Below are 72,089 nucleotides of genomic sequence, written 5' to 3' on the forward strand. Positions count from 1 at the left end.
GTGTGTGCAGTTGGAGTTATATGGGACCCTCATACGTCTAGATACGACTCTGACAGGTGACACGTACGTAAGGATCCTGTCTGATCACCTGCATCTATTCATGTCCATTATGCATTTTGACAGACATGGGCAATTCTAGCAGGACAATGCGACACCCCACATATCCAGAATTGCTACACAGTGGCTCCAGGAACACTCTTCTGAGTTTAAATTGTCAACAAATTCCCAGACATGAACAATACTGAGCATATCTGGGATGCCTTGCAACTTACTGTTCGGAAGAGATCTCCACCCCCTCGTTCTCTTACTGATTTACGGACAGCCCTGCAGGATTCATGGCATCAGTTCCCTTCAGCACTACTTCAGACATTAGTTGAGTCCACGCCACGTCGTGTTGCGGCACATCTGCGTGCTCGAGGGGCCGTTCTCGTTATTCGGCAGGTGTCCCAGTTTCTTTGGCTCTTCAGTGTATAAGCCTAGTTTACACTCCGACAATGGGTTGCGCCACTCATTGCGTAGAACGAGTTGAACGCAAATGGTTTCACACGTGATTGTACAGACTGCGACACCAGTATATACTTCAGTTTCGCCGTCTTGTGGTGTCTGAGTCGTGTCTGAATTAAAAGTTTTGGAAGCTTCACAAGCTGCGGCGGAGTTAATTCTTATTTGCGTGGAATCGCTGAGTAAGAAAAAAGATAAGAAGCGTGTTTCGATTGGTGACTGGATAAAGAAAAGATATGTCGGCTACTCAGCGACCTTGCTGAAAGAATTTGTAATGGAAGACCCAAGAAGTTCTTTCAGTCATCTTAGAATGTCACCAGAAGAGTTCACAGTTCTTCTAAATGGAGTTAATACTGCAGTACGGAAAAAGATACTGTAATGTAGGAAGCACTGTCGCCAGAACTGAAATTACGTATCACACTCCGTGCATTACACTCGAGATCACTCGGCCTGTTGGAAGATGAAGTTTTAGTTGGCGATAACGCTTTTCGTTAACACCAGTAACACAGGGGAAAGAAATTCTGTGGCATAAGTTTATAGAATGTATTTAGATACATACGATGGTGAAGCACCTAGCCTACATATTATTTTGTTTGAAAAGGCTCTGTTTCTCCTGATAAACCGTGCTACAAAAAAAAATGCACGTGTTTTACTAATTTATCCTCATTAACGCTTCTTTTTCGAAATAAGGTAACTATACAATATGGTCTGTGACTCAATATGGTCTAGTGCCTTAGTCTTTGTAACTATGACAGGAATCCCACAGATGGCACCTCATGTGCATTTGGCAAACTACATTAGCTATCTGTTCTTCTCACACAGAGGCTGTGACTATCAGCCATTTCACTGGTGAGAATTTGTTGTTTGACATTCAGTCGTTATTATTTGGTGCAGGTAAGCTTCTTGCGTTGCTCATTCGTTACAGGTTTTCAACAAACGTGATATTGTGTCATTTACTTCATGCAGCTGTCCTCTTTGGGCGCTTTTGGTAAAGAAAGTATCAGTTCTTCACGGAAATCTTGTGTTAATAATCCCAACCATTTGTGCACTACGTATGTGGTAAACATTATCAAAAAAAGCAGCCACGGACTATAAATGATTTTGTAAAACAAAGCAGCTGGGCATATTTTGGAAAACAGTTTGCACAATTTCGGGTCCCACACAATGTTTGTAAGACTTGCGTGGAGTCACTTCGATACTGGAGTCAAGGAGGACAAAAATGGCTTCCGTTTGCAATACGGATGGCATGGACAGAGTCAAGAAATCACCTTGATGATTGCTACTTTTGTGTTGTGAATGTAAACGGCATGAATCCGCGCAAAAAGCACTCTTGCATTTACCCAAACCGTTTTACTTCCTTATCAGACGATTACTGTCATGATGTCAAATGTTAGACAGTCAGAGTAAAAGCAATAGTGAAAGTGAATGAAATGAATTCGAAGAATGCCTACAACTGTGGAAAGCCTACAACTAGAGTTACCACGTGAGTATTAAAAAGAAAAAAAATATTTCATGGTAGTAGTAGTGTAACATGTATTTTTGTATCGTTGGTTTATATCTTCTTCCATATTTTTACTTGTTATAGCTCACATGGTGATAATGCAGCTCGAGCTGGAGGCAATGCTGGATGCTGAAAAAATGTGGCAGTCACATGCTGTGGAACAGCCTCCAGCAGTGAATACACGGCACCAACAGTCGCGTAAGTAGGAAGCCCACGCGGTTAGCCGTGTGGCACTGCTTTCTGAGTGGGGAGGCGTGTCGGTCACCGGCACGAATCCGCCTGGCGGATTAACGTCCAGGTCCGGTGTGCCGGCTAGTCTGTGGATGGTTTTTAAGGGGATTTTCCATTTGCCCTGGTGAATGCGGTCTGGTTCCCCTTATTCCACCTCAGTTACCCTATGTCGGTGATTTCTGCGCAAACACTGTCTCCACGTACATGTACAACATAATTACTCTATGACGCAAACATTCCGGTTACACTCGTCTGGGGTGAGACATTCCCAGTGTGTGTGTGTGTGTGTGTGTGTGTGTGTGTGTGTGTGTGTGTGTGTTTGTGTGTGTCGGGGGGGGGGGGGGGGGAGGAGTCGACTGGGGGCTGAACCACACAACAACCCTGGGTTCGGTGTGGGGCGGTGGTGGGGTGAGTGGACTGCTGTAGCCTGTTGTGGCTACATTGGAGACGAAGCCTCTCCATCGTTTCTAGGTCCCCAGTTCAAAACAATACAATACAAGTATAGGAAAAAAGAAATATCTATGTAGTAGTAGCTATGTGATTCAAATAAAAAAATTGTTTTGTTACAGCAACAATTCTAGAGGCCATGAACCCAGAGTGTGACAGGTAATTAATCGCTCTACTTACAAATAATCAGTGTTTCTTCCTTTCTTGCATCAGCAGCAGCAAACAATTTCTAGAACGTAGTACTTAATGTTGTTTTCGTTATTCTACAGCGGATGCGTCAGGGGAACAATTCACAAAATTTGGCGTGGCTTGGGTACCGTGGGGCCACGAAGCCTAAAGCATCGAGTCAGGGTACAGTGCGACATGCTTCGCTAGCAAGGACACCACTAGTCAATGCGCAGGAAGCCGCCGCCGCCACCGCCGGACCTGCCACGCCGTCCTGGCCACGGCCGCCACAGCCCCTACAGCACCATGTGTCTGGATCGGAGCAAGGAGCTACAATCCCTCAGGCTACTGAGTCAGGACTGCTGCAGCAGCAGCAGCAGCAGCAGCGAGAACCGTCTCTGCAGGCAGGCTGTTCCCACTGGCCTGACACAGTAGTGCTGCCTCATCCTCGCTACCAGCCTTGTCAGAATCATCGCCTGCAATGGAAGGTATTTGTGCCCTGGCATATACTCCTGTGCATCTCCCCAACTCCATCAGCGACAGGATGGACATCATTACCCTGTTGTAGTACTAGTATTAATAGTAATAGAGATGATCCTGTGGCTAGCAGCAATTCCCTTTCCTGTCATTTTAGTCAAGGGCATCACGTCAGTGACACCACACCCCAGTTAGAATACTCGTTGATTGCAGATATCTTTGAGGAGCTACTCTCGTTCACAAGGATCAAGAATCCAGGAGGAGGGTACTGTAACCCTGTCGGGTTTCTAAGAGCATGCTTTCCTGTTGTGGAAACAGAGCTCAAAGTAGTCAGCGACCCATGGTATCCCGCTATTGAATGCAGTGCAGTGTTCTGCTTTGAAGTATCGCACTGCCCCAACGTTGCCTTTGGCATTGAAGAGACAAGTCTTCATTATCTTTTGGGGGAAAATGGCATGATAACATGGAGCACATCAACGCCAATTGGTTTCGTAAATCCACCTTGAGTGCTATACTGGCCCAGTTTTCTGAGATAGAAGTGAGGGGTTCAGCTAAAAAGCACTCAGCTGAATACTATACCTGGACATACGTACAAATGTCTATGATCCTGTGAATGGAAGGTCCCAAAGGATATAGCTAATAAGCAAGCATGCATTAATGTCGAAAATTGAAAGGATTAGGTTTGTTTTACATGGTCAGTTCTGGCTTGCGAGGGAAATTACACTCCTGGAAATTGAAATAAGAACACCATGAATTCATTGTCCCAGGAAGGGGAAACTTTATTGACACATTCCTGGGGTCAGATACATCACATGATCACACTGACAGAACCACAGGCACATAGACACAGGCAACAGGGCATGCACAATGTCGGCACTAGTACAGTGTATATCCACCTTTCGCAGCAATGCAGGCTGCTATTCTCCCATGGAGACGATCGTAGAGATGCTGGATGTAGTCCTGTGGAACGGCTTGCCATGCCATTTCCACCTGGCGCCTCAGTTGGACCAGCGTTCGTGCTGGACGTGCAGACCGCGTGAGACGACGCTTCATCCAGTCCCAAACATGCTCAATGGGGGACAGATCCGGAGATCTTGCTGGCCAGGGTAGTTGACTTACACCTTCTAGAGCACGTTGGGTGGCACGGGATACATGCGGTCGTGCATTGTCCTGTTGGAACAGCAAGTTCCCTTGCCGGTCTAGGAATGGTAGAACGATGGGTTCGATGACGGTTTGGATGTACCGTGCACTATTCAGTGTCCCCTCGACGATCACCAGTGGTGTACGGCCAGTGTAGGAGATTGCTCCCCACACCATGATGCCGGGTGTTGGCCCTGTGTGCCTCGGTCGTATGCAGTCCTGATTGTGGCGCTCACCTGCACGGCGCCAAACACGCATACGACCATCATTGGCACCAAGGCAGAAGCGACTCTCATCGCTGAAGACGACACGTCTCCATTCGTCCCTCCATTCACGCCTGTCGCGACACCACTGGAGGCGGGCTGCACGATGTTGGGGCGTGAGCGGAAGACGGCCTAACGGTGTGCGGGACCGTAGCCCAGCTTCATGGAGACGGTTGCGAATGGTCCTCGCCGATACCCCAGGAGCAACAGTGTCCCTAATTTGCTGGGAAGTGGCGGTGCGATCCCCTACGGCACTGCGTAGGATCCTACGGTCTTGGCGTGCATCCGTGCGTCGCTGCGGTCCGGTCCCAGGTCGACGGGCACGTGCACCTTCCGCCGACCACTGGCGACAACATCGATGTACTGTGGAGACCTCACGCCCCACGTGTTGAGCAATTCGGCGGTACGTCCACCCGGCCTCCCGCATGCCCACTATACGCCCTCGCTCAAAGTCCGTCAACTGCACATACGGTTCACGTCCACGCTGTCGCGGCATGCTACCAGTGTTAAAGACTGCGATGGAGCTCCGTATGCCACGGCAAACTGGCTGACACTGAGGGCGGCGGTGCACAAATGCTGCGCAGCTATCGCCATTCGACGGCCAACACCGCGGTTCCTGGTGTGTCCGCTGTGCCGTGCGTGTGATCATTGCTTGTACAGCCCTCTCGCAGTGTCCAGAGCAAGTATGGTGGGTCTGACACACCGGTGTCAATGTGTTCTTTTTTCCATTTCCAGGAGTGTACAATCGTAGGAATCATCCTGAGCGTCCAGAAACATACCATGTAGATATAATATTTGCGGGTGCTATAACTTTGATGGTATCGAGTTCCCCACCGAGATCCAGGACATAGCTAAATTTGAGATGCAAAATACTGGAATATCGGTTCATGTTCTTGGCCTGGAGAAAAAAACAAGCCGGCTGGAATGGCCGAGCGGTTCTAGGCGCGACTGCTTCGGTCGCAGGTTCGAATCCTGCCTCGAGCATGGATGTGTGTGATGTCCTTAGATTAGTTAGGTTTAAGTAGTTCTAAGTTCTAGGGGACTGATGACCACAGCAGTTAAGTCCCATAGTGCTCAGAGCCATTTTGAAGAAAAGCAAGCCAGATGAGCTGGACATGCTTATAGTCGTCAGCCCCCTCAATTTCTCAAAATTTGCGATTGAGTTTGAGAAGCTTGTAAACATTTTACTCTTCTCTGAAGGCGATAATTATCACAATGTTTGGATCAAAGATATGTCCGCCTTTTCGCCTCCCAGATGAATAAACGTGGACATAAACAGCATATTTGATTAAGGTGCTCAATTATTTTTCCTCAGACAAGTTACTAGCAGCGCCTCTAGTACATAGCGCTTCCAAGAACCTAGTAAGTGCTATTATGCCAGCTGAGGAAGACAAATCTATAAAGTTTAAAAATGCTCACCATCAGGAGCAATGCCCTTTTGTAGTGTATGCTGACTTTCAGTGCCTCCTCGCTCATGTGACTCGCTCTGAAGGTGCCCCGTTACCTCACATACCACCTTTACAGGAAAACAAGTACCATACCAAATTGTATGATCCTATTATTCAAGTCCTGACCGCTACAAATCTTATGTTGGTGATAATGCTGCTGTTTGGGTGCTCTCTGAGCTCGAGAAACTTTCGTGGGAGGTTGATAAACTTTACAGCAACAACGTTCCCATGACCAAATCGAAGGAGAGTGAAGATTTGTACAGTTATGCGGTTGACTGTCATATTTGTGGGCTGCCATTAGATAAGAAAGCGGAAACTCTTCTTAGAGACCACTGTCATCTTACAGAAAAGTTCTGTGGCGCAACTCACAATACATGCAATTTGAAGTACTGGTTACCAAGGCACATATCCGTTTTCTTCCATAAGTTAAGAGGGTATGACGTTCACTTTCTAATTGAGCACTTGGTTGATTCTGGCATGGAGAAAGATCATGTCAGTGTCCTACCTGAGACCGTCGAGAAATACATTTTATTCCCCAAACGAATGACGCCCAGAATTACGCTCTGCTTCCTTGATACGCAACGTTTTATGCAGGCGCCACTCAAGGAACTCGTTGAAACTCTACCTTGGGGGGATAAGCATATCACTCGAGCTGCATTTCCCGATGAGGAAAATTTTCAACTTGTAACTAGGAAGGGGGTTTTCCCATACGAGTATGTGGATAGTATGGCGAAACTCAACAAAACCGGGCTACCTGACATATCTGCATTCTCCAGCAACCTTACAGGCGATGCCATAACGGATGCAGAGTATGAGCATGCCGTGAATGTCTGGCAGGAATTCAATGTCTCCACTTTAGGAGAGAACGCACAGCTTTGCATGGACACAGACCTGCACTTGCTTGCAGACGTTTTCGAGAAATTCAGGAGTCTATGCATGACCACATATTGTCTGGATCCTGCCTTCTATTACACAGCACTGGGGTGCAGTGCTTATGAGAACGAAGTGCAGTATCGAATTATTTACTGATGCTGACATGCTTCTTTTCTTTGAGCAGGGGATCTGTGGGGGACTCTGCCAATACGTCCATCACCATGTGAAGTCAAATAACTCACGGATGGGTGACAGATTCAATGCATCACTTGATTTGAATTACATAAAGTCCTGGTAGGTAAATAACTTATATGGGCAGGCCATGCAGCAATCACTGCTGATTGGCGAGCTTTGATGTGTGCTCAAAGATGAATGCAAGGGACTGAATGGAAAAATCTTGGGGGGGGGGGGGGGAGGGGGAGTGTATGGTGGCTGATTCTGATGTAGGGTATGTGGTGGAGGCAGAACTCATATATCCTATTAGTTTGCATGATGTGCACGCCAATTTGCTGCTATGTCCAGAGCAACTAGTTCTGCGAGGAGGCTCCACCCCAAAACTGATGACAGTGCTGAGGAATAAGCAGAGATACATTACTCCTTATTGTAATCTCCAGCTGTATCTCAACTTGGGGATGGCGTTGGTTCGAATCACCCAGGCTATCTCCTTCAAGCAATCCCCTTGGTTGGAGTGTATTGATATGAATGCGAGACAGAGAGCTTCTGTGACGTGTGACTTTGAGAAAGATTTATATAAATTTATGAATAATTCAATTTTCTGCAAAACAATGGAGAATTTTAGGGAATGACATGAATTATGATTAGAACCGAAAGGAGTGGGCAGTATGGCGTAAGAAAATACACTGCCAGACTAAATTTTAAGCAGGTCACCATATTCAATAAGAACTTTGTTGCTATGGAGATGAGGAAGACTGCTGTAGAGTTTACGAAACCTATTTATGTGGGGTTGTGTGGACTACACCTCTCCAAACTCCACATGTACCACTTTCATTATGAGCCTGCAAAAGCTCATTTTGGATATCCTAAATTACCTTATACGGATACAGATAGCGTCATCTATTGGGTGAAGAACTGTGATCCATATGAAGTAATGAGGTACTACAGTCATGAATTCAGCATGTCTTCATACATGGACGATAATCGTTATGGTATTGTTTCACAGAACAAGTTATCAGCCTTATGACAGGCAAGGCGAATGGATTGCCAATAGTGGAGTTTGTAGGTCTGCAATCGAAAATGTATGCATATCGCACATTGGAAGGTGCCACCCAAAGATGGGCTAAGGGTGTGTGTCATATGGCATCAAGAGCCCTCTGTGTCAAAGACTGTTTGTAGTGCCTGTACAATGGTGTTCACGATGCTGTACCACAGCCACTGCATATAGTATGGCAAACGAGTATTCCGTCGAGATGACATGAGGTGTACATTGTGCTGCAGTCGAAAATTGGCCAGTTGCCTCATGACGATAAAAGGATCATTTGTGATTTGTGATCGCGCTATTGAAATGTGTGTGTGTGTGTGGTGTAAATATTTATGTGCTATGCACAACTGTATACACACACACACACACACACACACACACAACATGTGTGGAAAAAAGATAAAAAGAAAAAATATACATATACATATGCGCACCATGTGTGTGAAAAAAGTAAAAACAGAAAGCTAAAAGGCTAAAAATTATATTTATTAAAAAAATTTGTATATTCCTTTATTCATATACAATGCATGTGCAGTCTGTATATATACGAGGTACGATTGGAAAGTTTTAAGAATGGGCTTGTAATTGTACAGTGGTGGTACTCACATGCAACTGTAATGCATCTCCTTCAAAATAATCCCCTTCTGACTGAGAATACCGACTCCAAGGGTGTTTCCACTTTTGGAAACATTCCTGGAAATATTTTTTTTTTTCTGAAGTGTGTTAACAACGCTCTCCGTATTTACCTGGATGTCTTCAATCAAGTCAAATCGCTTCCCTTTCAGTGAAAATTTCAGTTTAGGAAACAGATACAAGTCCGCAGGGGCCAAATATGGCGGTCCAACTAAAAAATTCATATTTCCTTACGTACTACACGAATAGGTAATAAAAAATGGGGGTTCCTATTTAAAAAAACGCAGTTGATATCCGATTGACCTATGGCAGCGCCATCTAGAGGGCCAACCATAGGGCCATCTGGTTTCCCCCTTCAAGCCAGACGAGTTTCGTTCTTTGTAGTTTTTCGTTTGATGCTTATTTCGTGAGATATTTGGCCCGGTCACTATCAATGGACTACCCTGTATACTCCTTGCCTGTACCTCAAGTGCGTCCAAAACAGGCAAACCTCATTCACACAGGTAACCACTGTTCAACAAGTTGTTCACTAGTGGTCAATATGAAACAGGTAACATGGGCGTCCAAACACTGGGAGAGTTGTTAACTGCAAACAGTACGAAACTCAATATACATATATACAGCAGGACTTTAAGAACTTGAATAATTCCCACCATTTGATTCTGTAGCGTATCCGGTTGCAGGCTGATACATTCCAAAACCACTTTCACATGTTTGCATCGTTTAGCAGCACGGACAATAACATCACCATCACCCTCTCACTAGGCGCAGTACACACTCACCAACTGCACGCACATCTCCATTCGCAGCCCCATTGCCCATGTGACAGAAAGAGGCAGTGCATGCACAAAGAGTGAACACTGACAACCAGACTGAACACAGGAGCGCCAACAAACTGACCAAAACCAGCCCACTCCCGACAGAGTCATGCACTTAAAATAGCCAAAAAGCAACCAAAGAGGAAAATTGTGGTCATGTGACACAGAGTCGATCACAGAGATCTTAAATGAATACAGAGAAGCGACTTGTGCCAGTGGCGCTACGTATCACACACATTTACATGTTTCTTTACTCTAGGAGTTAAATTGTATGTAGAACTGAAAAGCATGGGCACACTTAATACCTTCTTATCCACAGCATCATGCGCTAGCACAGGAATGTTCTGTGGGGATGGATCATGTGTCAGTGACCAGTACTATCCTCTATCTTACTGTTGTTTAGGACCACAAGCAGCATTCGAGGTGTTGGGAGCAGACCGTGTATCCTTGTCACACAAATCAGATAATAACATCTCGGTGCCCTGCTCCAGCAAGTAAGCTATGTGTGGAACCTTCCTATGTGGAACCTTCCTATCCATATTATCTGCACTCTGTTCCTGCACTAGCAAGGGATGTTCTGACTGAATGGGTCGCATGTCAGCGATAAGTACTGATCTCCATCTTACTGTTGTTTAGGACCAACAGCAGCATTTGAAACATTAGGAACAGACGAGGCACCCCATCCCCCAAATCGAAGAGTGGAACAGGCAATAACAGCTTCTTGTCTTGTGCCAGCAAGTAGGCTATGTGTGCTACAGGACCTCACATGGTCGCCACACGTTTGGGCATGCTGGTGGTTGTTGCTGCTGCAGATGCAGAGGTTGATGCAGGTCCTGACAAGATGGCAGCTGAGGTTGCTGCAGGTACAGAGGCGGCAGAAGTCAACATGTTGGATCTCACCCCTGCAGGCTTCGACATTTAGAAGGCTGCTGGTGAACAAAGAGAAGGAGGAGGCATTACACATGGGCCAAGACACGAAAATATGCTACTTACAAAAATGTTATATGGGATACTTACTTTTCCATTTCCTCCTGTTCTGCTGGGCTGTGCTGGAACGTGACTTGCTGCTGACACTTCACGTTCTTCTCCTTCTGTCACTGCTGCTGGCTGGCTGAGTGAGTGGCGACCAGAGTGCGCTGTCAGCCCTCCCCCACACCCTCTTGCGATGTAATACAAGATGGCAGTCCAGAAAAAAAGGACGGGAACCAATAGGTGCTCTGAATCTGGTCACATGATAGGCTTTGGCCAATAGGATGTCAATATTTGGTGACATCATCAGAGGGGACAGGCAGTGTGGTGAACTATGCCAGTTGGTCTCCAATCATCAAGGTGAACATACATGATTCATTGTGAATAGTGCCAAGTTGATGTGGGGTATTAGGCAATTTAAAAAAAGTTGGGCTATTCCAGCAAAAGCATGTATCTGTGTGAGTACTGAAATTCATCTCCAAGCCATCCTACTGCATTGGCATTATTTGTCGAAAAGTATTCACCATGCTCATCCATTATGTTTTCTTTTCACTCACTGTGTAGGAGGCTTTGGATACAGTTGTCAGCTGTGTGCTTGCCTGTGTACACTATTAAATGCATCCCTGCTCATCATCAGCATTTCCTCAGTTGTACACATGGATGCTTGTGCTGGAGCAGGTGAACGTCTTGCCTCCTGCACTTCAGAAGACTGACTGGGCTTGTATCAAATGATCTACAGTTACAGCGCATGTATTTATCAGCTTGAGTTGCGAGGTGTAACTTATTTAATGAAGCGTATTCATCTTCACCAAATATCATTGCTTTCTAAACATCGTGCAAGTGGCTGTGCACACAGTTCTCAGCTGCATGATTACAGATAATATACCTGTTAAACACTTCATTCTCCAGCACAGGCATCTCATCCATTGAACGCAGTAAACGATTACATCTATGCTCCCAGTCCAGCAGCTAGACACAGACTGAGTTTTTTTCCCACCATTTTCCTCAGACCGCCATCTTAGATTACATCATGGGAAGGGAAGGGCCAACAGCACCCTCTGGTGGCGATGTTGTGAACTAGGTCAGTTGGACTTCGGATCTCATGATAAATAGACTGGATGGAGCTACTGTCTATGACAACATGAATTGTTTAAATAAACAATGCATCCAAAATAAAGACTTACATCTGTCCTATCCAGCAGCCCAGCACAGACTGAGTCTTTTTCCCACCAATTTCCAGATGAGGGAGGGGAGGGGAGGGGAGGGAGGTAAGGTTAGATTAGTGGAGGTCTACTTTCCCTCAAAAATGTGAACTTCCCACCATGACGTCACTGCGACATTGCAACATTGTGGCCGCCATCTTGGATCGACCATATTGAATAAATTTCGAAATAATGCAGATTGGGGCCATAGTGGCTTTATCCTACTTATGATGATTGTACCCAAGTGTGCACCTCTTCATCTGAAGAAAATCGACAGCTACGAATGTCTTTCTTCAAGGCTCCAAAAATATGGAAATCTCATGAGGAAAGATCAGGACTGTTTCTAGGATATGTAAGGGCTTCCCAGCAAAACTTTGGTCTGCTCCAGGAAGCCATGATGGCTTTTTGTTTGACTGCCAGGGCCTGCTCCTCATTATCTTTATGGAACACAGCTGCACAGTTAATGCACAGTGGTATGTGGACACTTAGTAAAAATTGAAGCCCGCTGTCGAGTCCGAATGCACGGGAATGTCCATGGATGGCAATCATTCTGTTGCAGGATAATTGTCGCCAACATACTGCCTAAGTTGTTTCGACTATGCTGCAAAAGTTATACTGAGAAGCTTTTAAACATCCTCCACAAAGTTCCAATCGTTCCCCAAGCGATTTCAATATTTTTGAAGCCCTGAAGAAAGGCATTCATGGCCATCAACTTGCTTCGGATGAAGAGGTACACACTTGGGTGCCACCATCTCTCTGTAGGCAACCACAAACGTGTTTCCATGCAGGCAAAGACCGTCGTGTCTTACAGTGGGATTTATCTGGACATACATAACATTCCTGTACCATAACTGCCTATTTTCAGAAAGTGTAAACCTATAGAATTAGCAATCCCCAGTCTGACAGAATACATTATACAGTCCTTAGATGAAAAAACGTTGTATCTCTTCAAAGTACTCGGCACCAATGGCCATGAAACACAGATGCGAAAACTGGAAAGCTATGTCATTCGAGAACAAGCAGGAGATTGGATACAGTCATACTTATGCAACAGGAAACAGTATGTATCAATCGAAAAAGTGTACTAGTCAGAAACAATGCCATCAAATTTGGAGTGCCGCAGGGATTGGTAATGGGACAATTGCTGTTTAATCTCTTCATTAATGATGTAGGTGCTGAAAAGAAGGAGAAGAAAATATTGCATGCAGATGAGGTGACCATACCGAACAGATTATGTATGCAGTGTTCATAAACAACGAGCAAGCTGTGCACATGGATTTAGAGATGAATAAACAAGCCTCGAAGAAGTAGTGTGTGCTACATTCTTAGGTGTCATCGTGGCTCATGAGCTAAAATGGAAACAGCATGTTAATTCCAGTAAGAGACTCAGCTCCATTATTTTCCTTATGAAGCAACTATCACGCTATGCAGACCAACAGCTTCGGTGCACATGACGAGTATACTGTGTTCTGTTTGAACCCTAGCTCCAGCAGTTAAGATCATTTTATGAAGAAAGGATTCTGAAACACACAGAAGCTGCTTAAAAGCTATGGCACTTTAACTTTTACAACAGTTTACATGTATCTTCTACACGAATAAGAAACATGTAATACTGGTATGTCTCTCTGTTTGTCTTTCAACACGCTGATCTGCTAAACCGCTAGATGAATTTTCATAGTATGTTTGCAGGTAACTTGAATATAGCTTTGAGCACCTTATAGGCTTTATTTCATCAAAATCGAATCACGAAAAAAAAAAGATAGCCATACATATTATAAAGAATTTCCATATGTGTGTACGTTCCATATCTCCAAAACCGCAGAACTGATTTCAACCGAATTTGATACACATACCACTTACTGCCTGGAAAGAATCGCTGTGGGTGTAAGAACCATTTACCTTGTCAAAGAGGCGGGGGCGGGTGTGAAAATGAAACGTAGGCCATGATGTGCGAATACTCAGATTGTATTCATTTAGTATTTGAGAACAGGAGCACTTAGTGGCTTGCAACAAATTTTAGACTTAATTTGAAACCTAAACGAAAATTTTTCTCGTTGACACTCCCCACAAAATGCTGAAAGGAAAAAAGTTTATCGCTTACTACATTTTCGCTGTTCATTTTCGTGGCAGGAATGACTTTTTAATTTATTACTTCTTTACTACGAACTTACTCGCAACACATGTTGCAGACAATGTTCACATGCATCGCTGAATGTACCTGCAAAATTGTATTATTGTACGACACATAGTTCAGAATAAATGAAGTCATAAACACTGAGAAAAATTGCCGCATCATGCTGACGTTTAAATTTATTATTACTTACCCGCTGAATCGATTTCGATGAAATTTGGTAAAGAGACAGGTTGAATCCTGAAGAAGAACATATGTTACTTCAGAAAGTTTGTAGTACCAGATACTTATTGACATGAAGAACATTATGCGAAATAGGGAAAAATACTTACTCTTTGACTTATGAACTTTATCATACTTGTGAAAATACATTTATTGGTTCATATTGTAAAGGGACATCTACCTCTAGCATTACTTTTCCGCAACAGTATTAGTCGATACCAGTAATATTTTTCAAATTTTGGACAGGTCGGTATTATCTCAGCTGATTTTCTGAAAAATTTCACATGCTTTTATATACAATATGTTATATTTCAAGCTAAAATTTATTAAAAGGATTTACTTTATTTTCGTTGTTACAATCGATATGTAACAGCTCTGAGTATACAGTTAAAATTGTTTTTTTAGAAACATTTGAAATTAAGAAATATTTTCTATTATTAATTACTCAATTTAGTTCTGTTTATTTCTGGATTCATTTATAAAATAATAATCTAAACTAATAGAAATTCATTTGTCAAAAAAAAATTGTAAAGCCTTTGGAATACTGTTATTACTGCAGAGTGAGGTAGTACTAAGCACACCTCTGATGTGATCGGATATATTTTTGTATTTTGGACGAACAATGTAATTTTGGCTTTGTTGATGTGAAAATTCAAAATACGTGAGACAATAAATTATCGTAAAAACAAAAATTCTGCAATGACATTCTTCAAATTTTTTTAGATCAATTGAACCATAGGAACCTAGAATGTGAGAATTTCAGCTTCAAGAATCAGACCCATAGACATGAAGAACTAGAGCCAACTGTGCAAGAAAAGTGTACTGTAAATCTTACTCCTCTCGAATTGTTATAAAAGACTTTACCATAGTGGTCAGAAGCAACAACAAGGAAGGAGGGGTAGATTACAATATGTACTGTGTAATACGATTCAGAGTAATGAATCCTTACACAATCTTTAATCCATACTTCCACACTATTTCAGTAGCACATTGTGTAAATAGATGCGAGCTGCTGCCCATGCCTATCCACAGGCACTGCGCAGCTGCAACACTGTTAATGCCGACGCATAGGGCATTGGGACAGTGTGGGAGAGGGGAGAGCGGAGATCAAGAGTTATGCTTGCTCAAACAGGAAAACACGTGAGGGCAGCTGATGTTATTGCACATATGTCATCTTACTTAAGGAGAGGTTTACTATCTTTAGTCCGAAAAAAGCATGTTCCTTGAGAATTTTTTTCTCGGGGTGTGTTATAGATATCAATATCAAATTTGGTCAAAATGTTTAGTCAAATATGGTAAAAATGTTTATTGATATTTCCTCTACAAACTGGAATTTTTTCGACCGGGAATGTCGAAGAGCAAAGGCGGAAGTGCCGTCGGAATGAAACAAAATTTCGATGTAGACCTCCACGCGCGGTATGTCGCAGGTCAGCCGGTTCGTCTGAAATCAAAATTGAGTTGACGTTAGCGAAGTATACAAGATTCTTTAGTAGTTGTACCTCGCTTAAGTTATTTGGACCATAGGAAACAAAATGGCGGCCATTTGAAAAAAATAGGGTTTTTTTTTTCATCGATTTTTCGACTTCGTCGGCGAAGTTAAAATGTTTATAGTTGATGGATCGGAAAAAAAGTGGTGCGACTCCTAGACAATTTAGTTAGCTTCGTCGGAAATAAAGAACCATGCCAAGCGGTTCAGTACATTTGAAGTTACCGAACTGCGCGATAAAAAAAAGGCATTTCGAGAAAAACGCGTTTGAAGTTTTGACTACATATAAATGCAATATTATGCAACTTACGTTCAATCTGCTATTCCGGGTCCATAAACTAATCCTTCCTCTTCCCCATAGAGGGCGTTCTGCTCGATCTGGGCCATCCTGCGCTGCTCCAGAGCCGCTCGTACGGCCGGTGACAAACGGTTTTCGGCCGCTTGAATGCGGTGGTCGTCCGAATGCTTGGCGAACTGCGTCGAATAGAGTACCAGGGTGACGTCCATCATTATCATGGTTTTCAGAATTGCTGAATACCCTTCGTTGAAGCTGCTCATTGTCAGGAAAGTCGCAATCTCCACAGTCTTCGTACCAGAATGCAGATGATTGGGGGCTAACTTCCAAACACATGCGTTCAAACTTTCATTTGAATTTTGTGTGTTTCCTCCCAAGCACCGGTACGATAACTCGTCCTCCGAAAGAAAAAAACTGGTGCGTGAAAAGGGCCGATTTCAGGCAGGTGCATTTTTTTGTTCAACTGCGAATAACAAACATTTCCATTCCTTATTCGGAAAAACCGTTTCAGGCGTATATGCTAAACACTTTTATGGATCCAAAAATGCAATTTTAAAAAAATCGATTTTTTTAACCTAAAGATAGTAAACCTCCCCTTAATCACCAACACTCATCATAACACTAATACGTGAATGAAACAGTCATATTTCACAAAAGATAGTGCAGCGTGGATTACAAATGCTAGGAAAAATTATACACGAAACATACCTGACTGACTGACAATGCTTGAAAGAGGACTTCAGTACTCTCATATGAAATTACTAAGAAGCCTGCTGCAAAATCTGCATGGCAATGTGTGCGACACGAACTTTCCAAAGAAACTCAAAGACTATCTGGTGGAAAAAGGAATTTTACAATGTTGAAGAGTGTTTATCACATTAAATTTGTATATATTGTAATTTATAATGAATGATGTTAGAATGTAAGCAGTATTGTTAGGAAATAATTGGTAATGAATGTTTTGTGTTTTTGATGTGTCCTGTATTACACATACTTTTATTCTGCTCAGTGTAAGTGTACAGTATCAAACGAAATTCATTTCAATGTCAGCGTATACATATGTTGATACTGTGCTACATCGACATTATGACGCATTGAGGATGCAGGATGTTGGGATTATTATATGAAGAGTAGAAATGCAAAATGCTCTACTGCTTTTCTCACACAACACGCGTTTTCAGTCGTGTTGTGATCTTGGTACTATGTTGAATGTCCCTAGACTTGTTCATCATGGAGAAAATGTTTGTAGCATTCATAACTAGATGGAGCTTGGTATTTGTGCCAAACCGTGCTTCTTTCAGGAGTCCCACGTACCATGTATTAAGATCTCCATTTTGCCTAGTATGGTTTGAAGAGGTAACAAACAAGGTTCTGTGAGTGAGTAATTTTACATACACGAAGAAAGGTAAGCAAGACATTTGTTCTAAACGATTTATACGAGACTGTTGAGTCATCTAAAGCTATGAATCTATTCCATATCATTTCAGTGCATATAACTGCCTTCTTTATTTTAAAAATGCTGCTGAAACGTTGCAAGTATGCAAGATCTCCAAATGCAGTGCCATAAAAATGTCTTGTACTCATTCATTTCAAACACATATTAAAAATTCTTACTCTGAAATAGAAGAATAGATAAAGAAATGTATTCAAAAGAGGAAATACCATGGCTGATGTATGCTATGCGATGCTTCATTCGAAAGACTGACCATATTTATCAGTTGAAACGCATAAAGACTTGTTGACGATGTTGCCATTCTTCCACAACAGCACAGGCAGACTTTACTATAAACATTGCAACATACAATCCCACCAGAACAGAGTTACATAAGAAACTGAAGTTAGCAGATTTTTTTCTTTATTCGCTTTTCTTATTCCCTTGTAAAATATTTAAAAGTAAGAGAAATAGTTTTTTTTTTTTTGGGTACATGTCTAAAAGTGAAACTGTTATTGTTATATTTCTGTACTTCTATTATCAGAAATGAAATGTAGTGCCTCAGTGTTAATGACACTTCAAACATAAACTTTCTTCTTGGCACATCAACACAACCAATTTGCTTGTGTTGCACTTAGAGTATTCTTATAAATTTTTTTATTTTCTAGTTACATTCATTATTTTTTACAGTGAGGAGGTGGGTGGCATAATTCTGGGCTATCAGAATACCTTCTCATGTTTTTTTGGACACAAATAAGTTATATACAGCAAAAAGTTCATTCCTTTGTGATTCTCCAGAGAAATCTGCGACTTTACATTTAGAATGCTTTCCATTTCCAGTCTACATATATCTTCTTTACAAGATACTCGAATTATGTTTCCAATACATTATGCTTTTGATATGTTGGGCTTTTGATGAATCGACAGATGACGATGCTACAATTACATAAGATTTGGTATGTAGGACATTTGCAACTGAGAGGCATGGTAATTAGTTTAGAGAGATCTGTTTCAGTTGTACTAAAGTTTATTTATACTGTGACTGGTTTTGTGATTTTAAAACCCCATTTTCAGGTGTATGAAATAATTGATTATTATAATACACAAGATGCGGTCGGGTCAGTCCGTACAAAAGCTTCAGTCATTGCATACTGACAGAAACTGTCTGTTGCAAGGCGGCTGCACGACTGTCAGTAGTGGCTGAAGTTGGCTTTCCAGCCAGTATGCAGTGATTGGAGCTCTTCCACTGAGTGGCTCAACCGCATGTTATGTGCTATCAAATATGGTACTTTCATACACTTGAAGATGGGATTTTGAAATCCTGAAACCGGTCGTGGTTTCAATACGTATTAGTACAATTGAAGTGGATTTCGCTACATAAGTTTTCGTAGTACAATTAATCGGACATAAAACACTGATATTTTCGAGGTGTCAGAATTGTAGATTATTATTTCAGAGACATTATTAGGTTCGAGTAAACTGACCATTGACATTTGTTCTAAGAGAAATCTGTGGTTCTTGATTTACCCACAAGTGCCCTAAAGAAATTTGTTTAATTTTTATTAACACCTAGTTAACACTAACGTTGATAATAATACAATTTATAGGACTGGTTACTTACACTAAACACACACACACACACACACACACACACACACACAAAGGCGCGCGCGCACACACCTACGCTGACAGTATGGCAGAGAGAGACAGAGTTTTTCTTAGAACTTGAAAAACCTTTTAGGTCAGATCCTCATACATCAAGTAGTTGTTAATTTGTTTATGAAGAAAAGCCAGGGGACAAATTTGTGGAGAATGAGATTTTCACTCTGCACCGGAGTGTGCACTGATATGAAACTTCCTGGCTGATTAAAACTGTGTGCCGGGCTGGGACTCGAACTCGGTACCTTTGCCTTCCGCGAGCAAGTGCTCTACTATCTGAGTTACCCAAGCACGACTCACGTCCCGTCCTCACTGCTTTACTTCTACCAGTACCTCGTCTCCTATTTTCCATACTTTACAGAAGCTCTCCTGCGACCTTGCAGAAGTAGCATTTCTGAAAGAAGGTAGGACACGTGGTACTGGGAGAAGTAAAGCTGTGAGCACGGGGCGTGAGTCGTGCTTGGGTAGCTCAGATGGTAGAGCACTTGCCCTCAGAAGACAGAGGTCCGGAGTTCGAGTCTCGGTCCAGCACACAGTTTTAATCTGCCAGGAAGTTTCAAATTTGTGGAGGAAGACCGTGGCCTGATTACATTACAGTCAGGTTCAAATGAATGTTATAAAGAATAATGTAGAAATAAAGAGACTTGCTCAGAGCACCTTGGCACAAAGAGCTACAGTACGTCCAACCAGTGTCGAGCGTCTAGAGCACTCTGGCAGCATGTAAGAGGAAGTATGAAAAAGTTATTACTTGCATTCAGTGCCTTGTAGAAGTACATGGAAAATACAGTTACCGAAAACGGGTCGATTTTGGCCTTTTACCGAAGGGACACTACTAATTTCTGAATATCGATGTAACGTGCACAAAATACCGCATTTCGGACTACCGTCGCAATTTGTACGGACAGGCACGCGGGTGCCGGAGCGCTGTGCCTGGCAGCCGAGGCCGGCTGCCGCGAGGCGGTGCGCGCGTTGTCTGCGCCCGCGGCCGCCGGGCCCGACGCGTGGGGCAGCACGGCGCTGCAGTGGGCGGCGGCGCGCGGCCGGGACGCGGCGGTGGCGCTGCTGCTGGAGGAGGGCCGCGCAGACGTGCGCGCCGCGGACCGGGACGGCGTGACTGCGCTGCACGCGGCCGCCGCCCGCTGCGGCGCGCCCACCGTGGAGGCGCTGCTGCGCGCCGGCGCGGACCCGGCCGCCGCGGACGGCGAGCTGGCGCAGCCGCTGCACTGGGCGGCCGCCGCGGGCAACGCAGCCGCGCTCGCCGCGCTGCTGGAGGCGTGCCGCGGCCGCACGTGCGACCCGCCCGACGCCAGCGGCCAGACGCCGCTGCACTACGCGGCGCGCGCCGGCTGCGTGGCCGCGGTGCGCGCGCTGCTGGCCGCGGGCGCCTACCGGCGCGCCCTGTGCGCCGGCGGCCGAACGCCGCTGCACGTCGCGGCGTTTCACGCGCGACCCGCCACCGTGCGCCTGCTGCTGGCCGACGGCGCGCAGGATGTCAACAGGCCCGACGACCACGGGCAGACGCCGCTCTACTGCGCGGCCGTGGGCGGCAGCATCGCGGCGGTCGCCCTCCTGCTAGCTGCCGGCGCCGACAAGGCGGTCTGCAACAAAGCCGGCTTCTCCCCGCAACGGGTGGCGCTCGACCAGGGCCGCCACGACCTGGCTGCGGTTCTGGACGAGAACGACGACAGCCCGGTCGTCGACGAACGCACGGTTTGTATGACCCTCCGTAGACTGACTTAAATTAGTTAGCATCTACCGTTCGAGACTCGAAATGTAACAGGTAGACTGCACACAAAATAACTTGACTCGTGCATCCTCAGTTGGCAGAGGGTACACTGACTGGTTGTAGCTGGTCCGCCATTGTAAATAATCACCATAGCATAGGGCAGTTTGACAGTTGCACCCATCATTCAGGCGCATATCTCACATAACTTCGCCACAGCCAGTGAGCTTGGTTAACTCAATGTGACCAATACATTGACAAACATACAGGGTGGCCCCAGCATTAACTCCCTATTAAAACTGTTTATAACTTTTTAAATAGTTAAACAATTTTCATAACACAAAATAATGTTGTTACGGCGACCGGAAGAGCCGCGGGGTTGAAATGACGGAAAACGCGGCAGGACCCGCGGAGCGGCCCGCGAACAACACTACGGAGAGGACGGACACGACCAACGAAGCACCTTACAACAACAACGAGACAACAAAGAAAACCTAACTCAGACAACCACGTACACTTGTAAACAAAACACGAAAGTAAATACGCTGTCTAAGGCGAGGCGATATGTCCAGAGAAGTACACAACGTTACAATGGCTGGCTGTGCGAGAGGCAGGCGCTGAAGTACTCTATCGGGGACGCCGCTATTGGCCGCTGCAACCACGTGTCCCACTGTGGCGCCCTCACGCTAAATGCGGGCTGGGAGGCGCGCGCGACCACAGCTTACGGCGCGATGGTGCAGAGGCCTCTAGGGGTCTTTGACGTCCATGACGTCTGGCGGGGATTCAAATTTCGCGGCGCGCGGTACCAGACATGTGTTGTTCCTTACAGTGCTAGAATTGTCATGCACCGTTAAAATTCAGCATAAGTGCCACTGTTACCTATCAGATTCTGTAAATGGATCTGGATGTTTGCGGTAGACTTCTGTAGGCAATCCAGCAGCATATTTCCAAGAACTTGGTGCATTCGGTCCTCCAGTTCATCAAGAGTTTTTGGTTTTGTATGATGAACTTCCTCTTTTGCCCCACCCCCAGAGGAACAAATTGCAGGGCATTAGGTCAGGACCCCTTGCTATACGTTCGAGGGGGCCGTGGCGTCCCAACCACCCTCCAAGAAAATGAGTGTCTAGCCACCCGAGGACAGGATATGCAAAATGATTAAGATTATGTCATCCTAATTATTCCATGTGGATACAGTATCGTGAACACAATTTCCAAGCATATCAAGGTACTGTTCTGCATTCATTGTGTCCCAAATGATATATGGGCCCACAACTTTTGTAGATCATATGCTGCACCATTCTGTGACCTCTGGTCGATGTTGGCTTTGTGCAGCAATCATCCTTCGATCCTCTGTTGCTCAATAATAACATCTGTGACTGTTAACACGGCTTCATCTCATCACAGGATATAACTATCACACCAGCCCTCAAACCAAGCAAACATAATCTCTCCATATTCCATCACAGTCTTCCAACAATAATTCCTGGCAGTAATGTGGTTTCCATGGACGAAAATTCAACTCTTTCATCAGAAAAGTTCGCATTGTGTGTCAGTTAAAACCACCGCCACGAGATGCCTGTCTTTGTGATTTCTGAGAACTTCGGGTGAAAATTTTCTGAAGGACCGGCACATTTTCCTCCGTCCTTGATGTTGAGGGTTCTCACTTCTCCTAACATCTGATGTCTGATGCAGAACCTGTCTCCGTTACCTTTGAGTGGCAATTCCTTATAGTTTCTGAATCTACCGAGGCACAAGGTCCTTTCACTCTTCGTCTCCATCTCTGTACTTGTATCATAGATGCCAGAATGCCAGCTGAGCCCTCTAATGCAAGGCTAGATGTTGTGCCATCATCCCCCAATGATATCGGCAATGACATAAAAGAAATGAGATATAATACAATACACTCTACGACTATAAGGAACAAAATGTTTTTTGTTTCTTGGAAATTAGTAAAGTATTAGAAAAGTTATAAACAATTTTCAAAAAGGAGTTAATACTCGCCCAGCCTGTAGCGTGCAAAGCCAATGTTCTCTCACTAGACTACTGAAAAATAAATAGTCACACAAAAATGGATCAACCAGACCAAAACAAGCCCAACTGACGGTGGGCAGCAAAAAATCTCCTAAAACAAATAAAGATAAAAAATAGTTTAGCATGGAACATTGGTTACTATGATACTGACATTGTAAAATAAAATATAAGTGTCAAGAAAAGCATGTCCCTGATGACCTGTACTTCAGTATTACCTAAATATAATATTTTCATCTAGATCTTTCCTGAAATAGTGAAGCCTTGCAAAGAACTTGTGCCTGTTTTTCCACTCCTTCTTTACTCTCTTTATTGTGCAACTCGAATAGATATTCCTGTATCCCCTGAGCAATCTTTTTAATGAGTTTGTTGCTTCTTCATTTGCCTGTTGTAACAAAAACTTTGTGGCAGTGCGTTTAATCGCACTTGCCGAACCTAAAGCGCGCAAAGTCTGTGGTGCCTTGCTAGGTAGTAAACAGATCACAATAAAAACACTTTTACCGTACGCAAGTAGCCTACTGACAGTTAACTGGGGCAGTCACCCTTCAGAACAGCGGGATGGACTCGTCCAACACACGGGACGATAAAGCGTTTCTGCGCAGGGGTCACGTCACTGTACGCTAGCCTAGGCCTAGGGCGTGAGCTCTACTGTCTGCAGGCAGCTGCCACAACGCTCCACTCTCTGTGCCCACAGAAAATCTCTTTCAGCTCTCTAGCTCTCGCAAAAATTCGTAAAACAATCTTAAATCCACATACAGTACAGATCTCTATATCGTCTCTTACAATGTCAAAAATCTGTTCTTAATTTTAATTAGGTCCATGCTTATGTTAATTTTTCTCCCATCTCTCAAACGACTTCAACTTCTCACGTCATATAAGAATTTTTAAAAAAATCAGTGAAAATAGTAAGTTTTGCTCCAGCATTTGGTGACAGCTAGCTTCTGGCAAATCACGCAATTTCCATGTTTCCAACATTTCTTATCAGGTCATATTTCGAGAATTTTGAATTCACTGAAATACTTCTTTTCCATTGAATAACGAAATACCTCGACTTTCCAGAGCTGAATATCACAGTGTTTTTGATGTGTATCAGCTTCAGTTGTTTGCAATTTTGCCAACATTTAACTTTTATGAAGTAAGTCTCTTACCCCCTTCAGAACCCGTGTAAAAATTCTGAAATTCACGTACGCCCCACTTTCAACTACTTTCGTAGTATGGCGCACGAATTCGCTACATGCATCTCGTACTTGTCAACTGCTCACTGAGAACTGACAGTGCATATGAACAGAGAGCATGTTACGAAGAATTCAGAAAAGGGCGCTTTTGTGGATTGAGTGGCGTGCAACACTAAGTCTGATGGAACAGTTCCTGGTTGTCCTTGGCCTATACCCTTTGGATTCACAGATAAGCAGGTGTGAGCAGCGTACTGTCTTCAAAGAGGAGATACAGTTTGCTTCTGATCACAGGCTCATTGCAAAGTCGGAAGTGAAAAAAGGTGAAAGAGAGTTACAATCTGATTTGGACAGTATTACGATGGGCAGACGTGTGCTCTACGTGGCCTTTTCGAGTGTAGGTGTACGGCGCAAAATGATGCACATACAACGGTCATGAAGTGTTACGTTTCTTGGGTAGTCACAGTCTTTATTCACAATAAAAAGCAGAACAGATAGAAAGGTAGAAAGGAAATGAGTACATATAGGCCAATTCAGATGAGAATAGGTAAGTGATCAACAGCTAGTTGTTTACAGACCCGCTATCAGAGCAACAACCAATCTGAGGACGAGCATGGTTCCGCCTTCTGTTTTGTTCACAGTTGCCATATCGCTTCGTGGACGACGCTTACGGCCACTAACGTAACTGATGTGATTAGGTTTCGTCATTTGCTTCGTTTCCTTGTCCTGACCTTTTTTTTTTTTTTAGACACAATTCGCAAAAGAATATCTGCAGCTAATAGCGAAAGTGAGCAGCAAAGTGATAAGAATATTACAATCCCCCAACGAGAACTCAGTCTTACAGATAAACCGAAAAAGGACGAGGGAAACAGTGCAGAATTACGTACCTGTTGCTTCCATAGCTATATTGAGCATGCAAGTAGCAGCAGACTGCCGACATCGCCCCTTCTTATGTGCATTACTCGGCACAGCGAACTGGTTACATGGCCAGGGTGACAGCACCATCGTTTTTACGCCCAAGGAGCAGGGAGGGGAGATATCAGTAGTGTATGTTCCAGTGGAAACCTTACAAAAGGCAGCACCACTAATAACGTCTTACCTGATAGACCTATTAAATGACACTCTGCGTCAGGGTAGGGTGCCCGCATAATGGAAAACAGGCAACACTATAATCATCAAAAAATCAGTAAAGACCCATCAGGACCTAAGACTTACAGACCTGTATGCTTTATCAACTCCCTAGCTAAGTGGAACAGCTCCAATGTAACTGCCTATGGGAACATACGGAACACTATGGCCTTAGCCCTAACCACTATGGGTTCAAAGTAGACAAACCAGTAGACAATACAGTAAATGCAGTCTTTCACACCATAGGGAACACTGAATGTAAGTATGCTATCTTAATCGCCATTGTAGGCACCTTCAACAGTCTTTGGCCCCTTGCATTGTCTGCTCGATTCCATGACCTTCAGGTACCAGCATCCAGTACAATAGATCACTCAGTTAGTGCATAAACTGAGTCGCAGACTGATAGGCAGGAAACTGGAAAGTAGTCAAAAAGATTACATAGGATGCCCCCAAGGATTCATTTATGGACCTATCTTTTGGGATATCGCAATCTAACTACTCTTACTTCTAATAGATGAGTACTGGCACACTGATGAGGTCGTGGCATAAGCAATGACCTGTTAGCAGTGTTTCCTGCAGACAACAGTCGGCACTACAGAGCAAAGCCTGTGGTATCCTGCACATTATACAACAATGGTGTAATATAAACAAATTAACAACCGCAGCGGCTGGCCAGTGTGGACGAGCGGTTCTAGGCTCTTCAGTCTGGAACCGCACGACCGCTACGGTCGCAGGTTTGAATCCTGCCTCGGGCATGGATGTGTGTGATGTCTTTAGATTAGTTAGGTTTAAGTAGTTTTAGAAGACTGATGACCTCAGAAGTTAAGTCCCATAGTGCTCAGAGCCATTTGAACCATTTGAACAATCGCAGTGCACAAGACAGCATATGAACTAGCTGCAAGGAATATTACAACAACACCCATCGACTGAAATTCACATCATAAATATCAATCAGTGGTGTTCTTCGCAGCAAGAGTATGGGCACGTATGCTTGCTCCTAGTGACTAGCAGGAATGCAGTGAGGCTGTCGTGAGCATTCTGCACTTTCTCAACAGAGGCACTCTGTGTGGTGTTGGCTCTCTTCCTGATTGACAAAACCATCAGATATCGGACTGTGTTCTGCTGGCTTGAGAGAGGAAGACATGATAAGATCAGTAATATAACAGGGGAAGACATCGAACATGAATGCCAACTAAACTCTTGGTGGTTGGATGTCTGGCACCCGAAGTGAGAACAAAATGATAAAGGCTGGTTTACACCTTGTTCCCGAACATCAGGGAATGGTTATGGATGAATCATGCCAATCCTGGCTGTAGCATCATTCGTCTCCTGACTGATCATGGCCCATATCCAGCACACTTACAACACTTCTCACTTTCTGCGGATGGCAACTGACAATGTAGTGAATATAGATCCTCCAAACACATCAAGCTACACTGTCAATGGTACTCACACACTCAGTGAAATGCAACAGGAATAAAAACAGAAACAGGGACTCACACAAATGGGGGCAACTCAATGAAGTAACAGCCGTCATCTTCAGGACAAAACACACCGTCTTTAAACAAATCAGATCTCACAGGCTTCGTAATAGACGACAAGGAGACGAATAGGTTAATCAGATGAGGACTCCAGTACAACAGACTCTCGAGCACCGACACAGAGGATATTAACACTTGAAGAATAACATACAGACACCCAAACATAAGAACAGCTAACACAGATCAAGCCAGAGTGTCGTATATAATCATCGCTAGTTATTGCACCAGGCGCCACATTAAACCTGTTATTATAAAAACATAGCTCTTTTTAGTATATAGTGGTGTACTGGGCACCATGCTAGACCCGTAAAACACTAACCTAGAATGAAGCAGACTGGAATATTTAAACACCTTTCTTAAGTAACCTAGGGAGGCACTGCGCAGGGACATCTGGCTAGAGGACACATTCTGAGACCTACCCGAACAGTGCAGGTGAAGGGAAGTCTACTGCTAAATCTGTCGCATTTTCTTTTAACATTACTCGTACATCAAAATTGTTTTCTTTTATAATTTTCAGTTTCCAGTTTCATGTATAATAGTTTAATAATTATGAGGGTTGGAACTTAAATAGTGGCAACTATTTATTCACAACCGATACAAAAGAGTTACATGTTTGCACCTGTTACTGTCCTTCAAAGTAGTCACCAGCGTTGTGTAGAACCCGTTGCCAGCGATGTGGAAGGCGTACTATACCGTTAGCGGAGCCTGTTCTGTTGATGGTGCGAATCTCTGGAACAGTTCTGAAGCGAACGCCACGAAGCGGTTCCTTCATCTTCGGAGTCAAATCATAGTCATAAGGACTAAAGTCCGTGGATTATGGTGGATGGTACAGTACTTCCCAGTCCCATCGACCGAACAGAGCAGCCACTGCTTGCGCTGTGTGCGCCCGCGCATTGTCGTGCAAAATGATGGGTGGGTTGCGCAGAAAGTGTTGCCGTTTCTTTCGTAAAGCTGGTCGCAGGTGATGCTCCAAAAACGAACAGTAGTACTGTGCATTGACGGTCTGCCGTGGATCAACGTAATCCGTTAGGATAACACCATCACAGTCGTACACGAGGATCACCATAACTTTCACCATACAGGGGCTCTGACGCACTTTCGACTTTCGCGGCGACCCATAAAGACACCATTCGTTGGATTGGCGTTTCAGTTTTGGCTGGTACGGTGTGGCCCATGTCTCATCCAGTGTTACAATACGGCGTAAGAAAGCCTTCCCTTCGCGCTCATAGCGCTCCAAGTGTGTCTGAACAGCGTCGTAACGCATCCATTTCTGCATTTCCGTCAAGGCATGCGGAACCCATAGTGATGCAGTTTTTCGCATGCCCAGGCGTTCCTTCAGGCTGTGAAGCACAATCGTATGCCCTAATCCGGTTTCGTGGGCGAGCTCACGAATCGTACGGCGTCGATAGGTGTCTACTAACGCGGCAACAACATGCACTTCTTCTTCAGAGACGCTAGGACGATCTGCCCGACGCATGTCTGCCACAGTTTGCCGACCTTCGTTGATGGCTTTTACGCAAAGTGCCATTGTTCTGTACGGCAATGCCGATTCCCCGCACGCCTCTTGGAGACCTTGATGACACTGTCGTGCTGTACGAACTCTGGCACATTCAATCACGATCCAATTCTGTTGTTCCTATTTCGAAAACATAGTGACACCGATAGATTAGACCGCTCGCTCACAAGTGACTGTGTTTCCCTCGATTGTGTGCACGCCGGTGACGTGGGACGGGCGAGTCCATTTGCTCGGAGGTAAGGTAGGTATGTCAACAACGTGTGCTGTCAGCGACAATAGTAGATTCCATTGCATAGTGTCTCCACAGCAGTGTTGCCACTATTTAAGTTCCAACCTTGTATAATACAGCTGCCATTTACATAAAGAAGGAGGACAAAAGATATCCACAAGGCACCACCTCCACAATGTGTTTCATGAACAACAGAGGCCATGGCCTCAGCTGCAAAGCCAAGAGTTGTTTGGTGTGAGTCATTGGTTCTGGCTAAATGGACTGAATGGAGCATTACAGCTTGCACCAAACTTACTACACGAAGGGGCTGAGTAGTCCAAACGTAGCACGAAAAAAAAAATCTGACAGTGCTGTAGCTCCAACAACCGTGCAAGTGGAGCACTATTATATAACAAGCCACTTAATGAAATAACCACTTGGAACAAGAACAGAAGCAGAAAGTGCAATATTTCTCATCTTAACTTCTCATGATGCTTTACTGTAGTATTCATAAAATTCTTCAGTGAAGTCGCTATTTTCCACAGTAGTGTCTGTTGATTCGTCAAGTGCTGTTTTAGTCACAATTGTTATGCCGACTCTCTGTTCAAATATATGGCACTGATTTTATTACGTTTTGAGTCTCCTCACCTGTTAATGTATCTGTCCCCCAGTAGTCATCACACACCGTTCTGGCGTGATGCACGCCCTTTCAAGTATACTAACATCACAACAGTGAAAGCTAATATCACAACAGCAAAAACCAAATTGCCTAGTTGCTTTTTTTATCAGCGTTTTTCGCTAATAATACCAAGGTCTCCTGTTTGAGTCTTTCTGGTGGGATGGTCTGGTAGGATATCCACTCAGCCTTGAAAGGCCAACCATAATGTTATTTGAATATAACAACAACGAAATTGACATGCAAGTCACTGAAGTGGTGATACATACGCGCTGAAAAAGCATTTCACCTGCACATCGGGCCAGCGCGAGGTGGCTTGATCCTGCACGAAGAATATCCTTGTGTTATCTAATGGGGTAGCATGCAGAGTGGAGGCATTGACGGCAGTGTAGATGCGCCGAGCTAGAATGTACGAAACATTGTTTACCAGCATTGGCGCCGCTGTTAGAAGACGCGTTGATCGGATAGAACAGAGGTGCACGTGCTCACATCAGCTGCTCTGCTGTCTTTCTCAAACAATTTTACAGAAATTATTCGCTAAACAATTGATTCTTTCGTTACTTACAGCTTCACGATTATCTGCCTATCTTTTCGTTAACGATTATACATACTGCGATAATCACGGATAGTTTGAATGAAAAATCGGCGTCGCTATGAATTTGTGTTTGGTGCATGTTAGGTCATGTGTTGTTGCGTATGAAATGTAGGTAACATATTAAATTTTCCTTTATACTTGGGAGGAGATTTACATTTTTATCCAAACTTAAGGAAATGGATTTTATACACCACACTTACATCTACCTGTGTCCGAAGACAGTATGGCTATAGCAATCCATCAAACATATTTCATGAACGATTCAAGATATCGAAACAGGATTTTGTCAAATGGTAGCACACAAAATCGCAAGGAGAAACTGTGTGGGTGTGCAACAACATAAGTGAAGAGATTAAACATTTATTTTTATACTGACAACGAGCTATTTCATAAGCTATCCTTGGTTCTTCATTATAATGGACTACGATTTAGTATTCTGCCACAATTACAACATCGTTAGCATGCTGGTGAAATTATGTAAACTCCGCTGTGTTTCGGTAAAAGAAGCAGAATTTATCGTGGTCAACAAGAGAAATTTCTTACTCAGAACTCGCCACTGATGAAACCTCTGTGAAGGGAAAAAAAGATTAACAGGTCAGGAAAAAATAAGCTTGATAAAGGATTTTATTTCTACACCTCAGAGATCTGTGAAATATGAAAAAATAAGCAAATAGAGTACCAACTTTTTGTCCCTTCTTATGTGCAGAGCGAAGGACAAAACTATTTCGTTTCAAGTATCTTGTAGTTTGTGAGATATATTAACAAACTATTTTCATCTAGACAAGTAGTCAGCTGGCTTCTGCAACTCACCATGTTCGACTTTATGAAATAGACTTTCTAAATGAGAATTATTATTCAGGAGCTAAAAAGCAGCATAGTCCTGTTTGAAAAAAAAGACACAGTTTGATACCTCCATCTCTATGAATATAAAGATTACGAAAACATGCTGCATATTTTTTATGAGCGACTTATGATAACTCGTCTCAAGGACACACACACACACACACACACACACACACACACACATACACATACAAAACATTCAGTACTTCGCTCTGAATGGGGATGGGACAAAGAGATGATACCTAATTTGGTTCATTTGTTTCATCTTTCTCAAATTATTGAAGTGTAGGGTGAAAATCCTTTGTTAGGTTTCCTTTCGTGATGTTCTCTATTAGAAACATCTAGGTTACAGGATACCACAGATGTTGCAACAGCAATGGTGGTGTATTTAGTCTGACGTAAATTTTTCTTCTTTCAGGGCAGTGTCATCAGTAGCGAGTTCTGAGTTATATTCTCTTGTTCCTACGTAAAATGTGGCTTCTTTTACCAAAAATAACAGTGATTACACACTTTAACTTCAGTAACATGCTAATGTAATCGTAACTGCGACAGTGTGCCGTATTATTAAACAAACTGCTGATGAAAATACAGGTCAATAACTCATTGTCAGTATAAAAATGAATGAGTAATATCTCCACTTGCGTTGTTGTACATACAATTTCTCCTTTCACCAGCTTCCAATAGTCCTTAAAAAAACATCATTACATTGAAGATACCTGTAGTTACTTCTGTCGCGATATACATGAAACTTTCACCCGGTAACCACATGCCAAAATACACTTCTTTTCACGTGCTACCATTTGCGATATACTCTAGAACTGTTTATGAAATGTGATGGATGGATGAGTGTCTTTAGCCATATCGTTGCTCGCCGGGCAGAACTGAATGCAACATTTAAGATCCATTTTCTCAAGATTGAAGACAGAAATAAACTTCCTCCCAAATTTAAATAAAAATTAAACAGGTGATCTAAATTTGACCTAACAGGAACCAAACACAAACTCCAGCGACACATGTTTTTCATAGCAAACTATTCAAATCTTTGGCAGTGAGATATGTAAGTCCTAAATTTCAAAATGTACTTATTTTGAAATTTAGGACCTACATAAAGGTAAGTAGTTTACCATGAAGCCAACGTATAAAGCTATAAGCAACGAAAGAATCAAACTTTTTTACCGAATAGTTTCTGTTAAGTCGTTTGAAAAAAATGCAAAGCAGGCAGTGTGCGTGCAAAACACTGCTGGTGCTCCAGAACTGCTGCACCGAATGGCGGGTGAACCAGCGTCCCCTGTGTGCACCTGTAATGCATATAATTGTGCTGGACAGCACGGCGAGTTTGCAGTCGGATTATGGCTTTCTTCGTGTTTTCACAGTTTCGTCGAAAGACCTGTATCCGGCAAGGTGATACATAATGTTTGTTTATTAGTAGCAACAACATCAGCTATTATTTTTTTGGGTTGGTGAGCAAGACGCGTGATATATTACCACAGATCTTGTTCTTTGCAAGATTACAAGCCAGTTTTATAGTATACACGAAGATAGTAACTGTTCTCGAAAGAACAGATACTATTGATGACCGTGCAGCTTCTCTAGAATAAATGATAATTAATTGAAACCCTCAGCTGCCGACAGGTGTTGTTGAAATACCTCGATGGGGACAGCTGAAAATGTGTGCCCCGACCGGGACTCGAAGCTGGGATCTCCTGCTTACATGGCAGACCCTCTATCCTTGTGAGCCACCGAGGACACAGATGAATAGCGCGACTGCAGGGGCTTATCCCTTGAACGCTTCCAGTGAGACCCACATTTCCAACTGTCCACAATCTAAATACGTAATGTACCTAATAGGTATTTGCCCATCCACTCGTTACTCGCGCACACTAAGGTGACGATTCACGTAAGAGTTCGGGCAACCTGTGCGCATTCGCACAAAGGTCAGTGGCTAGGTAGCCTTTAACTACATATATGAAGATAGTAACTGTTCTCGAGAGAGCAGATACCATTGATGACCGTGCAGCTTCTCTAGAATATAAAAAGGTACTCATCAGCATTCAACTTCTTCTTTCTTCTGGTAGACAAAACAAATGGCATACTAGGAACAAGAGTACCATAAGTCTGTTTAGCCAACAGTCCTGTAGTCTCAGCTATACTCCACGTCTTCCATGTAATAATATTTGCATCTGGAAATGCTTCAAGGCCACCATAGTCTGCGTGATTGCCCAACAGCCAAGGTAAGCCATGTACTACCTCCAAACACTGCTTGTACATCACAAGTGAAGTTCAGACGCAGTCCACGAAAAACATTTGGTCCTCCAATTAGTTGCTGTTTATTAAACTGTCCAGCTTTCAAGCTCCGATGCACAGGTACACTGCGCCGCCAGCGACGACGGTAACCAAGACGTCGCAGATGCACGTTAACACACGTTCACTGTGTGTTAACGTGCCTCAGCAATGCCTGTACCTATGATCTCATTCTGCTGTGTTGACACCTTATACACCCAGTTCTTACAGTGTGTAGCAAATAACTCTGTCTTGTGACTGTTTTATATGCAACGCCAGTGGTCCTTCCTTGTTGACCTTCCACCCAGGTTGCACAACCAAGAGAAGACTTTAAAGTCTTACTACACCATGCAAAACTTATTATTCCGAAACACTTCAATTCTGTTTCTGACGAATCAGCTACTCCCATCACCCATTTCACTTAACATATTTTTATAACTACAGCAGGTGGTGCAAAGCACCGTGAGAACTGCCGCTTTATGATTATAGAACGCAGAATTTTTTGCACACATACATGTCCTGTAAATGGTAGCATACCATGTAGAACAAGAAGCGCCAAATTCACAGAACAGGTTTTACTTTATGCTGATTCGCGAGTTACTTGCTCCCATGCAGACCCAAGTGCAGCACATTTTCTGCAGGTGCTATATTGCCATGTGTTTCGCTATGAACCCGACAGTAGCAATCTTGCTCCCGTTGGTTTCCATCTTCCCTTATACCTAAAGTAATATCATTCAGTATTTTTATAATGGCGAAAAGCTGTAGAGGGCTGTCACTATTTGGTTCCAATTCCAGATAGAAAGTTTGTGTGTTTGAGGATAAAAATTTGATTCCACAACATATTACCTCGAGAGTGGTTGGATTGCAAGTGGGTCAACGAGTGCTTCACCAGCTGAACAAATATTCCCAGGTAACAGTGTTTGCTTTCTGTTTACCTCAATTGAGGAACTCTGAATAACCCTAGCATATCGATTAAAACGAGGAATTAGGCCTCGTCTAGTGGCACTTTATTGTAGTGATCCTTCATACACGATTAAAATTGTCTCCTAGATTGGTTAACGAAATCGAGCCTTTGCACTTTGCATACAATTCTGTTTCCTATTGTGGTATCAAACTATTTACTCACTCCAGTTCTGAGATTCTATATACATCACAGATGGTCTTCTGCATACTCTGCTAAACTATCACTTTTACAACGAATTATATGGGGAATAATGGCTTAGCCAGAGCCGAACGGTTGTTTTGGGACTGAAATAGAAAAAGTAGAGAAGTAGTGGTAAACTGATCCTAGTGTAAGGCTGTGGGGTGTGACTGGGTACTCAGAAAACACAAGGGAAGGGTCAGTGCCGGTTGGATACGAAGGTTGAAAATGTCTCCAAATTTCAGAATGAGAAGAGTATTTTTGGCGACCCGTAGACATATGTTAAGGTGATTTAATGTGCTAATATATGAACTGTTGTAACATCAGTGTTGTTTATTAACGTAACTGCCTTATTTTAGATCCCATTATGAAATCAGTTAAAACAGATTTTTGAGCCATGACTAGCAGTTAACGATAAAGGCCCCACAGAAAAACTCATTTTGTGCTAACACTGATATATCTCAAACAACTATGTGTTTCAAAAGAGGAATAAACAAAGAGAGCACTTCAGTCTGAAAAAGATTGCCAGCTTGGCGATAATTTGCACACTTGTCTGTATTCACTTGAGTGCCAATCTCTACGTTATGTAAACAGAAACACACACACTAATGATCAATTTGATTAGTGATAACTACTGTGTTGGTGATAAAGAAGTCCTGTTGCCACTGTGTATGGAATAATTCGACGTGTCACGTCACTAAGATGTCGTTATATGTTACACTGACCATCAGTGTGCCAGTCAACCGTAGGGAAATATGCACAATATCAATGCAATGCATGACGGTCAGATCGTGGGTGCCATCACAGAGGAAGTACTGTTGGCCAATGAGCTTCGTAGTCCTGAATTGGTAGACGTCGGAAGGCTCCTGCTGGTATTTTTGGTTGCAGCCAACGTAACCCATTTGACAGTACTGTATGAGGTAGCGACTGTTGTCTGCTGTATAGTATTACTGTGTTGTACTTCACTCTGTTTCGTAGTTTTTCCATTTGATTAGTGATACATCATTGTTGCAGTTAGGTACTGTGTAAAGTATGTCCATATATTAGTCGGTTTCAGTTTCAATTACAGTCACTATTTAGCCTATTTGTGCCTCCTTTCATGACTTTTTCTTTCACAATAGCATGAAGCATAGGTTAAGGTGCCTGGAGTGCTGGAGGCAGGCGTAGCTTGTTCCCTTCTCCCTCCCCCACAGCTCCACACCCCCTGGCGGTCTATGTGGGGGCCAGGCTCGCTGCTTCCGCTCCACACAGCTCCCTCTGGCAAGTGTCAGCTTCAAGTTTACACATTGCAAAGTTACTGGTCAGTCGTCATGTCAAACGCACACTGTCGATACGTCCATTCGGAGAAAATCACTCACACTTAATTGTAGCGGAGTGGGTACACTGCTCATGACTGGGGTCGCCGGTGACTATTGCTAATACAAGGACAACCAGAAAAGCACTTACCATAACAAAGCTGAACAACAATGACTGTTAAACAATCATACCATCCAGGCCCATCACCTCACTATGGGTTACACAAGACATCGCCTTGCCCGACACATTTACGTCCTGCTTGCTATCAATATGTTGGTGTATCAATGAGCACTGACCAAAGTGTCTACAAGAAATGCTGTCCCACTCACAGGCATGTAAGCAACACGACATAAGAACAGTGTTAGTAGAAAGATCCTTACCAACAGGGACTGGATATGAGTGTCACACCTTGTCAGTGACATTTGGTGTTAAAGCCAACAAGAATTGCTGCTGTCAATGAATACAATGAGGTAATCCCTCTAATATCGTGTCAGACATCCTTTTCCCAGTGTAGTGCATCAACTCGATATGGCATTGACTCAACAACTGTTGGAAGTCCCCTGCAGAAATATCCAGCCAGTCTGCCTCTATAGACCTCCATAATTACGAAATTGTTGGCAGTGTAGGATTTTGTGCACAAACTGACCTCTCGAGTATGACCTATAAATGATCGGTGGGATTCGTATCAGACGATCTGGGTGCCCATATCATTCACTCGAATTGTCCAGAATGTTCTTCAAACCAACTGAGAACAATTGTGGCCCAGTGAAACGGCGGATTGTCATTCTTAAAAAATGTCCTTTTTTATGGGAACATGAAGTCCATGAATGGCTGCAAATGGTTTCAAAGTATCCGAACATAACAATTTACAGTCAGTGATCGGTTCAGTTGGACTAGAGGAGCCAATCCATTCCATGTAAACACAGCACACACTATTATGGAGTCACTGCCAGCGTGCTCAGTACCTTGTTGACAACTTGGGAGCTTGGCTTTGTGGGCTCTGCGTCACAATCGAACCCCATCAGCTATTACCAACTGAAATCGGGATTCATTCGACCAGGCCACGGTTTCCCAGTCGTCTATGGTCCAACTGATTGATCATTGGTCCAACTGATTGGTCGTGAGCTCAGGAGAGACGTTGCAGGTGATGTCGTGGTGTAGCTGAGGCACTAGAGTTGGTCGTCTGCTGTTATAGCCCACCAACGCTTAATTTCACCACTCTGTCCTAATGGATACGTTTTTCGTATATTACATACTGATTTCTGTTGTTATTTCACAGTGCTGTTTGTCAGCACTGACAACACTACGCAAACGCCCCTGCTCACAAGATTTAATTCCCTAACGATTTCCGAAATGGAATGTCCCATGAGTCTAGTTTCAACTACCACTCTGCATTTAAAGTCTGTTAATACCTGTAGTGCGGCCCGGACCCCTGATCACGTTGGAAACTTTCTCATATGAATCACTTGACTACGAATGACAGTTCCGTCAATGCACAGCCCTTTTAAACCCTGTGTACGCGATACTACCGCCATCTGTATATGTGCCTATCTGAATACCATGCCTTTTTCACCTGAGTGTATATTTCGTGCTATCCACGCATGACTGATGACCCTCCCTCATAGATTTACTGCTGCCAGTGCCTTTCTGATACTTTCCAAACTTAACAGAAATACTCCTGCCCTGAAATAAAGAAAATGGCTTAGCCACAGCCTAGGGGATTGTTTCCAGATTGTAACTTTCATTCTGCAGTGGTGTTTGCGCTGTTAGGAAATCCTGGAAGATCAATACCGAAACCCTGTCGTTCATGGGCAATGCTCTTACCAACTGAGCTATCGAGAAACAACTCACTACCCCCGCCCCCCCCCCCTCCCTCACAGCTTTACTTCTACCTCCAAAGTGTTAGATTCCTTGTTCAAGTCCCTCTTTGGCGCATAGTTTTAATCGCCCAGGAATTTCATAACAGTGCATAATCCACTGCACTTTGGAATATTCGTCTAAACTAAACTTTTCATATCCTCCAATTTTATAACAACACACAGCAACTGCAATGTTACAGACTACAGATCGAATAAAATCACTTTGTAATTGACAGTTTGTAGTGACGGGAGGTGGGGCGGGGCCGCACAGTAGCGTCGCCATCGTCCAGAAAGCCATGCAAGTCAAGGCTCTACATGTGCCTACCGATATCCGAGAAATCTCATTATCCCTAGGTCAAAATTGTACTTTATGTATATTGAAGTGCTTACGTTTAAAAACTGAGTAGCCTATGATCTATACATGCTCCACCAAACGTTACACAGTGATTTACGCTTATCCATGGCCTCCTCGTCATGTGGAGCACGTCACTCTTAATGGAGAAAAATCTCCATATATAAAAATAGTTTTGGGTTCAACCCAAGGGAGTGTTACAGGATCGTTTCTTTTCACAGTATGCATATTGAACTAGTGGATAACACCGGAAGTTCTTTGATGCTTTTCGCATAATTTTCTGTTACATACAGAGAAGATGCAATGCTAGAAAACTGTAGCGAAATGCAGGAAGACCTGCAGAGAATCGACGCTTGGTGCAGGGACTGGCAGTTAAACCTCGACATAAACGAATGTAACTATTGCGCATAAATAGGTAGAGAGGCCCGTCATTGTATGACTACACGGTTGCACAACAGTCACTTGAAGTAGTCGCATCCATTAAGTAACTGAGAATATGTGTAATGAGTGATTCAAAGCAGGACAACGACATAAAACTAATTGCAGGTAAAGCAGACGCCATACTGAGTTTCATTGGAAGAATCCTCAGGAAATGTAATCTGCCCACGATGGAGACAGCTGCTAAAACTGTAGTTCTACTAGTGCGTAATATTGCTCATGAATCTGGGAACCAAAGCAGGTGGGATTGATAGAGGAAATAGAGAAGGTCCAAATAAGAACAACGCAGTTCATTGCAGGTTCATTTAGTAAGTGCAGAAGCATCGTAGAGATGGTCAGCCAACTCCAGTAACATATGTTGCAAGAGAGCCATTGTGCATCATGGTGTGGAATGGTTTTCTGTTAAAATATAGAGAGCGTACATTCCTACAAGGGCCAACCAATATATTGCTTCCTTGTAGGTACACATCGCAGAACGGCCATGAAGGTGTATTGGACCTGAGGACAGAAATCCGGCCGCTGCTGCCCCCAGACACTGACTACCCCTGTAGGAGGCAGACTGAAAAGGAACGCGCCCTCCCCCCCCCCCCCCCTTTTCCTATGGGACACTGAGGCTATCGCCCGCCATATTGTTTTCCTATTCTCTTGAGAAGAGTGGAAAGTGTGCATATTTTAAAACTAGATAAGAAGCTAGCTGTGTGCCAAACTAGGAGAAAAATGGATTTCTCTACAGGACGTGAGATGTTAATGTAAAATGACTATATGCAGTTTGCTAAGAGAAAGAATGCTTACTACGAATGCCTATCACTGTCTGTGTTCTGTCCTGCCAAGAAGAGGGTGGGAAAGATCACACTGAAGTCAAAGGAGGTTTTAGCAGAGGACGAGGTGGAGGTGACAAATAGAGGGGACATAGGATACTTGTTCCTAATTGGCGAAATGGAGATTGCCCATTGAACCCATTGTACCCTAAACAAGGTCTGCATGTGCTCCTCCCTTCTTGCTGTGAGAATATGGAGACTGTGGGCGTTACAAAAACATTTAACAATGATAGTGGACAATAATGTAATTGGCCAGGATAAGAATGTGAGCCAGCTAATCGAACATATGGCCACGCCAGGGGCATAACTCTGCAGGACGCAAAGAGGTAGTTCCTAGTAAGCATCTGAGCCGGATGTCCAGTGCCGCAGGAGCCAAAACAGAGAAGGGTTGCAGCCAAATTTGTCCCTCGCCTACTCACAGACGAGCAAAGGGAGCGTCGACTTCAGGCGTGTTTTAAGCTTCAAAATCAGCTGAAAGAGGACCCTGAATTTTTTCCCCAGGTGATTACTGGTGAGCCAGCCGAAGTGGCTGAGCGGTTCTAGGCACTTCAGTCTGGAACCGCGCGACTGCTACGGTCGCAGGTTCGAATCCTGCCTCGGGCATGGATGTGTGTGATGTCCTTAGGTTAGTTAGGTTTAAGTAGTTATAAGTTCTAGGGGACTGATGACCTCAGATGTTAAGTCCCATACTCCTCAGAGCCATTTGAACCATTTGATTGATGAATCGTGGTGCTATGGATACGAACCTGAAACAAAGCAGTAATAAAGCCAGCGGGAGACATGTGGTTCTCCTCATCCCAAAAAAGCTCGTCAAGTGAAATCAAACATCAAGAAAATGCTCACTTGTCTTCGATTTCAGAGTTGTTGTGCACGTGGAGTTCGTGCCCCTGGATCAAACTGTCAACCAGGAGTTCTACTTGGACGTTTTGAAAAGACTGAGGGGGAGTATCTGCAAGAAAAGGGCAGATCTTTAGAGCACAGGCGACTGGTTCTTCCATCACGACAACCCGCCAGCCCACACCACCCTCTCCGTAAAGCAGTTTTTGACCAAAAACGGCATGACGCCGATTGTCCAACCTCCCTACTCACCAGATATAGTCCCCTGAGATTTCTTTTTTCCCACAGAAGCAGCAAAGGAACATGAAAGAGTTTTGCCACTGCAGAGGAGGTAATACAAAAATCGCCGGAAGGCATAGAAAAATATCAGGATAAGTGAATTTAAAAACTGCTTTCAACAATGGAAGGATCATTTGAAGAAGTGCCTTGTGGTCAATGGAGAATACTTTGAAGGTGATCAAAATTTGGTGTAAAAATATTAAAAAATAAAGACGTTGCGATGAATTTCCCGTTTTTTTTGTTCCCCCCCCCCCCCCCCCCCTCAATCATAAATTATCTCTCGTAAAACCTTGCTCACTTCAGCAACTCACTTCAATAGGTCATGCATTTTCATTAAATATGTCATGCCCAACGTGTTGCTGCATCAATAGTTTCCTTCCGCACGGATAGTCTTTCGTTGCTCTTTGTGGTCTTCTGTTAGGGGGGAGAAACCCAGTGGGCACACACTTTGAGTACCCCAACTGATGGACAAGTGGTTCAGCACTACTAACAGTAACGTCCAATTGAGCAGCAGGGTGTTTGACTGTGATCCGTCAGTCACCTTGAATAATGAGAGTGCCCGCAAGTTCCAACACTGCAGGAGTCACAGCTGTGTGTGGCCGGCTAGCATGCAGGAGATCAGACAGGTTTCTGCGACCTCGTTGCGATGCTGACACGCCTTACCCAACGACTGACCGTGGTTTTGGGCACTGCCACGTCTCTGTAGACATTCTGCAAGTGCCTATGCACACCTCTAATGCTCTGGTTTTCCGCCTAAAGAAACTCAGTGATACCTCTGTGCTTGGAATGCGACTCCGTTACAGAACGCTATTTTGAGGGTTACATACGAGTATACCGCTGCACCTGTCGGAATTTCGTGACACTATAGGAGCTGAAACGGGCATATTTGCACAGTGTCCCACAGCAAATTCCGTTTTCAACCGAAATTGGCCGAGAAAAGAAAGTGTTGCCTTACTTACTGAATGCCACTCACACTATAATCTTCCCTTAAATTTCTAAACTACATCGCATGTATTCTAACGCTTCCATCACAACTCTACCACATTTGGAAACTGGCAGTAAATGTTGCTATCTCACTAAATTATCGTGGTCTTTACTTACCAAACATTGACACTACCAGTCATTATACATAACTCAAAGTAATTACCACAAACATAGCTTCTCATATATAGTTGCTGCTGCCCTGTTTAATTAATGTCTGTTCTTAAAGTTACACTTTTCGCCATTAAAATTGCTACACCACGAAGATGACATGCTACAGACGCGAAATTTAACCGACAGGAAGATGCTGTGATACGCAAATGATTAGCTTTTCAGAGCATTCACACAAGGTTGGCGCTGGTGGCGACACCTACAACATGCTGACATGAGGAAAGTTTCCGACCGATTTCTCATACACAAACAGCAGTTGACCGGCGTTGCCTGGTGAAACGTTGTTGTGATGCCTTGTGTAAGGAGGAGAAATGCGTACCATCACTTTTCCGACTTTGATAAAGGTCGGATTGTAGCCTATCGCGATTGCAGTTTATCGTATCGCGACATTGCTGCTCGTGTTGGTCGAAATGGTTCAAATGGCTCTGAGCACTATGGGACTTAACATCTGAGGTCATCAGTCCCCTAGAACTTAGAACTACTTAAACCTAACTAACCTAAGGACATCACACACATCCATGCCCGAGGCAGGATTCGAACCTGCGACCGTAGCAGTTTCGCGGTTCCGGACTGCAGCGCCTAGAACCGCACGGCCACCGCGGCCGGCTGCTGTTGGTCGAGATCTATTGACTGTTAGCAGAATATGGAATCGGTGGGTTCAGGAGGGTAATACGGAACGCCGTTCTGGATCCCAACGGCCTCGTATCACTAGCAGTCGAGATGACAGGTATCTTATTCGCATGGCTGTAACGGATCGTGCAGCCACGTCTCGATCTCTGAGTCAACAGATGGGGACGTTTGCAAGACAACAACCATCTGCATGAACAGTTCGACGTCGTTTGCAGCAGCATGGAGTATCAGCTCGCAGACCATGGGTGCGGTTACCCTTGACGCTGCATCACAGACAGGAGCGCCTGCGATGGTGTAAACGCCGAACCTGGGTGCACGAATGGCAAGACGTCATTTTTTCGGATGAATCCAGGTTCTGTTTACAGCATCATGATGGTCGCATCCGTGTTTGGTGACATCGCGGTGAACACACATTGGAAGCGTGTATTCGTCATCGCCACACTGGCGCATCACCCGGTATGATGGTATGGGGTGCCATTGGTTACACGTCTCGGTCACCTCTCGTTCGCATTGATGGCACTTTGAACAGTGGACGTTACATTTCAAATGTGTTACGACCCGTGGCTCTACCCTTCATTCGATCCCTGCAAAACCCTACATTTCAGCAGGATAATGCACGACCGCCTGTTGCAGATCCTGTAGGGCCTTTATGGACACAGAAAATGTCCGACTGCTGCCATGGCCAGCACATTCACCAGATCTTTCACCAATTGAAAACGTCTGGTCAATGGTGGCCGAGCAACTGACTCGTCAGAATACGCCAGTCACTATTCTTGATGAACTGTGGTATCATGTTGAAGCTGCCTGGGCAGCTGTACCTGTACACGCCATCCAAGCTCTGTTTGACTCAATACCCAGGCGTATCAATGCCGTTATTACGGCCAGAGGTGGTTGTTCTAGGTACTGATTTCTCAGGATCTATGCACCCAAATTGCGTGAAAATGTAATTACATGTCAGTTGAAGTATAATATATTTGTCCAATGAATACCCGTTTATCATCTGCATTTCTTCTTGGTGTAACAATTTTAAGGGCCAGTTGTGTATTTTCGTCTTCTTTTTTAGTTGAGCCTGAATTTGAAATCCAGTCTCCAATTTTACGTCTTATCACATTCTCCCTGTCATTTCTCCACACTTCTCAAAACTTCCAGCTAACACAAAACTAATGCAGACTCTCTGAGATCATACCTATACCCAATTCCGCACCGAGCGAGGTGGCGCAGTGGTTAGACACTGGACTCGCATTCGGGAGGACGGCGGTTCAATCCCGCGTCCGGCCATCCTGATTTAGGTTTTCCGTGATTTCCCTAAATCGCTCCAGGCAAATGCCGGGATGGTTCCTTTCAAAGGGCACGGCCGACTTCCTTCCCTAATCCGATGAGACCGATGACCTCGCTGTCTGGTCTCCTTCCCCGAAACAACCAACCAACCAACCCAATTCCGTTCAATCAGTGACAAATTTCATTAGCCAGAAAAACATATTTCTTATATGTGAACTGCACTATACGACACATTCATCAGAAAATAAAACTCTTCAGTGAGATACAGCATTTGAAAGTTGCATCAACAAAGCATGGCAGGCTGCAACTCGCTCTCCATGTCGTCATCAGGTAATTTATTCGTAAACATTGGTCTGAGCACTTCAATTAGTGTGGTCAAACATACGAGGGTAAGTCAATTATTATCCGCAATTTAGTTATATTCTTGCTAATTTTGGTAGTACTGTCGTTTTAGTTGTGACGCATGCTTTATTTATTTGTTATTTGTTTGCAATTTTCAAGCTGCTAGGTTAGTTTCGTTACCACTGCTGTGCTGTTAATCATGGCTGCTCCGCTGTCTATTTGCACCAAAGAAGAGCAACGTTCAGTGATACGTTTTTTTGTGGTCGGAAGGCCTATCAGGGGCCGAAATTCGTCGATGACTTTCGGTACAGTACGGGAACAGTGTTTTGCCACAACGGAGTGTCTACGAATGGATTAAAAGATTGCGAAATGGTCGCACAAGTGTTACGCACGATGGGGCCGGAGGACCGTTTACCGCCACAAATGAAGAAACCATTGAGTGTTTACGTGAAATGATTCTCTTAGACAGACGATTAACTATTGACGAAGTGGCACGTCGTCTGCAAATTAGCACGGTTGTGCCTACGAAATCATCCACAACAGACTTGGGTTTCACAAAGTTTGTGCAAGATGGGCCCCAAAACAACTAACACAGTTGCATAAACCAAACGCGCTTGGGCATCTGCAAAAAACATTTGAATCGCTATGGTGACGTAGGGGACAACTTCTTAGACAGGATCATTACTGGTGACGAAACATGGATCTATCATTGCCAGCCGCAGAGTAAACGGCAAAGTATGGAATGGAAACATCCAAATTCGCCGTGCAAGAAAAGGTTCAAGACCCAGCCGTCCGCAGGAAAACTGATGCTTACGGGGTTTTGGGACGCACAAGGTCCAATACTGAAACATTATGGGAAAATACTGAAACATTATGGGAAAACGGGCACAACAATAAACAGTCTACGTTACAGTGAGATGCTTACTGCCAGGCTAAAGCCAGCAATTCGAAGCAAACGCCGAGGACTGCTGTCAAAAGGTGTTGTGTGGTTGCACGACAATGCCCGTCCGCATACTGCTGCCCACAATGCTGAAACGCTCCAGAAACTCAAATTTGAAGTAGTGGATCATCCTCTATATAATTCCGGTCTTGCCCCTTCTGACTATCACTTGTTTGGTCCACTCAAAGAGGCATTAAGGGACCGTCGATTTGCCTCGGACGAAGCAGTGAAAGAAGCGGTTCATCCCTGGCTCGCAGCTCAACCAAGAACCTTTTTTTATGAGGGCATCAGGAAGCTTGTACAACTATGAGCCAAGTGCGTTGAAACACAAGGAAACTACGTCGAAAAATGATGTTCTTGTAAGTTTCCTATTTGATTAAATAAAATTTCATAACTACTTTGCGGATAATAATTGACTTACCCTCGTAGTTGATTGAAACAGTTGAAAGTTCAGCTGCTCTTTTGCGAAATAATTTCATTTTACTCCGCCCCAGTAGACTGAATGACGGTAGTATTAAATTTCTTCTCACATTTTCTTAAGGAGTACAATAGTACATGGAACCCAGAATTAGATTTTCACTCTGCAGCGGAGTGTGCGCTGATATGAAACTTCCTGGCAGATTAAAACTGTGTGCCCGACCAAGACTCGAACTCGGGAACTTTGCCTTTCGCGGGCAAGTGCTCTACCATCGAAAGGCAAAGGTCCCGAGTTCGAGTCTCGGTCGGGCACACAGTTTTAATCTGCCAGGAAGTTTCAGTACATGGATTATTCTGACATGGCGCTTGAGAAATAACTACAACTGCTGATGCCTGGCGCTTACAACTAGACTTGTTGAAACGTCAGTCGCACATCTTAATCCAATTATATTGCTGGGCTGTTATGAAAAAATACTGTGGCAGAATGAAAATTCATAACTCCACTCATAAATAAGAAAGTGTTTCTCATGTGGAAACTTTAGAAGCACGAACATGGGTGCCTGCAGAATTTAACCAGGGAAGGGGAGGGAAGCAAACTCTAAAACTACCATTTTTTTGTATAAATAAAGTGATCAGTTTCAGTACATGTCATCCAACAAGAACTACACTGAGCTGACAAAAGTCATGGGATGCCTTCCAATATGTCGGACCTCCTTTCGCCCAGTGTAGTGCAGCAACTCGACAGGGCATGGACTCAACAAGTCGTTGGAAGTCCCATGTAGAAATATTGAGCCACGCTGTCTCTATAGCCGCCCATAACTGCGAAAGTGTTGCCGGTGCAGGATTTTGTGCACAAACCAACCTCTTGATTATGTCAGATAAAAGTACGCTGGAATTCATGTCGGGCGATCTGGGTGGCCAAATCATTCACTCGAAATGTCCAGAATGTTTTTAAAACCAAACGTGAATAATTATGGTCCAGTGACATGGCGCATTGTCATCCATAAAAACACCATCGTTGTTCGGAACATGAAGTTCATGAATGGCAGAAAATGGTCTCCAAGTAACCGACCATAACCATTTCTAGTCATGGTCGGTCCAGTTGAACCAGAGGACCCAGTCCATTCATTGTAAACACAGCCCACACTATTATGGTGCCACCAGCAGCTTGCACAGTGCCTTGTTGACAACTTGGGACCATGGCTTTGTGGGATATGCATCATACTCGAATCTTCCATCAGCTCTTACCAACTGAAATCGGGACTCATCTGACCAGGGCGCGGTTTTCCAGTCGTCTAGGGTCCAATTGATATGGTCCTGAGCCCAGGAGAGGCGTTGCAGGTGATGCCGTGCTGTAGCAAAGGTACTAGCGTCAGTTGTCTGCTGTTATAGCCCACTAACACCTGATTTCACTGCACTATGCCAATGGGTACGTTCGTCGTACATCCCACAATGATTTCTGCGTTTATTTTACAGTGTTGCTTGTTAGCACTGACAACACTACGCAAAAGCCGCTGCTCCTGGTCGTTAAGTGAAGGCCATCAGCCATTGCATTGTCCACGGTGAGAGGTAATGCTTGAAATTTGCTATTCCCGGCACACTCTTGACACTGTGCAACTCGGAATATTGAATTCCCTAACGATTTCGGAAAAGGAATGTCCCATGTGACTAGCTCAAACTACCATTCCGCATTCAAAGTCTGTTAATTCCTGTCGAGCGGCCATAATCACGTCATAAACTTTAAACTTTTTCACACAAATCACCTAACTACAAATGACTGCTCTGCCGATGCATTTTTATACCTTGTGTATGTGATACTACCGCCATCTGTATACAGAGGGGTCCAAAAAAGGTATCCACTGTTTAAAAGTCCATAATTGGCAAACTAATTGAAGGAGTTGTCTCATCTTTGCTGAAAGTGTAGCTTAAAGTCCAACTTAAAGATATCACTGTAGCTGTTCGAAATGGTCACCATTAACATCCACACAGAAACGATGCCGCCGAACTGCAGCACGAACTACTGACTGCAACGTGTTCAGTTGGATATTTTCACATGAATGTACAATGGATTCTCAAAGTTCATCCAATGTGCGTGGCTTTTGACGATAAACGACGTCCTTTAGTGTTCCCCACAGGTAAAAGTCCACAGAAGTTAGGTCTGGGGAATGTGGTGGATACTCCACAGCACCTCTACGGCCTATCCATCTTCCCGTCGTGTGTTGCAAGAACTCACTCGCTCACCACAGAAGTCTGTGAGACAGTGTGCCCGTGAAACTGGAGTGAGTCGCTCAAGTGTTCAGTGGATTTTGAAGACAGCAAAGTGGAAGTGGTACATCCCACGATTGCTACACGCAATGAACGAGGGCGACCCAGATCGTAGAATGGAGTACTGCCAGTGGTTTACTAACATGGTGTGCAACGATGAAGAGTTTGCAGAGATGATCGTGTGGTCTGATGAAGCACAGTTCAAACTCAATGGCACAGTAAATCCCCACAATTGCATCTATTGGGCCGCCGAAAATCCGAACGTCCATGTAGACAAAGCCGTGAACTTGCCAGGAGTAAATGTGTGGTGTGAGTTGTCTTACCGGGGCTTGATTGGGCCGTTCTTCTCTGACGGCACAGTTACCAGTGAGGTGTACCTTCAGAAGCTTCAGACACCAATTTTACCTGCCATCCGAGACTTGTATGGAGACGGAAGGGTTCACTTTCAGCAAGATGGTGCCCCAGCCCACTACCAAAATCGTGTTAGGGCGTATCTCGACGAAAATCTACCAGGAAGATGGATAGGCCATAGAGGTGCTGTGGAGTATGCACCACGTTCCTCAGACCTAACTCCTCTGGACTTTTACCTGTGGGGAACACTAAAGGACGTCGTTTATCGAAAAAAGCCACGCACATTGGCTGAACTTCGAGAATCCATCGTACATTCATGTGCAAATATCCAACTGAACACGTTGCAGTCAGTAGTTCGTACTGCAGTTCGGGGGCATCGTTTGTGTGTGGATGTTAATGGTGACCATTTCGAACACCTACAGTCATACATTTAAGTTGGACTTTAAGCTACACTTTCACCAAAAATGAGACAACTCCGTCAATTAGTTTGCCAGTTATGGACTTTTAAACAGTGCATACATTTTTTTGGACCCCTGTGTATGTGCATATTGCTATCCAGTGACATTTGTCACCTCTGCGAAAATTTTATAGGCGACACAATGAACGTATTATACACCAGAGAACTGATAGTTATCCACTCAATATTTGTTAGAGGTAGATTAATTTGATACTTAAAGGCAAGGATGATTTCACCTCTTTGTGTTATTAGTTAGGTTATGGGAGTGACACAGTTTTGATACTGATGATATGAAGTTTTGTACATCTGTGATTAAATCTGAAGTTTAACCAAGAAAATGATCAGCAAGTTAGAAAATAAAGTAGTAAAATCTGCGATTCCAGGGAGGGGCAACTGCCTCCTCCACCCTTACATACGCCTATGAACAGGAAACTACACGAAACTGGTTTGCGGCACAGGCACTTCATTGGGCAGCAGAGGAAGGCAACGACGACGAGGTGGTGCGCCTTCTGCAGGCCGGGGTGGCGCCGGTGGACGCTGCCGACGCGGACGGCCTGACAGCTTTGCACCTGGCGGCAGCCCACTGCGGCGAGCGCGCCGTGAGGGCGCTGCTGGAGGCGCGAGCAGACCCGCACGCCAGGGCGGGCGACGGCCGCTCGCCGCTGCACTGTGCAGCCGCCACGGGCCGCACCGCCAACGTGCGCGCACTGCTCGAGGCAGGCGCCGGGCCCAACGTGCCCGACGCCAAGGAGGAGCGGCCGCTGCACCTGGCGGCGGCCGCGGGAGCCGTGGCGACGGTGCACGCGCTGCTCGACGGCGGTGCCACTGGCGACGCGCGCAGCGCAGACGGCCGCTCGCCGCTGCTGTTCGCCGCCTGGTACGGACACGCAGCCGCTGTCGACGCGCTGCTGACGGCAGGCGGCGCAGACGTGACAGTGACCAACCGGAACGGCAGGTCGGCGCTGCAGTGCGCCGCGCGCAGTGGCTCCGTGCTGACGGCGCGCTTGCTACTGGCCGCCGGGGCAGATGTCAACGTCAGAGACCGCAACGGGAAGACCGCCGTGGATGTCGCCAAGAAGCGCGACCACAAGGTTCTCCTAAAAGTTCTGCGCGAATCTTAAACACTCTGGTAGCTGACAGCCAGTGACTCCCATATCTCATATGTCTTCGTACAATTATAACGAAAAGTACGTCCCAGAATGAAGTGTAAGTCACCCGCACTTTCTCCCTAATTTTCACGTCCAGTTGAGCCGAAAAAGTGAGCCCCTCTCAGCATCAGACTAACATGCTGGCAGGATTGGCACAGAGATAGCATGGCATGTCTCCTCCAACTAGTAATAAAAAATGATTTTTCAGCTATTGTTGCGATCCTCTACTCTCTACATTATCTATCTTGTGCAAACCTATTCACTGCCACATAACTGCAACAACCTACATCCACCTGAGCCTGCTTAATATAGCCAAGCCTTGGCATCCCTCTTCAGTTTTTACTCCCTCACCCCACCACCACCACCGTTATCAAACTGACCATTCCTCGATGCCTGATAACTTCGACTGTTCCCTTATCTTAGTTTTATTTTCTCCCAGTTTAAATGAGTACTTCCTCAAAAGTTGTCCAATCTACCTGCCTAGTCTTTGACATTCTTCTGCAGCACCATACTACATAAGCATATAGTCTCTTACTGTCTCATTTGTTTATCACCTCATTTCACTTCTGAACTAGGCTACACTCCAGACAAAGGCACCCATACCCAGGGCCGAGGGGGATCCCGACCCTCCACCCCTCGCTCTCAGGGAAAGGAAAAAATGTAGTGTAGTCAGGTGTTCTTTCAAGAAAACGATTTAAAAATAAGTATTATGCGGTTTTTTAACAGGGTCAGAACTGGAACTCTCCCGCCCCCCCCCCCCCCCCCAAATTACTTTATGGGTACCCTTGACTCCAGGCAAATACTTGCGGAAAAGACATCCTAACTTTTAAATATGTACTCCATGTTAACAAATTTATCTTTTCCAGAACTTCTTTTTCTTGCCTTGCCAGTCTGCATTTTTATGTCGTCTCTAGTTCAACTACTGTCAGTTATTTTGCTACCCAAATAACAAAACTTTTCTACTACTTTTCATGTTTTATTTACAATTCTCATGCCTGATTTAATCAACTATGTTTCATTACCCTTGTTTTACTTCTCTTTATATTCAACTTGCAACCCGTTTTCAGCACATCACCCATTTGGTTCAACTGCTCTACCAAGTCCTTTGCTGCCTCTGATACAGTTATGATATCATCAACAAACCTGAAAGTTATGATTTCCTCTTTCTGAACTTTTAACTCAATTTCCAGATTTCTCCTTCATTTCCTTCAGAGCTCACCCACTGTACAGATTGAACAGTATCAGCGATGGCCTACAATCCCGCCTCACTCTCTTCTTAACTACTGCTTCCCTTGCACATACTTCACTTCTTATAACAGCGGTTTGGTTTCTGTACAAGTTGTAGATAACATTTAGCTCCCTGTATTTTATCCTTCCTACCTCCAGAGTTTCAAAGAATGTATTTCAATCATTATTGTCAAAAGCTGCCTCTGAATCTAGAAATGCTATAAAATTAAATTTCTTTTCCTCAGCCTGTCTTCTAAGATAAGTCATAAGGTCAGTATTGTCTCACATATTCCTACATTTCTCCAAAACCTAAACTAATCTTCCCCAAGGTTTCCAATCAGTTTTATTTTTTGAGGGACCATGCATACCACTTGCACTAAGTTGGCACTACTTCATAACTTGTTTTCCACAGGGAAAAAAAAAACAACCCAGACTTCACAATGTGGCATTCAGCAATGGCTACTATAGTGTTTTATGTAAGACAGTATTTCTTGATTACTGAACTGACGTTGACCAGAGAGCAAATTCCAAGAAAAAAGTGTACGGACATTGCAAATGGTGGGATAGACCATTATTACCTTCTGTAAGAGACATAAGCCGCAGAAAACTTCTGCCAACATATGTTGCACTGGTAGGCCAGTTTCTGGGGATGTTAATTTTTCAACACAAAAATTAAAACATAACAATTATTCTATGCAGCAGGTTTCAAATTCACAAATAACATGAAAGGAGCACTCTCAATAACACATTAATTATACTGGCCTGAGCCTTGGGGCAGACGGGAGGAAGTACCTGTTGCGAAACGGTGCGGCACCAGACTATCAAGCGCGTCGGACTGTCAAACGTCAGATTATTATGAGTCTACTGTACTGTTGTTCATGAGTCAAGCTGTTAATCTTGAAAACATGTAACTCATACTGAAGTTACACTGTGACATTCAGATGCAGAATTATTACTTACACTATTAAAATGTATAATCAGCATGCCATGCAGGTTTGATGCATTATAATTTTCATGGATGATCATTTGTCTGTATTTTATACAACATGTCAGTTGTTCAATTGAATTAATTTAATATGTTTAAAAATCTACAGAAAAGGAAAGAGAATTAAGAGTCAGAAGAAAGATACCTTTAAGAATTTGGAACTGGTTATTCTTCTGCAACATAATATAGCCTATTAATGGTTTAACTTGACTGTTCTATCAGAAAATGTGATTCTTTTTGTGTTTTTGTATTAGCTGTAACATGGATAATATCAATAAATTGCAAAATTTTTAAAAAGGTATTTTTTTCCGATTTACTTGGCATTTGTGACCTATAGTATGACAAACACAAGTTATTATCCTAACTCCCCCTCCACCCTGCATGCCTCATCAATACAGACACCCAGGTTCAACCATAACAGAGGGGTTTCTGTGGAGCGACCAGACAAACATGTGGTTCCCAAACAGGGGCAGCAGCTGATTTAACAGTTGCAGAGGCAACAACAGGCTGACTCATCAGACCTCTAGGCAGACACTACTCAGGAGGATATCATCAAGAAAAATAAACTGACATTCCACAGGTCAGTGTGTGTTACGTTAGACCCTGTAATAGGGTAGGTAGGCTAGACAATTTAAAAAGGGAAATGACTTTTTAAATTAAATATACACTATGTGTGTATTCACACACCTGGCTGAAAATGACTTACAAGTTTGTGGCGCCCTCCATTGGTAATGCTGGAATTCAGTATGGCGTTGGCCCACCCTTAGCCTTGATGAGAGCTTCCACTCTTGCAGGCATACATTCAATCAGGTGTTGGAAGGTTTCTCGTGGAATGGCAGTCCATTCTTCACGGAGTGCTGCACAGAGGAGAGGTATCGATGTCACTTGGTGAGGCCTTGCATGAAGTTAGCGTTCTAAAACATCCCAAAGGTACTCTATATGATTCAGGTCAGGACTCTACGCAGGCCAGTCCATTACAGGGATGTTATTGTCATGTAACCACTCCATCACAGGCTGTGCATTCTGAACAGGTGCTCGATCATGTTGAAAGATGCAATTGCCATCCCCGAATTGCTCTTCAATAGTGGGAAGCAAGAATGTGCTTAAAACATCAATGTACATCTACATCTACATCTACATTGATACTCCGCAAGCCACCCAACGGTGTGTGGCGGAGGGCACTTTACGTGCCACTGTCATTACCTCCCTTTCCTGTTCCAGTCGCGTATGGTTCGCGGGAAGAACGACTGTCTGAAAGCCTCCGTGCGCGCTCTAATCTCTCTAATTTTACATTCGTGATCTCCTCGGGAAGTATAAGTAGGGGGAAGCAATATATTCGATACCTCATCCAGAAACGCACCCTCTCGAAACCTGGCGAGCAAGCTACACCGCGATGCAGAGCGCCTCTCTTGCAGAGTCTGCCACTTGAGTTTATTAAACATCTCCGTAACGCTATCACGGTTACCAAATAACCCAGTGACGAAACGCGCCGCTCTTCTTTGGATCTTCTCTATCTCCTCCGTCAACCCGACCTGGTACGGATCCCACACTGATGAGCAATACTCAAGTATAGGTCGAACGAGTGTTTTGTAAGCCACCTCCTTTGTTGATGGACTACATTTTCTAAGCACTCTCCCAATGAATCTCAACCTGGTACCCGCCTTACCAACAATTAGTTTTATATGATCATTCCACTTCAAATCGTTCCGTACGCATACTCCCAGATATTTTACAGAAGTAACTGCTACCAGTGTTTGTTCCGCTATCATATAATCATACAATAAAGGATCCTTCTTTCTATGTATTCGCAATACATTACATTTGTCTATGTTAAGGGTCAGTTGCCACTCCCTGCACCAAGTGCCTATCCGCTGCAGATCTTCCTGTATTTCGCTACAATTTTCTAATGCAGCAACTTCTCTGTATACTACAGCATCATCCGCGAAAAGCCGCATGGAACTTCCGACACTATCTACTAAGTCATTTATATATATTGTGAAAAGCAATGGTCCCATAACACTCCCCTGTGGCACGCCAGAGGTTACTTTAACGTCTGTAGACGTCTCTCCATTGATAACAACATGCTGTGTTCTGTTTGCTAAAAACTCTTCAATCCAGCCACACAGCTGGTCTGATATTCCGTAGGCTCTTACTTTGTTTATCAGGCGACAGTGCGGAACTGTATCGAACGCCTTCCGGAAGTCAAGAAAAATAGCATCTACCTGGGAGCCTGTATCTAATATTTTCTGGGTCTCATGAACAAATAAGGCGAGTTGGGTCTCACACGATCGCTGTTTCCGGAATCCATGTTGATTCCTACATAGTAGATTCTGGGTTTCCAGAAATGACATGATACGCGAGCAAAAAACATGTTCTAAAATTCTACAAGAGATCGACGTAAGAGATATAGGTCTATAGTTTTGCGCATCTGCTCGACGACCCTTCTTGAAGACTGGGACTATCTGTGCTCTTTTCCAATCATTTGGAACCCTCCGTTCCTCTAGAGACTTGCGGTACACAGCTGTGCTGTGATAATGCCATGCAAAACAACAAGGGGTGCAAGCCCCCTCCATGAAAAACATGACCACACCATAACACCACCACCTCCGAATTTTACTGTTGGCACTACGCATGCTGGCAGATGACATTCACCAGGCATTCGCCATACCCACACTCTGCCAAGAGATCACCACATTGTGTACCGTGATTCGTCACTCCACACAACGTTTTTCCACTATTCAATCGTCCAATGTTTACGCTCCTTACTCCAAGCGAGACGTCATTTGGCGTTTACTGATGTGATGTGTGGCTTATGAGCAGCCGCTCAACCTTGAAATCCAAGTTTTCTCACCTTCTGCCTAACTGTCATAGTACTTGCAGTGGATCCTGATGCAGTTTGGAATTCCTGTGTGATGGTCTGAATAGATGTCTGCCTATTACACATTACAACCCTCTTCAACTGTCGGTGCTTTATGTCAGTCAACAGACAAGGCTGACCTGTACGCTTTTGTGCTGTACATGTCCCTTCACATTTCCACTTCACTATCACATCAGAAACAGTGGACCTAGGGATGTTTAGGAGTGTGGAAATCTCATGTACAGACATATGACACAAGTGACACACAATCACCTGACCACGTTGGAAGTCTGTAAGTTCTGCGGAGCACCCTATTCTGCTCTCTCACGATGTCTAATGACTACCAAGGTCACTGATATGGAGTACCTGGCAGTAGGCATCAGCACAATGCACCTAATATGAAAAACGTACTTTTTGAGGGAGTCCAGATACTTTTGATCACATACTGTAGAGAGAATTAGTGAAGTTTGGTGGCAGGAAAGATGGTACTTCTGGTCAGACGAATACAGGGTTGCAAACACAAAATTAAATGGAGGTAATTCAGAAGTAGATCTAATAATGAATAAGAAAATGGGAACGGAAGTAAGGTTCTAAAGTTGAATATAGGACAATTAAAGAACCTTTGGAGCAAAGAGAAGCAGCTATATTAATGTCAAGCGATCACGTGGCAAGCCATTACTAAGCAAAGAAGGGACAGCTGAAACGTGGAATGAATATATTAAAAGAAGGGAAATGAATCTGAAGGCAACATTATAGAAAGGGAAGAGGAAGTACATGAAGATGAGTAAGAGAAGAATTTGACAAAGCACTGAAAGAGCTACTCCAAGAACAATGTAATATTCCCATTTTCCAAAGAAGCCACATGTCAATATTACCAAACTATTAGTTTAATAAGTCAAACTTGCAAAATACTGACACTAATTGTCTACAGATTTACAGAAGAAACTGGCACAGGCCAAAGTTGGGAAAGATCAGTTTGGATTCCAGAGAAATTTAGGCACACATGAACCAATACTGATCAGATGACTGCAAGACTAGAAAGTAGTTTGAAGAAATGCAAATTTAGTTTTATAACATTTGTAGATTTATAGAAAGATTTTGACAATACTGATTGAAATAAACACTTTTAAATTACGAAGGTAACTGGTATAACGTGTAGGAAGCTAAATATTATCTACAACTTGCACAGAAACCATACTGCAGTATTATAGAGTTGGACATGAAAGGGAAGCTGTGGTTGAGATGTGAGTGAAACAAGGTTGTAGCCTATTCCCCTGTCACAGACAGCAAAGCACTGGTGAGATCAGATGGATGGAGACAATAGTTATCTAAAAAGAGGTTGCAACACAAACACCAACAAAAATAAAATAGGTATAATAGAGTGTAGTCAAATTAAATGAGGCAATACTAAAGGTATTAAGACTAAGAAATGTGCAGCTCAAAATAGTAGATGACATTTGCTATTTGGAAAGCAAAGTGAACAAAGATTGCAAAGTAAAGGGGATACAAAATGTAGATTGCAAATATCAAGGAATGTCTTTCTGAAAAATAGAAATTTGTTAACATTTAACATATGAGGGTTATTCAGAAAGTAAGGTCCGAATCGCTGTAGCTAATTGCATGTCACGCAAACACTGAAATGCAACCCACTTCCGGCATGCCTTGCTTATCAAACAATGCCATTTGCATTGGTATCGTCACAGTGTACTGTATCCAGTGTCAGTTCAAAATGTTTAAAACAATTGACCAGGCCACCAACTATAAAAGATGGTTAGTGATCCAGTTTTAAACAGAAAGGAATGTTGCAGCAGTGGAAATTCATCAACAGGTAAATGAGGTGTATGGCCCCAATGTGATGAGTCACAGCAAAGTTTGTAAGTGTGTGAGAGCTTTCAAGGACAGATGGAAATGAGTAGATTGAGTAAGGTACAGAATTGGGGAGAAAAGAAATTTGTGGCATAATTTGACTACAGGAAGAGACTGATTGATAGGGCATGTTCTGAGACATCAAGAGATCACCAAATTTAGTACTGAGGGAAATATGGTGGAGGGGAGGGGAGGAGGGGGGATAATTGTAGAGGGAGACCAAGAGATGAATACAGTAAGTACACTGAAGTGCCAGAGAAACTAGTAAAGGCATGTGTATTCAAATACAAAGATATGTAAACAGGCAGAATACCATACTGCAGTCAGCATTGCCTAGGTAAGACAACAAATGTCTGGCATAGTTGTTAAATCGGTTACCGCTGCTACAATGGCGGGTTATCAAGATTGAAGTGAGTTTGAATGTGGTGTTATGGTTGCCACATTTTCCCATACGACCATTTCACGAGTATACCGTGAATATCAGAAATCCGGTAAAACATCAAATCTCTGACACCACTGCGACCAGAAAAAGATCCTCCAAGAACGGGACCAATGATGACTGATGAGAATCATTCAACATGACAGAAATGCAACACTTTTGCAAACTGCTGCAGATTTCAGTGCTGGGCCATCAACAAGTGTCAGCATGAGAATCACTCAATGAAATATCATTGATATGGGCTTTCGAAGCTGAAGGCCCAGTCATGTGCCTCTGATGACTGCACAACACAAAGCTTTATGCCTCGCCTGGGCCCGTCAACACTGACATTGGACTGTTGATGACTAGAAACATGTCGCCTGGTCGGACGAGTCTCATTTCAAATCGTATTGAGCAGATGGATGTGTACAGGTATGGAGACAACCTCATGGATCCATAGACCTTGCATGTCAGCAGGGAACTCTTTGAGCTGGTGGAAACTCTGTAACGGTGTGGGGCGTGTGCAGTTGGAGTGATGTGGGACCCCTGATACGTCTAGTTACAACTCTGACAGGTGACATGTACATAAGCATCCAGTCTGATCACATGCGTCCATTTATGTCCATTGTGCACCCTGACAGACTTGGGCAATTCCAGCAGGACAATGCGACACCCTACATGTCTAAAATTGCTACAAAGTGACTCCAGGAACACTCTTCTGAGTTTAAGCACTTCCACTGGCCAGCAAATTCACGAGACATGCCTTGCAACATGCTGTTCAGAGGAGATCTTCACCCCCTCATACTCTTACAGATTTGTGGACAGCTGTGCAAGATTTATGATGTCAGTTCCCTCCAGCACTATTTCAGACATTAGTCGAGTTCATGCCATGTCGCGTTTTCGGCACTACTGCAAGTTCGCAGGGGTCTTACACTATATTAGGCTGGTGTGTCAGTTTCTTTGGCTCTTCAGTGTATGTAGGTTTCAGTAGTTATTTGAGTTGAAGAGGCTTGCACAGGATAAAGTAGCATGGGGAGCTACATCAAACCATTCTTTGGACTGAAGACAAAAACAATAAAATGAAACTCCATTTTGATTATACAGGATGTCCCAAAAAGATGCCCAACAACGCTTAATATGTTCTGTGGCAAGGAAAACTGATCACTGATCAGTTTTCAAGAAGAAACCCATATCTAGAAGTATATGGCTTGGGTGCTGAAGAGCATCAAAGTCTGAAAGCAAACAGTTGTGATGGTGTGTTCCGATTCATTTTGATGTTTTAAAAATGGAAGGTATGCCTCCCTTTAGCCATCTGTGCACTGCAGTGGATGACCTGAGCCTGATAACATTCCTGCACAAGCACTACACTCCCCCACACAGCCTGCAGTAATGTTGTTGACATCAGTGCAACATGTACCAGTACACAGCTGTAGAAATGACTGACATGTTGCTTGCATATGGCAAAGTGGGTTGCGATGGGAGAGCTGCTGCAAGATTGTATGCAGAATGTTTTCCAAGCAGACATGCCCCACATCATTCCATGTTCGCAGCCATCGAAAGACACCTCAGAGAAGCCAGAAATTTGCATGCAGGTATGTTCTGCCTGAGGTTGTCCATTGTACAGTAAAGTAGTAGCACTTTGTGCTTGGTACTTGTAGATACTATCACCAGTTTACTGTTCATACTCTGCTAGGTGCCGAAACGTGATGTGGGTCGTCCAAGCTCAGCTCAAACACTATAGTTGGATGAGGACATGCTGCCAACGTTCAAAGACGACCCAGCCACCAGTTCTTGGCAGATGGCACTGGTGCTACACAGGGTAAAATTTCCATGTAGTGTATTTTCTTTGAACACTGGCTCCATCAATACCATCTGCAGAAAGGCCAGGCATTACAGGAGGACTACTCACAACAGGTGCAGTCTGCACAGTGTTATTTACAACAATGCATACCCCAGCCATAATTTTCGAAGTTGGTGCTATTCATGGACAAATGCGTATTTACTAGAGATAGCATATTGAACTCACACAACATGCATGTATAGGTGGATGTAAATCTGAATGTACAGGTGATTCAAAATCGGCAGTACAGAGTCGGTATTAACATCAGGGACAGGATAATTGGTGACCATATCATAGGGCCATACTTACTGCCAAACAGACTAATAGGACCAGTCTACCTCACATTTATTAGACAGTGGAAACTCCCAGTTGGAATATCAACAACATAAGAAAAAGATAGACATCTACTTACTATAAAGATGACACATGAAGTTGCAGTCTGGCATAATTAAAACACACTTACACAAAGCCTTCAGCCACAGCCTTTGTCAGAAAAAGAAACACACACACACACACACACACACACACACACACACACACACACGTGCGTCTGCCAGAGTGGTCCCATCCCAGAAGCTCAACACAACCTCCAATTCCTTCTTAAAGTGATAGGCTCTTCTCAGAATCTCTCCCCTGAATCCATTTCCCTCTCACCCCTAAGACACCTCACACATCCACCTTCTACATACTCCCCAAACCCAACAATCCTGGACACCCCATTGTTGCTGTTATTATGCCCCCATTGAAAGAATGTCGGCCCACATTGACCAACACCTCCAACCAGTTGCCTGTAATCTAGCCTCACACATCAAAGATACCAGCCACTTCCTTTACTGACTCTTCACCATCCCCACTCCTTTATCTTGTCACTGCTGGTGCCACCTCCCTATACATCAGCATCCAACATGTCTGATGCCAATGGTCTTATCACTATAGAACACTATCTTCTCAATGTCTTTCAGACTCCAAATCCACTACCTCACTCCTTATATACCTCAGTAACTTTATCCTAGCTCACTAATACTACTCTTCTGAAGGGAAGGTATATAAACAAATCTACAGCACAGCCATTGGCAGCCACATGCCACCCTCCTATACCAACCTGTTTATGGACCATCTAGAAACCTTCCCAGTCTCCCAAAATGCCAAACCCCTAGTATGTTTCAGGTTCCTTGGTGATATCTTCATGATTTGGAATCAGGGCCAAGACACGCTATCTTTATTCTTTTACAATGTCAACACTTTCTCTACCATCCACTTCATCTGGTCTTCCTCAACCCAGCATGCCACCTTCTTGGACGTTGACCTCCACCTGCCTGATGGTGTCATTCACACTTCTGTCCACATTAAACCCACTAGCCACCAACAGTACCTGCACCCGACAGCTGCTGTCCCTTCCAAACCAAAAAATCTCTCCCATACAGCAGGTCACCCAGGGACGGTGTGTCTGCAGTGACAAGAACTCTGTTGCCCAGTATGTTGAGGTTCTTACCAAGGCCTTCACAAACAAGCACTATCCCCTAGACCTACATCACAAACAGATCTCCCACACTATGACCCCTCACACACTCAGTCCTCCCACTGCCCCCAAGAACCAGCCACAAAGGAGTGTCACCTTTGTCACCCAAAATCATCCCGGACCGGTGCAACTGAATCACATCCTTTTTCAGGACTTTGATTACCTATTGTCTTGCACAGAAATGAGGGACATTCAACACAAAATCCATAGCCCTCCCAAACCGGTATTCCATCGCCCACCCAACCTCAATGACATCCTAGTCCTTCCCTATGCCATTCCCAATCCTAACTTTGTGCCACAAAGATCATGTCCCTATAGAAGACCCAGGTGTAAGAGCTGCCCTATCCAACCACCCAGAACGTCCTATTCCAGTCCTGTCACAGGCTTGTCCTACCCCATCAGAGGCCGGGCTACCTGTGAAAGCAGCCATATCATATACCAGCTCTGATGCAAACATTGCACAGCTTTTTATATTGGTATGACTACCAACCAGCTGTCCATCAAGATGAACGGACACAGCCAAACTGTGACCAAGTGCAAAGTAGACCACTGTGTGGCACAATATGCAACCAAACATAACATGCTTTATTTCAATGGCTTCTTCACTACCTGAGCCATCTGGATCCATCCCTCTGTCACCAGCTTTTCTGAACTGCGCAGATGAGAGTTATCCTTACAACACAATCTTCGCTGCCAAAGTTATTGTGATCTGAACCTGCAGTAATATACTGTCCACCATGCTCCATCCAACAGTTTCCACCCCCTCTATCCTTATCACCTCCTGCCTACTCTCACCTCCTACCTTCTTTGTGTGGCGCCCTCTGCCAATGCACCCGCCTGTCTCTACCTGCTCCGCTCCTTGTTTTCTCTGTCCCCTCCCCACCCCACCTCCCTATCCCACAGTCTCTTGTCATTGTGTCTTGTCATTGTGCCTATTGGGAGCCTAGTTCCTAAACACTCTGCTAGACAGTGCTGCTCCTCTCTTCCCCCATCTCTACACTGCTATCCCCTTCCCTTCCCCGTCTCCTCCACATTCCTGTTTCCATTGCATGTGGCAGTTGCATTCCAGTCCAAGCTGTCAGAGAGAGCAGATGTGTGCATGTGGTGTGCTAACTTGTGTGAATGAATGTGATTGTGTTTTTCTGACAAAGACTGTGGCTGAAGGCTTTGTGTAAGTGTATTTAAATTGTGCCTGTCTGCAACTTCAAGTGTCATATTTACAGTAAGTAACAATCTATCTTTTCCTTAGATTGTTGTTCACATTTATTAGAGATGTTTTGCCTACTGTAAAGGGGTACCCTCCTCTAGCATTACTTTTCCTCAATAGAAGTAATTGATACAAAAAATAATTACAGTCTTTTAAACAGGTTGATATTATCTCAACTGTTTTTCTAAAAGAATTGCATATGATTTTGTACATGATGTGATACACTTCAGGCTATAATTCATAAAAAGAAATTACTTTATTTTCGTTGTTACAGTTGATGTGTACAGTTAAAATTACTTCTCCTTTAGAAACATTTGAAATTATGAAATATTCAGCACTCTTAAAATTCCTGTTATTAATTGTCCAATATGATGATATTTATTATGTTCACTTCTGGATTCATCTATAAAATAATGATATAAATTAGTGGAGATTCATTTGTCATGAAAATTTGTAAACTCTTTGGAATATTGTTACTACTGCAGAATGGATTAATAGTGGGCATCCTTCTGTTGTAATCGGACATGTTTTTGTTTTTGGCGATAACAATGCAATTTTTGGTTTTGAAGTGGAAATTATAAGGACACCATGATATAGAAAAATGTGAGAGAATAAAATTAACTGCTCATGCAAAACTTCAGCATTATTTACATCGACTGGAACCATGAGTATGTATAATGTCAAAAATTTCAGCTTCAAGAATCAGCCCCTAGACATGAAAGACTGAAGCCAACTACGAGAAAAGAAGATAAGTTCAAAGTTTATAGTAAATCTTACTCCTCTCGAAGCTTATTAAAAGCTTTAATTATGAAGTCAGTGACAATCAACAAATGATGTGAGGGAGGGGTAGATTACACTACCCTGTCGGATGTAATTCCACTGAGTGTTCGGATGGAAATGTGGCTACAGCACAGTGGAACTCCAGCACACTTTGATGTTGATGTGTGGAATCATCTCAACGTTACCTATCCCAGTAGATGGATTGGTGGGGGTGGACCAATTCCATGGCCAGCATGGTCACCAGATCTGACACCTCTTGACTATTTTCTGTGGGGTAGAATGAAGAGTATGGTCTATGGCACACCTGTCACAGCAGTGGAGGACCTCATTGCTGGAGCCCACAGAGCAACTGAAGTACTTCAAAGACAACTGCAAGTATTGGCTCATGTATAGGAGACTCAGTACCACCAGTGTAGGCTCTGCATTGATGTAGGAGGCATGCAGTTTGAAGCCCGTTAGTGCTACCCTGTTATGTTTTAATTGACATAATGTGGAATGCACACCCATCTCAAACTTCGATGCTCTCCAGTGCACAAGCAGTGCATTTGCAGATATGGGTTCCTTCTTGAAAACCAATCAGTGTGCTTTCCCACATAACACACATAAGAGGTTTTTTTTTTGGGGGGGGGGGGCCCTGTACATCCAGGCAGCTGGCTCTTCTACACTGTTCTTCACTGTTAATAGAGAAGACAATAAAGGATGTTCTTTCCATCGTCTTGTGAAGTATCTTACAGATTAAATAATTCGTGACACAGACACAAGTGTTCAAAATGTTGTCAAATGAATATACTTCCATAGTCGTCAGCAGACCCTATAGTGGACAGATAAGAAGATGGGTTTGGACCAAACAGATCAACTGCAAAGTATATTTTTTATACAAAAATGCTATTTGAAATTACTAGGAGAAAAAAAAGCCAGCTTTAGTCACACTCTTAGAAGACGTGTAATTATCTTCCACACTAGGATACTTTTGGTGGAAATTTAGGCATATTTACTTTGTCTGTGGTCACATTTAGCTGTTTGACGTTTATTAATATCAATTTTTAGTGCACTGATCATAAATTGTAGACTGGATACACATTCATTTCATTTACAAATCTCATCTTTCCAATCTGCACACACTTTTTTTGTTAGCAATATGCACAAATTTTTGAAGAGATGTATGACACAATTTTAGACCGGCTGCCATTGTAAATTTAAACAGAGAAACAGCACTGAATGTAACACAAAGCAACAACTTTTTTTCCCCAAAGTAGTGGATTTCTTATAAATTTAATAATTTCATGTGTAGATGGATAGATATGTATCTGTTTAAGTAGAGCTAATTCTGAATATAGTCTACAAAATTATTTCCTGACAAATATTACTCTTTGTTAATGCTTACCATGATTTGTTCCGGACATCAAGAGCCCTCCCTCAAGATGAGATTCTTGGAATATGATGAATGAGTGTATGTATAAAATATTCACCTGTTGTTTTATATGAACATAATTAAATGATTTCTTCCTGTTAAGAAGTGATCTTGAATGTTATCAGATGTTATGGAAATTACAGGAATATTATAGAAATTTCGAGATTTTTCTTAAATTGTTTCAAATGTTCTATAAATTTAGGAAAATTCTCAAATGTTCTGCAAATTTCTGGAATGTTCTTGAATGCTTTCCAATGTACAGCAACTAAAAATGCTCAGTGCTGGGTTCTGCAATTTTCAATCTCTGAGAGTATAGAACGTGAAGTTTGACTCAATAACACTAATAATAAGAGAAATCTCAAAGTTAATATTAAAGTGAGAAATATGAAAGCGATATTTAGTACATTATGGTCTTCAATGGTCAATTCTTAAGTGTTAATGTGTATACACAACCTTAAGCGAAAGCTCAGGGAAAAGGAATGGTATATGACTGGTTTCAAAATGAGGAATATTATCAAAAAATGAGACGAAGTCAGAGTGCTAGAAAGCACAAAAAACATCAGATACTTTACACCATTTTCTCTTTGGTAGACGACATGCCAGAGAAAACAAAAATATTATTTCTTTCTGTATGAAGAAAAAAAACACCTTGAGTTATTTGGTGCATGGCTCCCATTGCCCACTTCTGATACAACTCAAGAAGCAAACAAATATTTTAAAAGAACTAACAGAATGAAGTCTGTCAATGCCAGTAACTACATAATAAGGTGCACGAGTGCAGCAGTGGTGATATGCCACTGAACCAGTAATATAAATGTATGATTTCACAACTGGTATTTTCATCCTTGGTGATTTTTGTTATAGGGGCAAGTTTCTGTGCCTACTGTTTCGTCTCTTGGTGCTGAAGGTATTATCAGAGACTATTGGGATGCAGTTAGTATTTTCAGCCAAAAACATCTGTATATATGTCATCTCATAGGATCGGGTGTACTGGCGGTGGTCCGCATCACCCCAACACGATATTTCGACATCGTCTTCATCACGTGTTCCCTGAGACTGGTTGACGAGCTGACCTTGTCCCATATTTATGCCTGGGCGGTGTGTGGCGTTCCCTGTGCTGTCCGCACCTACTGTGGCCATTTCTGGTGGTGGTATCAGTCTCTAGGCGCTTCATCTTTGGTCCGCACCTGTTGCAGCTCTCTTCTATCTCAGGGAACACCCGATGATGACACTGAGTTACAAAGTCGAAATATCGTGTTGGGAAGAGACAGACCACCGGCAGTACACCCGTCTCTACGAGGTGACAATAATTCACCGGGGAAGTCATAGAAATTATGTTTGTATACATAATGCACAAGACATCATATGGTGCATGGCGGAGAGTACCTTGTACCACAACAAGTCATTTCCTCTTCTGCTCCACTCGTAAATGGAGCGAGGGAAAAACAGCTGTCTATGCCACCATATGAGCCCCAATTTCTGCTATATTGTCTCTGCAGTCCTTACATGAAATGTACGTTGGCGGAGGCAGAAGCATTCTGCGTTCTCTCAATGGTGTTTCATGACACGAAAGTAGGCTTCTTTCCAGCGATTCCCATTTATGTTCACAAGGCTATTTCGTAATACTCACCTGTTGATCAAACCTACTGGTAACAACTCTAGCAGCACAACAACCGTTTGCCTCCCCTACTACCATCCTTATGTCTTCCCATTTCATATCGCTTTGCAGTGTTAAACCTAGAAATATACTTGACATCACTGAGTCAAGCAGCACACCCATAATAATGTATTCAAACATTACAGATCCAATTCTTCTGCATTAACTCAAATTTTTCTACAAGCTGCCATTCATCACACCAGATGTCATCCTGCATCCCTCTAAATTCACTCAACAACATTATTTTCCTGCATATGATTGTGTTATATGCAAAGATTTGTAACGTGCTACTCACCCTTTCTGTCAGGTCATTTATGAACAAGAGAGATCCCAAATACGCTGGGAGAAACTGAAGAATCACAAGAGAGATCCTATCAAATTTCCCTGGGTCACTCCTAACGATACCCTTGTCACTGATGAACAAGAAGGCTTTGAGCAGTTTACATATCTGGGAATCTGTTCCATATGCTTAAATCTCTGTTAATAGTCTGCAGTGGGGCGGTGTGTTAAGCACTTTTTGCAAATCTAGGAATATAGAATCTGCTTCTAGCCCTTCATCCATGGATCACAGAATATCATGTGAGGAAATAGCAAGCCGAGTTCTGCACGAGCGCAGCTTTCTAAACCTGTGAAAATTTGTGAACAGAAGCTTTCCTATCTCAAGGAAATATATTATATTCAAACTTAGAATATGTTTCAGAATACTGCAGCAAACCAATGTTAAGGGTATTGGTCCGTAATATTGCAGGTCAGTTTTGTACTGTTCATAGCAAGATGAACTATTTATTTGTAAACTCAAAACCATCAGGTTAAGATGTCATCAGACCACTGCTTGAGATCACAGTGTCCAACCAGTGTGTTATGAAGCTGAAGATTAGCACATTCTTTGATCCCAGAGTTTTATCAAGATACAATTATTGCTATGCTAGGGTGGACAGAGGGGCCGTAGAAATTAAAAACCACAAATTCAACTTTGACAGAAGAGGAGGAGGATTGAAATTATACAGTACTAAATGAAGCAAATATCGCCAATTAATCTGTAGTACAATCGCCTTCACATGGCTCCGAGATCGTGCACATCCGGCTGATAACAGCAAAACCTGACCATTACAAAGTTATATTTAAACAGTTTCACTTACTGAGCTTGTTTAAGTTTGAAACTACTAATTGCATCCAAATAGCCTTTGCATTCAACTAATATCATTAAGGATAAAACTAAATATATAATATTTTTTGGACTATTGTGGACATACAACCCCACAGGAGCCACTTTACAATATGCTACTGAAATCAATTCCTGAACACTACATATTTGAGCTCTTCATCTTGTCAAATCTGAAGAGAGATCAAAATAATTTAGATTTATACTGCTAAATCCATAATTGGATCTTTCAGTCAACTGTTGAGTGTTACAGATAAACTCAGTAACATTACACGAAATTTATGATAGAGAAAATTTATTTTCCTTTAATGCAATAGAGTGAAATTAAAAACTAATATTCGATTCTACTGACTACCCTGTGTATCTCCCTTAAGGATTGTACAAACAAGATAAAAAGAATAATTTCGTGTGACTGAGTGATCAGGTCAAAGTCTTCCAATTGAATGCCACTTCGGCGACTTGAATGTCCCTAACATATTCCAGTTAAACAACTGGGGAAAGGGGATCTACAGTTTAGCATGGATTTGAACCATGTGTCATTCCTGGACACTCCTCACATCACTGAGAGGTGAAACCCAAATTAAAGAAAGACTGAAAGTTTCGGTAGCCCAACTGGGATTTGATCCTGTTAGCTCTGAATTTCCAGCCATGCCCTTTGGCACTAGGACACCAGGCCAACAATGATTGATTCACTTTCAATGACTAAATAAATGAATTTTCACAACCCTCTTTATTGAATACCTCAAACATTAGTGCTTCAGAACACTGTAAGTTTGTTCCAGCTGGGGAAGAACTTGATTATCAACCAGCCTCTTGATGCACACAAATGCCATCAGTTTACTCACAAAAGCCACAACTGTATTAGGGAAATATATATCTGTGCGTGCAAGCCAAATGTTGATGGCAGGGAATAGCTTTAATCCAAATCATTGTCCAGAAAACAGCCAAATATAGCACGGACACCATAAATAAGCCCACCAAAGAGCATGTAGTACATATTGGGGAGCTGATACAAGTGAAGTCAAGGCATTCCCCAGCAGTCCATAAATCTGCCACTGTTGTTTACTCACATGACCTGGTGCTGGCAGATTAATCACTCTGGACCTAGTGATTTTATTGGACATATAGGGGGTGATTATAATTGAAGTTAAACTTTCAAACCGCTGTAGAAATAACACCACTGGTAAGAACGATGTCAAATTGCAATGGAATATTATCGGAGAAGTGGGGAAACGTATGGAAGAAGAAAAATAAATACTTACAACATGTAGCAATTAATCATATAACAATGCCTAAGGTGTACGTTTGACATTAAACAAACTGTACCACTCAGTGTGCATTGGTGTACAGGTGTGATACTGTTAGTTACGTAAGCCCATCCACCACGGCAAGGCCATATCACATCAGATGCAAAAAATCAGTTTTTAATTGTCCTGAGGCCAAAACCACATAAAAAGCATGAATCACATCGGTTTTTAATTTTCCTGAGGCCAAAATCCGCATAAAAAGCATCAATCACATCAGTTTTTAATTGTCCTGAGGCCAAAAACCGCACAAAAAGCATCAATCAGTATCAACTTGGATTATTAATTTTTGTGTGACTGGCGCAAAACATGTTCAACATGCTGTCCACCTTTTTCTGCAACAAGTTGAACTCGAGAAACAGCATGTTACACAACTGATTGATGTGTTTCCGGGGTCACATTCAGAATGTGCTGTCCAATACATGCATTCATTGCAGCTAAGTTTGCAATTGGAACACTGAACTCAACATCTTTCAGATAGCCCCACAGCCAGCCACACGGATTAAGGCCAGGTGATCGGGGTGGCCAGGCAATAGGGTAATGGCACCTGCTAATTCTAGCATTTCCGAAATGGTGCTTCAGAAGTGCTTAACTGGATTTGCAATGTGCAGAGGTGCGCCATATAGCGTAAAAATGATCCCATCCACACATCCATGCTGTTGGAGAGCTGGAATGATCCAGTTGCGCAAAAGACATTCATAGAGCTTCCCAGTGACGGTACAGGTAACAGGACTGGAAGCACCTGTCCCTTTGAAAATATGGCCCTATGATAAATGATGCTGTAAATCCTACGAAACATCCTTCTTTGCTATCTATTCAAAATTACCCATGTGCGAGAGTTGCTTCCTGTTGACATGCCAGCAAGAGAGAAGGATGAAATGGTAATGGTTGATTTGTGTGTGGATTTTCCATTGCCCATGTTCGATAATTCTGTCTATTGACATATCCTGTCAGATGGAAGTGGGCTTTGTCTGTCCACAACATCTTCCACAGACAATCATTGATCAACTCCACGCCAGCAAGAAATTCTAAAGCAAAGGTCTCTCTTGCTGGCACATCAACAGGAAGCCACTCGTGCACATGGGTAATTTTGAATGGATAGCAAAGAAGGACGTTTTGTAGGATTTTATACACCTGGATCATGGGTACGTCCAATGTTTGGGCAATTCTCTGTGCACTACACATTTGCACACCACCACTCGTCTCCTCCTAAATTGCTGTGGCCACTGTTTCCACTGACATCGAATCAATTTGTTTCCTGCCTCTACCAGGTTGCATACCAAAAGAACCTGTCTCTTCGAATTTCCGAATCATTTTCTCCAGACCCATGGCAGTCATTGGACCAATGCCTTTTTTCAAATCCTTCAGTGTCCAGAACTTCTACAGTGCAACATGTGCACAGTCATGATTCTTGTAATACAGCTTCACAAGCAGAGCTTAATCCCACATTGAGACAGTCATGGCGAACGTGGCAGATACGGAAGGAGGAAAAGCTGTGAACCTGGTGTGTTTATACAAACTACAATGGTTCGAGCATATGGCAGGTGTTTTCATTTACATATTCTGACACATACAGCACCATCTATTGATCAATTTTCACACTACTACTTTCTCTTCCGCCATACGTTTTCACCCTATTCCGATAATATTCCATTACAATTTGACATCATTCTGACTGGACGTGGTAAAGTTTAAGTTTAATTATAAACACACTGTATTTCATTACATCAACTGATCCATCAAGAAGTTTGACAGGATTACAAGAGACTCCCACCATCCTCATAACCCTCCACATTCTCCTTTCCATTATTATTATTATTATTATTTTTTGTACATTACATTTTAATATAATATATTTTAAAATGTAGTTCACACAGGAGAACTTGTAACACAAAATAAATACATAATTTTTATGTTCTATATTGTACTAAATTATTGCCAGTAATAACATAACAAATTACATCTTCTACAACAACAAATCTGAAATAAGCTAACAATTGCACCGATAAGAATTCATTAATATATTTTTTCTCCAAAATTTTAATTTTTATGTGATCTGATGTATTCCTAGTTTATTTCTAACTGTAGAATTCTTGGGTGTTTAGCCAGTTCCCTTCATAAGTTGTCCACAATATTTTGGCAAACAAATTCATTGCTGTCTTCAAGTGGCTCTTTACGATTGCTGTTCTGCTCAGGTTGGTTCCCATACACATTGACTTTTATTCCTCCATTATTCTACTCCTCTTGCTATCAATACAATCACTGCAATGAGTCATGGCAGTGGCGGAGTTTACAATGCTTGGCTGCCAATGCAGTCTCCAGTCTCCACAATACTACTGCTGGGTGTGAATCACACTGTACAGGAATGCATTGGTTCTCTTGGCTTAGTACGGGAATCCATGCTGGACTCAGTTGAAGGCCACTATCTCTGTTAAGTAGACTGTCTTGAATCCTTATTTCAATAGCTGGTTTTTAAATCATGTAATTCCAGAAGAAGAAGAGAGGCTGCCTCAGAATCTTGGCAATATTCCCCCTTCTGGAATGAAAAATTAAAATTTGTTGAATTCTTGGGCGTCTAGTCAGGTCATGTCATAAGTTTTGCATGATATTTCAGAAAACTGACTTTTGCCATCTTCAAGTGATTCCTGGTCAATGTTGCTCTGCTTGGGTCAGGCACCCTGTATGTGTTGGCCATTACCCCCACCATCACTCCTGTCATTATTTGTGCAATCACTCTCCAGTATTTGCCCCATCCTGTCGGGGGCAGACCACTCTTTACAGGAATGTTTTCCTTTTTTGGCTCAACGCAAATTAAGAAACAAAGATAGCAACCAACAACTGAATAAAGAAATGAGCCATACACTGAGCCCATATAAACAAAGCATTCCCATACAGATTGGTCCATGCCCAACAGTAATACTGTGGGGACTCCAATTTGTAGCTGTCACCACCACCACCACCACCACCAATGCCCATCTCCCACTGGGGTGGCAGCATGGATAATGATAGGAGCACAGTGACAGATGAGGTAATGGCCAGTGTATAGAGGACTTCAACCCAAGAAGAATAGCAGGCATTAGGAACCACCCGAAGATGGCAAAAATCTGTTTTCCAAAATATCATGGAGTACCTACAATGTGACCCGAGCAGACAACCATGAATTCAACAAATTTTAATTCTTGATTTGACTTTGTATTCTTCTATCAAAGCTTCAGGTTTCTTCAATTTTTCAAGTTTCTTTATTTCTAATGATAATTTTCTAATTTCAACTCTTTTTCTTTTTGAGCTTTCCTTGACTCTTTGGGGTTCTATGAGCAGCTCTTAACATTGGCCAACAGTCCCTGGGTAATTTTGTATGTTCTGAACACTTTTGATGGAACCTTATTGCATTTTCTACTATTCTTTGAGCAACTAAACTTTTTTGTGCTGGTTTTTGACTCATAAATTTTTACTTATTGAAAGACCACACACTACTGTTGCATTCCTGGGTGAAAAACTTAAGGCAGTTTAATAACTTGCCAAACTGGCTGGCATTTTTGATTACCCATCATAAAACATGAATAAAAGTCATCTAGTCTTGAAGATCAACTAGCAGTTTCTAAATAAGCTTTAAAGTTTAGTCCTAAAGAGGTAAGTGCTTCACTGCAAAGACTGCTTTGGAATTTTAGCAATGTTGTCAATGTTTTGATTACCACTGTAAAATGATTCTTAGTAACTTTTTAGTTTGAAATCATCTACTTTTTTTAAGTAACACAAGTAAGACTTATTTGTAAGATTCAAGGAGCAGAGGGAAGATGATGTGTTTGATATTCTGTCATTCCTAATATACCTCTCCAACAAGCCACATACAATATGATCTGCAAATGTGAAAATAAATAGGGAACAAGTGGATCAGAAGTTCGAAACTTTCCTAAAAATGGTTCACATTTCAAAGACATAGTTGAAAAATGGGAGTTTACATTTAATGGAGGCATATTTTATTTTTGTCAAATTATTTCTCCAAGAATCAGATTTAAGTGATGCATCTAGTACTATACAACAACTCCGTATGTATTACTCCCATTGGCATGACAAAGACAAGATTAGATTAATTACAGCATGCACAAAAAATATTTAAACACCTATTCTTCCTGTACTCCATGTGGAAATGGAATGAGAAAAGCCCCAATACCTGGAAAAATTGTAAGTACCCTCTGTCATGCAATTCCCACAGTAGTTTCCAGTGTATGGATGTCAGATACCAAATTAGAAAGTTAAAAAAGCAGGTTTACGATCAGTAACTGCAGGTTACACTAGACTAAACATTTACATGGCACATCTACTAGTTTTTTGTCATCCTATAACACATTTCAGTTTTTTCCTTTCTTATGAGATCTTTTTCCAGATGTTCCATTGTAAATGTCTTTCTCTTCATTTCAACATGGATGCTGCTAATAGGTCTAACTCGACCCTTTTTTTTATTATTGTTAATATCAACATTGCTTGCACAACTAATAAACAGAAATTTGAAAGAGGATGGACATGAAATGTACAACATTATGTACAAATTAAAAATCGAGTATTTCTTTAAAAAAAATTTTTATTTTGACTTTTTATTAATTAGCCTTCTCTCAACTCTGAAAAACATTAAATATGGGTACAATGTACTTGGTTTTCCTACAGCAGAGTATATAAAATACCTTATACAGTTCAGGTACATGTCATTAAAAAAAAAACTAAAAACAAGTAATGCAAATATCAACAACTTACAGGTGCAGAAAATTAGCAGGTATTAAACTTATATTTATTATACAAAATGTGTATGTACAACAACAGTAATGAAACATTATTGATTTAGGAAACATGGAAGAAGCAGTTAACACTTTAAACCACACTCAAATGCTGGAGAGAAGACCAGAGTATTATCTAGTATGTAGTATACAGTTTCACTTGCACACTACTGTTTACTACATACTATATTCTGACCATTTGCTATTGCTCCATGCCATTATGGTAAATATTACCAAGTATATTATTCCATGCTAATACGTTTTA

At 43.0% G+C, this 72,089-nt stretch overlaps 1 protein-coding gene across 1 annotated transcript; it reads left to right on the plus strand.

The window, feature by feature from the left end:
* The first annotated feature begins 2,819 nt into the window (after nucleotides 1–2,819).
* LOC124613237 (CARD- and ANK-domain containing inflammasome adapter protein-like) lies at nucleotides 2,820–51,325 on the plus strand. Its single transcript, XM_047141952.1, has 3 exons — nucleotides 2,820–2,839; nucleotides 20,018–20,822; nucleotides 48,058–51,325. The coding sequence occupies exons 1-3, from the start codon at nucleotides 2,820–2,822 to the stop codon at nucleotides 48,793–48,795; spliced, it is 1,563 nt and encodes a 520-aa protein (XP_046997908.1). The 3' UTR covers nucleotides 48,796–51,325.
* Nucleotides 51,326–72,089: the final 20,764 nt, after the last annotated feature.

This window comes from Schistocerca americana, chromosome 1, assembly GCF_021461395.2.
Source record: "Schistocerca americana isolate TAMUIC-IGC-003095 chromosome 1, iqSchAmer2.1, whole genome shotgun sequence".
NCBI lineage: Eukaryota > Metazoa > Arthropoda > Insecta > Orthoptera > Acrididae > Schistocerca > Schistocerca americana.

Excerpts from the sequence above, each read along its gene's own strand:
- LOC124613237 (XM_047141952.1), top strand. The coding sequence starts at position 2,820 with ATGAACCCAGAGTGTGACAG. Across the intron at positions 2,840-20,017 it reads ATGAACCCAGAGTGTGACAG|GCACGCGGGTGCCGGAGCGC; the intron begins GTAATTAATCGC and ends TTGTACGGACAG. Across the intron at positions 20,823-48,057 it reads CGGTCGTCGACGAACGCACG|GGAGGGGCAACTGCCTCCTC; the intron begins GTTTGTATGACC and ends CTGCGATTCCAG.